General features: G+C 48.4%; 1 protein-coding gene and 2 long non-coding RNA genes across 16 annotated transcripts in view; all 3 read right to left on the reverse strand.

The window, feature by feature from the left end:
* The window catches only part of LOC141925019 (uncharacterized), a 49,557-nt gene extending 47,345 nt beyond the window's left edge, over positions 1 to 2,212 (reverse strand). The window contains exons 1-2 of the long non-coding RNA XR_012623731.1: positions 2,158 to 2,212; positions 1,929 to 1,983 (exon numbers count right to left, since the gene is read on the reverse strand). This is a non-coding gene — a long non-coding RNA (uncharacterized LOC141925019). The remainder of the gene's footprint in view (positions 1 to 1,928; positions 1,984 to 2,157) is intronic.
* Positions 2,213 to 23,704: 21,492 nt separating this feature from the next.
* On the reverse strand, positions 23,705 to 25,302 carry LOC141925020 (uncharacterized). Of its 3 annotated transcripts, none has more exons than XR_012623734.1 (5): positions 24,942 to 25,302; positions 24,814 to 24,854; positions 24,672 to 24,723; positions 24,402 to 24,582; positions 23,705 to 24,162 (listed from the first exon to the last, which is right to left on the reverse strand). It is a non-coding gene; the product is annotated as an uncharacterized LOC141925020 (long non-coding RNA). The 3 variants fall into 3 exon arrangements; XR_012623733.1 differs by having other exon boundaries at positions 24,676 to 24,723; positions 24,942 to 25,301; XR_012623732.1 differs by having other exon boundaries at positions 24,402 to 24,442; positions 24,694 to 24,723; positions 24,942 to 25,297.
* A 3,157-nt stretch (positions 25,303 to 28,459) lies between these two features.
* On the reverse strand, positions 28,460 to 53,055 carry MARCHF7 (membrane associated ring-CH-type finger 7). Of its 12 annotated transcripts, none has more exons than XM_074828353.1 (10): positions 52,897 to 53,055; positions 47,320 to 47,476; positions 42,906 to 43,064; positions 41,237 to 41,408; positions 39,092 to 39,259; positions 36,437 to 37,547; positions 36,012 to 36,181; positions 34,683 to 34,792; positions 33,233 to 33,346; positions 28,460 to 29,572 (listed from the first exon to the last, which is right to left on the reverse strand). In XM_074828353.1, the coding sequence occupies exons 2-10, from the start codon at positions 47,464 to 47,466 to the stop codon at positions 29,387 to 29,389; spliced, it is 2,337 nt and encodes a 778-aa protein (XP_074684454.1). In that variant the 5' UTR covers positions 47,467 to 47,476; positions 52,897 to 53,055; the 3' UTR covers positions 28,460 to 29,386. The 12 variants fall into 12 exon arrangements, with proteins under 12 accessions (XP_074684454.1, XP_074684456.1, XP_074684455.1 ...); XM_074828355.1 differs by having other exon boundaries at positions 47,320 to 47,521; positions 52,897 to 53,046; XM_074828354.1 differs by lacking the exon at positions 52,897 to 53,055 and adding an exon at positions 52,212 to 52,884.
* Between the last annotated feature and the right edge of the window lie 14,931 nt (positions 53,056 to 67,986).

The following is a 67,986-nucleotide window of genomic DNA, read 5'->3' on the forward strand; positions in this document are numbered from 1 at the left end:
TACAGGGCAGGCCTCTGCTGGCTGCCTACAGCAGCCCGCCAGCCCTGATTACAGGGCGGGCCGAGCGGCTCCTGGGGACAGAGGGCTCCACGGCTCGTGGCACTCGCCCCGAGTACGGGGCGGGCACGCTGGCAGGTCGCCAGCCAGGACAGGCGGCCACCCAGGCAGAGACCCGGGCCCTGAACACAGGCGGGTCGCACGCTGGCCGCGCTACAGCCACGGGGCTTCGCTCTCTCCATCTATCGAAAGGAGGGCAAGGAGGGGCAAGCCGGGACTCGCCCTCCGCTCGCGGGCTCAGAGGGGACCGACCCCCTGTTGCTGCACAGAGCCTTCTTTCCCTCCCGGAAGTTTAAGCTAAGTACACTGCAGCGATTTCAACAGGGGCCTAAACGAGAAGCTCATTCGCTCGCTCACTCACACCCACAGACACAGACACAGACACAGGCAGGCACACACACAGACAGACTGACGCGCACACACACACACACACACAGACAGGGACAAAACAAAACTTCCCGGAAGAGAGAGCGAGCTCTGTGCAGCCAGAGTCTGGGGAGCCATCCCTTCCCACGAGCAGGAGAGCAGAGCCCCCCAGACCTGCCCCGCAGGACGCACGCAGGCCGCAGGGACTCAACGTGCCGCGGGGCTTCACGGGGTGGCCAAGGGACAAATGCCGTGACACGCCCCGACTCCAGGGGTGTCACGCTGGCCAGGCCGCCAGCAGCCAGAAAGCCGCCGGGGCCGGGGGAAACGGCCCTCCCTGCTTACAGGGCGGGCGTGGGGTCCGGAGAGCCCCATTTCCCCCTCGGCGCGGAGACAGCGCCGCTCACTGTCCTGACAGGGGCCGCCCTTCTCTCCGGGCAGCCAAACCGTGGGGCTAGGTGGCAAAAAGACCAGAGACCCGAGCCCTGCTCACAGGGAGGTCACCCAGCGCAGCGCCGGCCAGGACACCAGAAGTGCCGGCAACGGTCTCGTTGCGACCGCAGCCCCGGTAACAGGGGAGGTCCCCTTTGTCCAGAGCTCCCTTCTCTCGCCCCGCTCCTCTCTTCAGCCCGCCGCTGCTCACGATGCCTCGTCTTTCTTCTCCAAGAGGAACTGCTTGGAAGGAGAGTGCAGTCAGGCGCCAGCTCCCCCACCCGGAGGGTGGAGCAGAGGCCCCAGCCCTGCTTCCAGGGCGCTGGCCCAGCTCAAAGCACTGCCAGGCCTGCCCGGGCCGGACCTGGGCCCGGCTCGCAGGCACCGTTGCCTCCCAGCCTCCTGCCTTCCCCCGTGCCTCTCTTCCTCCCAAGCTGCTCCTGGGGCTGACAGCACACAGAAAGAGGGCTAGGGCAGGGCACGCCCAGCCCTGCACGTCTCAGCCCCACGCTCTGAAAGGCCGGGGCCAGAGACACCGGCTGCTCGCAGGGGAGGGTCCCTTGTCCCTCCCAGCACCTCCCCTTAAGCACAGGGGATGCTCACGGCCTTCCTTTACAGGGGGTTCTCCCTTGGCTCGGCTCCGCTCAACGAGCCCCGTGCACTTCAAGGCTCCCATCTACGCCCGAGTTATGGGCTGGCCGTCCTGACTGCAGCTCACCACCACGGTGGGCTTTAGGGAGCCCAGCTTCCCGCCTCGGCTGCGGAGACGGTGCTGCTCAACCCCCTCAGACGCTTGCCACCTGCCCGGGCAGCCTAACCATGGGGCAACGTGGCAAAAGGCCGGCAAAAACCCAAAGACCCGAGCCCCGCTTACAGGGAGATCACCCAGCACAAAGCCGGCCAGGGCACAATGCCGGCCAGGGCACCAAGCCGGCCAGGGGCACCAAAGGTCCTGGTGACACCCTTGCGCGACCAGAGCCCAGTGACAGGGTGGTCCTGTTGCCCAGAGCGCCCTTCTTTTACCTCCACTTGTTGCCCAGACGTCCTCCGCTCCTCCCCCTGCTCTCTCTTGCCTTTGAAGGTCTTTCCGCATGCGATGTTTGGCTCTTCCTTCTTCTCCACCAGCTCCTGTAATGGCAGAAGGACGCCGTCAGGTCTGAGAGGGACACCGGCCCCCGGACAGAGCTCGCCACAGCACCACCCGAATCCCAGACGCCCTCCCACCCGCAACCCCGTATAACCTAACGCCACCACCACCCCCCGCCTCCCCCAAAAAAAACCTCACCGATCAGCTTTTCTCACCCAATCGACGCTCCGGGGCTGCCACGCGTGCAGTGCCGGCCGGCGCTGGAGCTGGCTCGGAGTTGGGACTCTGGACAAAGGGGAGCTGGGCACACAAAAGCGGCGGCCAAGGAAGCTGCGCCCCTGCTTACACAGGGGGCTCGAGCCGCTGCCGGCACTGCAGAGTGCCCGGGCCTGCAGGTCACTCACTGGCCAGCCCCGGACTTACAGGGCAGCCTCTGCTGGCTGCCTACAGCAGCCCGCCCAGCCCTGATTACAGGGCGGTCCGAGCGGCTCTGGGACAGAGGGCTCCACGGCTCGTGGCACTCGCCCCGAGTACGGGGCGGGGCACGCTGGCAGGTCGCCAGCCAGGACAGGCGGCCACCCAGGCAGAGACCCGGGCCCTGAACACAGGCGGGTCGCACGCTGGCCGCGCTACACTGCCACGGGGCTTCGCTCTCTCCTTCGAAAGGAGGGGCAAGGAGGGGCAAGCCGGGACTCGCCCTCCGCTCAGCGGGCTCAGAGGGACCGACCCCCTGTTGCTGCACAGAGCCCTTCTTTCGCCTCCCGGGAAGTTTAAGCTAAGTACACTGCAGCGATTTCAACAGGGGCCTAAACGAGAAGGCTCATTCGCTCGCTCACTCACACCCACAGACACAGACACAGACACAGGCAGGCACACACACAGACAGACAGACGCGCACACACACACACACACAGACAGGGACAACAACAAAACTTCCCGAAGAGAGAGCGAGCTCTGTGCAGCCAGAGTCTGGGGAGCCATCCCTTCCACGAGCAGGAGAGCAGAGCCCCAGACCTGCCCCGCAGGACGCACGCAGGCCGCAGGGACTCAACGTGCCGCGGGGCTTCACGGGGTGGCCAAGGGACAAATGCCGTGACACGCCCCGACTCCAGGGGGTCACGCTGGCCAGGCCGCCAGCAGCCAGAAAGCCGCCGGGGCCGGGGAAACGGCCCTCCCCCTGCTTACAGGGCGGGCGTGGGGTCCGGAGAGCCCCATTTCCCCCTCGGCGCGGAGACAGCGCCGCTCACTGTCCTGACAGGGCCGCCCTTCTCTCCGGGCAGCCAAACTGTGGGGCAAGGTGGCAAAAGACCAGAGACCCGAGCCCTGCTCACAGGGAGGTCACCCAGCGCAGCGCCGGCCAGGACACCAGAAGTGCCCGGCAACGGTCTCGTGCGACCGCAGCCCCGGTAACAGGGAGGTCCCCTTTGTCCAGAGCTCCCTTCTCTCGCCCCGCTCCTCTCTTCAGCCCGCCGCTGCTCACGATGCCTCGTCTTTCTTCTCCAAGAGGAACTGCTTGGAAGGAGAGTGCAGTCAGGCGCCAGCTCCCCCACCCGGAGGGTGGAGCAGAGGCCCCAGCCCTGCTTCCAGGGCGCTGGCCCAGCTCAAAAGCACTGCCAGGCCTGCCCGGGCCGGACCTGGCCCCGGCTCGCAGGCAGCCGTTGCCTCCCAGCCTCCTGCCTTCCCTCCGTGCCTCTCTTCCTCCATCCAAGCTGCTCCTGGGGCTGACAGCACACAGAAAGAGGGCTAGGGCAGGGCACGCCCAGCCCTGCACGTCTCAGCCCCACGCCTCTGAAAGGCCGGGGCCAGAGACACCGGCCTGCTCGCAGGGGAGGGTCCCTTGTCCCTCCCAGCACCTCCCCTTAAGCACAGGGGATGCTCACGGCCTTCCTTACAGGGGGTTCTCCCTTGGCTCGGCCCGCTCAACGAGCCCCGTGCACTTCAAGGCTCCCATCTACGCCCGAGTTATGGGCTGGCCGTCCTGACTGCAGCTCACCACCACGGTGGGCTTTAGGAGCCCAGCTTCCCGCCTCGGCTGCGGAGACGGTGCTGCTCAACCCCCTCAGACGCTTGCCACCTGCCCGGGCAGCCTAACCATGGGGCAACGTGGCAAAAGGCCGGCAAAAACCCAAAGACCCGAGCCCCGCTTACAGGGAGATCACCCAGCACAAAGCCGGCCAGGGCACAATGCCGGCCAGGGCACCAAGCCGGCCAGGGCACCAAAGGTCCTGGTGACACCCTTGCGCGACCAGAGCCCAGTGACAGGGTGGTCCTGTTGCCCAGAGCGCCCTTCTTTTACCTCCACTTGTTGCCCAGACGTCCTCCGCTCCTCCCCCTGCTCTCTCTTGCCTTTGAAGGTCTTTCCGCATGCGATGTTTGGCTCTTCCTTCTTCTCCACCAGCTCCTGTAATGGCAGAAGGACGCCGTCAGGTCTGAGAGGGACACCGGCCCCCGGACAGAGCTCGCCACAGCACCACCCGAATCCCAGACGCCCTCCCACCCGCAACCCCGTATAACCTAACGCCACCACCACCCCCCGCCTCCCCCAAAAAAAACCTCACCGATCAGCTTTTCTCACCCAATCGACGCTCCGGGGCTGCCACGCGTGCAGTGCCGGCCGGCGCTGGAGCTGGGCTCGGAGTTGGGAACTCTGGACAAAGGGGAGCTGGGCACACAAAAGCGGCGGCCAAGGAAGCTGCGCCCCTGCTTACACAGGGGGCTCGAGCCGCTGCCGGCACTGCAGAGTGCCCGGGCCTGCAGGTCACTCACTGGCCAGCCCCGGACTTACAGGGCAGCCTCTGCTGGCTGCCTACAGCAGCCCGCCCAGCCCTGATTACAGGGCGGTCCGAGCGGCTCCTGGGGACAGAGGGCTCCACGGCTCGTGGCACTCGCCCCGAGTACGGGGCGGGCACGCTGGCAGGTCGCCAGCCAGGACAGGCGGCCACCCAGGCAGAGACCCGGGCCCTGAACACAGGCGGGTCGCACGCTGGCCGCGCTACAGCCACGGGGCTTCGCTCTCTCCTTCGAAAGGAGGGGCAAGGAGGGGCAAGCCGGGACTCGCCCTCCGCTCGCGGGCTCAGAGGGGACCGACCCCCTGTTGCTGCACAGAGTCTTCTTTCCCTCCCGGGAAGTTTAAGCTAAGTACACTGCAGCGATTTCAACAGGGGCCTAAACGAGAAGCTCATTCGCTCGCTCACTCACACCCACAGACACAGACACAGACACAGGCAGGCACACACACAGACAGACAGACGCGCACACACACACACACACACAGACAGGGACAAACAAAACTTCCCGGAAGAGAGAGCGAGCTCTGTGCAGCCCAGAGTCTGGGGAGCCATCCCTTCCCACGAGCAGGAGAGCAGAGCCCCAGACCTGCCCCGCAGGACGCACGCAGGCCGCAGGGACTCAACGTGCCGTGGGGCTTCACGGGGTGGCCAAGGGACAAATGCCGTGACACGCCCCGACTCCAGGGGGTCCACGCTGGCCAGGCCGCCAGCAGCCAGAAAGCCGCCGGGGCCGGGGAAACGGCCCTCCCCTGCTTACAGGGCGGGCGTGGGGTCCGGAGAGCCCCATTTCCCCCTCGGCGCGGAGACAGCGCCGCTCACTGTCCTGACAGGGCCGCCCTTCTCTCCGGGCAGCCAAACCGTGGGGCAAGGTGGCAAAAGACCAGAGACCCGAGCCCTGCTCACAGGGAGGTCACCCAGCGCAGCGCCGGCCAGGACACCAGAAGTGCCGGCAACGGTCTCGTGCGACCGCAGCCCCGGTAACAGGGAGGTCCCCTTTGTCCAGAGCTCCCTTCTCTCGCCCCGCTCCTCTCTTCAGCCCGCCGCTGCTCACGATGCCTCGTCTTTCTTCTCCAAGAGGAACTGCTTGGAAGGAGAGTGCAGTCAGGCGCCAGCTCCCCCACCCGGAGGGTGGAGCAGAGGCCCCAGCCCTGCTTCCAGGGCGCTGGCCCAGCTCAAAGCACTGCCAGGCCTGCCCGGGCCGGACCTGGGCCCGGCTCGCAGGCACCGTTGCCTCCCAGCCTCCTGCCTTCCCCCGTGCCTCTCTTCCTCCCAAGCTGCTCCTGGGGCTGACAGCACACAGAAAGAGGGCTAGGGCAGGGCACGCCCAGCCCTGCACGTCTCAGCCCCACGCCTCTGAAAGGCCGGGGGCCAGAGACACCGGCCTGCTCGCAGGGAGGGTCCCTTGTCCCTCCCAGCACCTCCCTTAAGCACAGGGGATGCTCACGGCCTTCCTTACAGGGGGTTCTCCCTTGGCTCGGCCCGCTCAACGAGCCCCGTGCACTTCAAGGCTCCCATCTACGCCCGAGTTATGGGCTGGCCGTCCTGACTGCAGCTCACCACCCGGTGGCTTTAGGAGCCCAGCTTCCCGCCTCGGCTGCGGAGACGGTGCTGCTCAACCCCCTCAGACGCTTGCCACCTGCCCGGGCAGCCTAACCATGGGGCAACGTGGCAAAAGGCCGGCAAAAACCCAAAGACCCGAGCCCCGCTTACAGGGAGATCACCCAGCACAAAGCCGGCCAGGGCACAATGCCGGCCAGGGCACCAAGCCGGCCAGGGCACCAAAGGTCCTGGTGACACCCCTTGCGCGACCAGAGCCCAGTGACAGGGTGGTCCTGTTGCCCAGAGCGCCCTTCTTTTACCTCCACTTGTTGCCCAGACGTCCTCCGCTCCTCCCCCTTGCTCTCTCTTGCCTTTGAAGGTCTTTCCGCATGCGATGTTTGGCTCTTCCTTCTTCTCCACCAGCTCCTGTAATGGCAGAAGGACGCCGTCAGGTCTGAGAGGGACACCGGCCCCCGGACAGAGCTCGCCACAGCACCACCCGAATCCCAGACGCCCTCCCACCCGCAACCCCGTATAACCTAACGCCACCACCACCCCCCGCCTCCCCAAAAAAAACCTCACCGATCAGCTTTTCTCACCCAATCGACGCTCCGGGGCTGCCACGCGTGCAGTGCCGGCCGGCGCTGGAGCTGGGCTCGGAGTTGGGAACTCTGGACAAAGGGGAGCTGGGCACACAAAAGCGGCGGCCAAGGAAGCTGCGCCCCTGCTTACACAGGGGGCTCGAGCCGCTGCCGGCACTGCAGAGTGCCCGGGCCTGCAGGTCACTCACTGGCCAGCCCCGGACTTACAGGGCAGCCTCTGCTGGCTGCCTACAGCAGCCCGCCCAGCCCTGATTACAGGGCGGCCGAGCGGCTCCTGGGGACAGAGGGCTCCACGGCTCGTGGCACTCGCCCCGAGTACGGGGCGGGCACGCTGGCAGGTCGCCAGCCAGGACAGGCGGCCACCCAGGCAGAGACCCGGGCCCTGAACACAGGCGGGTCGCACGCTGGCCGCGCTACAGCCACGGGGCTTCGCTCTCTCCTTCGAAAGGAGGGGCAAGGAGGGGCAAGCCGGGACTCGCCCTCCGCTCGCGGGCTCAGAGGGGACCGACCCCCTGTTGCTGCACAGAGCCCTTCTTTCCCTCCCGGGAAGTTTAAGCTAAGTACACTGCAGCGATTTCAACAGGGGCCTAAACGAGAAGCTCATTCGCTCGCTCACTCACACCCACAGACACAGACACAGACACAGGCAGGCACACACACAGACAGACAGACGCGCACACACACACACACACACAGACAGGGACAAACAAAACTTCCCGGAAGAGAGAGCGAGCTCTGTGCAGCCAGAGTCTGGGGAGCCATCCCTTCCCACGAGCAGGAGAGCAGAGCCCCAGACCTGCCCCGCAGGACGCACGCAGGCCGCAGGGACTCAACGTGCCGCGGGGCTTCACGGGGTGGCCAAGGGACAAATGCCGTGACACGCCCCGACTCCAGGGGGTCACGCTGGCCAGGCCGCCAGCAGCCAGAAAGCCGCCGGGGCCGGGGAAACGGCCCTCCCCTGCTTACAGGGCGGGCGTGGGGTCCGGAGAGCCCCATTTCCCCCTCGGCGCGGAGACAGCGCCGCTCACTGTCCTGACAGGGCCGCCCTTCTCTCCGGGCAGCCAAACCGTGGGGCAAGGTGGCAAAAGACCAGAGACCCGAGCCCTGCTCACAGGGAGGTCACCCAGCGCAGCGCCGGCCAGGACACCAGAAGTGCCGGCAACGGTCTCGTGCGACCGCAGCCCCGGTAACAGGGAGGTCCCCTTTGTCCAGAGCTCCCTTCTCTCGCCCCGCTCCTCTCTTCAGCCCGCCGCTGCTCACGATGCCTCGTCTTTCTTCTCCAAGAGGAACTGCTTGGAAGGAGAGTGCAGTCAGGCGCCAGCTCCCCCACCCGGAGGGTGGAGCAGAGGCCCCAGCCCTGCTTCCAGGGCGCTGGCCCAGCTCAAAGCACTGCCAGGCCTGCCCGGGCCGGACCTGGGCCCGGCTCGCAGGCACCGTTGCCTCCCAGCCTCCTGCCTTCCCCCGTGCCTCTCTTCCTCCCAAGCTGCTCCTGGGGCTGACAGCACACAGAAAGAGGGCTAGGGCAGGGCACGCCCAGCCCTGCACGTCTCAGCCCCACGCCTCTGAAAGGCCGGGGCCAGAGACACCGGCCTGCTCGCAGGGGAGGGTCCCTTGTCCCTCCCAGCACCTCCCCTTAAGCACAGGGGATGCTCACGGCCTTCCTTACAGGGGGTTCTCCCTTGGCTCGGCCCGCTCAACGAGCCCCGTGCACTTCAAGGCTCCCATCTACGCCCGAGTTATGGGCTGGCCGTCCTGACTGCAGCTCACCACCACGGTGGGCTTTAGGAGCCCAGCTTCCCGCCTCGGCTGCGGAGACGGTGCTGCTCAACCCCCTCAGACGCTTGCCACCTGCCCGGGCAGCCTAACCATGGGGCAACGTGGCAAAAGGCCGGCAAAAACCCAAAGACCCGAGCCCCGCTTACAGGGAGATCACCCAGCACAAAGCCGGCCAGGGCACAATGCCGGCCAGGGCACCAAGCCGGCCAGGGCACCAAAGGTCCTGGTGACACCCTTGCGCGACCAGAGCCCAGTGACAGGGTGGTCCTGTTGCCCAGAGCGCCCTTCTTTTACCTCCACTTGTTGCCCAGACGTCCTCCGCTCCTCCCCCTGCTCTCTCTTGCCTTTGAAGGTCTTTCCGCATGCGATGTTTGGCTCTTCCTTCTTCTCCACCAGCTCCTGTAATGGCAGAAGGACGCCGTCAGGTCTGAGAGGGACACCGGCCCCCGGACAGAGCTCGCCACAGCACCACCCGAATCCCAGACGCCCTCCCACCCGCAACCCCGTATAACCTAACGCCACCACCACCCCCCGCCTCCCCCAAAAAAAACCTCACCGATCAGCTTTTCTCACCCAATCGACGCTCCGGGGCTGCCACGCGTGCAGTGCCGGCCGGCGCTGGAGCTGGGCTCGGAGTTGGGAACTCTGGACAAAGGGGAGCTGGGCACACAAAAGCGGCGGCCAAGGAAGCTGCGCCCCTGCTTACACAGGGGGCTCGAGCCGCTGCCGGCACTGCAGAGTGCCCGGGCCTGCAGGTCACTCACTGGCCAGCCCCGGACTTACAGGGCAGCCTCTGCTGGCTGCCTACAGCAGCCCGCCCAGCCCTGATTACAGGGCGGCCGAGCGGCTCCTGGGGACAGAGGGCTCCACGGCTCGTGGCACTCGCCCCGAGTACGGGGCGGGCACGCTGGCAGGTCGCCAGCCAGGACAGGCGGCCACCCAGGCAGAGACCCGGGCCCTGAACACAGGCGGGTCGCACGCTGGCCGCGCTACAGCCACGGGGCTTCGCTCTCTCCTTCGAAAGGAGGGGCAAGGAGGGGCAAGCCGGGACTCGCCCTCCGCTCGCGGGCTCAGAGGGGACCGACCCCCTGTTGCTGCACAGAGCCCTTCTTTCCCTCCCGGGAAGTTTAAGCTAAGTACACTGCAGCGATTTCAACAGGGGCCTAAACGAGAAGCTCATTCGCTCGCTCACTCACACCCACAGACACAGACACAGACACAGGCAGGCACACACACAGACAGACAGACGCGCACACACACACACACACACAGACAGGGACAAACAAAACTTCCCGGAAGAGAGAGCGAGCTCTGTGCAGCCAGAGTCTGGGGAGCCATCCCTTCCCACGAGCAGGAGAGCAGAGCCCCAGACCTGCCCCGCAGGACGCACGCAGGCCGCAGGGACTCAACGTGCCGCGGGGCTTCACGGGGTGGCCAAGGGACAAATGCCGTGACACGCCCCGACTCCAGGGGGTCACGCTGGCCAGGCCGCCAGCAGCCAGAAAGCCGCCGGGGCCGGGGAAACGGCCCTCCCCTGCTTACAGGGCGGGCGTGGGGTCCGGAGAGCCCCATTTCCCCCTCGGCGCGGAGACAGCGCCGCTCACTGTCCTGACAGGGCCGCCCTTCTCTCCGGGCAGCCAAACCGTGGGGCAAGGTGGCAAAAGACCAGAGACCCGAGCCCTGCTCACAGGGAGGTCACCCAGCGCAGCGCCGGCCAGGACACCAGAAGTGCCGGCAACGGTCTCGTGCGACCGCAGCCCCGGTAACAGGGAGGTCCCCTTTGTCCAGAGCTCCCTTCTCTCGCCCCGCTCCTCTCTTCAGCCCGCCGCTGCTCACGATGCCTCGTCTTTCTTCTCCAAGAGGAACTGCTTGGAAGGAGAGTGCAGTCAGGCGCCAGCTCCCCCACCCGGAGGGTGGAGCAGAGGCCCCAGCCCTGCTTCCAGGGCGCTGGCCCAGCTCAAAGCACTGCCAGGCCTGCCCGGGCCGGACCTGGGCCCGGCTCGCAGGCACCGTTGCCTCCCAGCCTCCTGCCTTCCCCCGTGCCTCTCTTCCTCCCAAGCTGCTCCTGGGGCTGACAGCACACAGAAAGAGGGCTAGGGCAGGGCACGCCCAGCCCTGCACGTCTCAGCCCCACGCCTCTGAAAGGCCGGGGCCAGAGACACCGGCCTGCTCGCAGGGGAGGGTCCCTTGTCCCTCCCAGCACCTCCCCTTAAGCACAGGGGATGCTCACGGCCTTCCTTACAGGGGGTTCTCCCTTGGCTCGGCCCGCTCAACGAGCCCCGTGCACTTCAAGGCTCCCATCTACGCCCGAGTTATGGGCTGGCCGTCCTGACTGCAGCTCACCACCACGGTGGGCTTTAGGAGCCCAGCTTCCCGCCTCGGCTGCGGAGACGGTGCTGCTCAACCCCCTCAGACGCTTGCCACCTGCCCGGGCAGCCTAACCATGGGGCAACGTGGCAAAAGGCCGGCAAAAACCCAAAGACCCGAGCCCCGCTTACAGGGAGATCACCCAGCACAAAGCCGGCCAGGGCACAATGCCGGCCAGGGCACCAAGCCGGCCAGGGCACCAAAGGTCCTGGTGACACCCTTGCGCGACCAGAGCCCAGTGACAGGGTGGTCCTGTTGCCCAGAGCGCCCTTCTTTTACCTCCACTTGTTGCCCAGACGTCCTCCGCTCCTCCCCCTGCTCTCTCTTGCCTTTGAAGGTCTTTCCGCATGCGATGTTTGGCTCTTCCTTCTTCTCCACCAGCTCCTGTAATGGCAGAAGGACGCCGTCAGGTCTGAGAGGGACACCGGCCCCCGGACAGAGCTCGCCACAGCACCACCCGAATCCCAGACGCCCTCCCACCCGCAACCCCGTATAACCTAACGCCACCACCACCCCCCGCCTCCCCCAAAAAAAACCTCACCGATCAGCTTTTCTCACCCAATCGACGCTCCGGGGCTGCCACGCGTGCAGTGCCGGCCGGCGCTGGAGCTGGGCTCGGAGTTGGGAACTCTGGACAAAGGGGAGCTGGGCACACAAAAGCGGCGGCCAAGGAAGCTGCGCCCCTGCTTACACAGGGGGCTCGAGCCGCTGCCGGCACTGCAGAGTGCCCGGGCCTGCAGGTCACTCACTGGCCAGCCCCGGACTTACAGGGCAGCCTCTGCTGGCTGCCTACAGCAGCCCGCCCAGCCCTGATTACAGGGCGGCCGAGCGGCTCCTGGGGACAGAGGGCTCCACGGCTCGTGGCACTCGCCCCGAGTACGGGGCGGGCACGCTGGCAGGTCGCCAGCCAGGACAGGCGGCCACCCAGGCAGAGACCCGGGCCCTGAACACAGGCGGGTCGCACGCTGGCCGCGCTACAGCCACGGGGCTTCGCTCTCTCCTTCGAAAGGAGGGGCAAGGAGGGGCAAGCCGGGACTCGCCCTCCGCTCGCGGGCTCAGAGGGGACCGACCCCCTGTTGCTGCACAGAGCCCTTCTTTCCCTCCCGGGAAGTTTAAGCTAAGTACACTGCAGCGATTTCAACAGGGGCCTAAACGAGAAGCTCATTCGCTCGCTCACTCACACCCACAGACACAGACACAGACACAGGCAGGCACACACACAGACAGACAGACGCGCACACACACACACACACACAGACAGGGACAAACAAAACTTCCCGGAAGAGAGAGCGAGCTCTGTGCAGCCAGAGTCTGGGGAGCCATCCCTTCCCACGAGCAGGAGAGCAGAGCCCCAGACCTGCCCCGCAGGACGCACGCAGGCCGCAGGGACTCAACGTGCCGCGGGGCTTCACGGGGTGGCCAAGGGACAAATGCCGTGACACGCCCCGACTCCAGGGGGTCACGCTGGCCAGGCCGCCAGCAGCCAGAAAGCCGCCGGGGCCGGGGAAACGGCCCTCCCCTGCTTACAGGGCGGGCGTGGGGTCCGGAGAGCCCCATTTCCCCCTCGGCGCGGAGACAGCGCCGCTCACTGTCCTGACAGGGCCGCCCTTCTCTCCGGGCAGCCAAACCGTGGGGCAAGGTGGCAAAAGACCAGAGACCCGAGCCCTGCTCACAGGGAGGTCACCCAGCGCAGCGCCGGCCAGGACACCAGAAGTGCCGGCAACGGTCTCGTGCGACCGCAGCCCCGGTAACAGGGAGGTCCCCTTTGTCCAGAGCTCCCTTCTCTCGCCCCGCTCCTCTCTTCAGCCCGCCGCTGCTCACGATGCCTCGTCTTTCTTCTCCAAGAGGAACTGCTTGGAAGGAGAGTGCAGTCAGGCGCCAGCTCCCCCACCCGGAGGGTGGAGCAGAGGCCCCAGCCCTGCTTCCAGGGCGCTGGCCCAGCTCAAAGCACTGCCAGGCCTGCCCGGGCCGGACCTGGGCCCGGCTCGCAGGCACCGTTGCCTCCCAGCCTCCTGCCTTCCCCCGTGCCTCTCTTCCTCCCAAGCTGCTCCTGGGGCTGACAGCACACAGAAAGAGGGCTAGGGCAGGGCACGCCCAGCCCTGCACGTCTCAGCCCCACGCCTCTGAAAGGCCGGGGCCAGAGACACCGGCCTGCTCGCAGGGGAGGGTCCCTTGTCCCTCCCAGCACCTCCCCTTAAGCACAGGGGATGCTCACGGCCTTCCTTACAGGGGGTTCTCCCTTGGCTCGGCCCGCTCAACGAGCCCCGTGCACTTCAAGGCTCCCATCTACGCCCGAGTTATGGGCTGGCCGTCCTGACTGCAGCTCACCACCACGGTGGGCTTTAGGAGCCCAGCTTCCCGCCTCGGCTGCGGAGACGGTGCTGCTCAACCCCCTCAGACGCTTGCCACCTGCCCGGGCAGCCTAACCATGGGGCAACGTGGCAAAAGGCCGGCAAAAACCCAAAGACCCGAGCCCCGCTTACAGGGAGATCACCCAGCACAAAGCCGGCCAGGGCACAATGCCGGCCAGGGCACCAAGCCGGCCAGGGCACCAAAGGTCCTGGTGACACCCTTGCGCGACCAGAGCCCAGTGACAGGGTGGTCCTGTTGCCCAGAGCGCCCTTCTTTTACCTCCACTTGTTGCCCAGACGTCCTCCGCTCCTCCCCCTGCTCTCTCTTGCCTTTGAAGGTCTTTCCGCATGCGATGTTTGGCTCTTCCTTCTTCTCCACCAGCTCCTGTAATGGCAGAAGGACGCCGTCAGGTCTGAGAGGGACACCGGCCCCCGGACAGAGCTCGCCACAGCACCACCCGAATCCCAGACGCCCTCCCACCCGCAACCCCGTATAACCTAACGCCACCACCACCCCCCGCCTCCCCCAAAAAAAACCTCACCGATCAGCTTTTCTCACCCAATCGACGCTCCGGGGCTGCCACGCGTGCAGTGCCGGCCGGCGCTGGAGCTGGGCTCGGAGTTGGGAACTCTGGACAAAGGGGAGCTGGGCACACAAAAGCGGCGGCCAAGGAAGCTGCGCCCCTGCTTACACAGGGGGCTCGAGCCGCTGCCGGCACTGCAGAGTGCCCGGGCCTGCAGGTCACTCACTGGCCAGCCCCGGACTTACAGGGCAGCCTCTGCTGGCTGCCTACAGCAGCCCGCCCAGCCCTGATTACAGGGCGGCCGAGCGGCTCCTGGGGACAGAGGGCTCCACGGCTCGTGGCACTCGCCCCGAGTACGGGGCGGGCACGCTGGCAGGTCGCCAGCCAGGACAGGCGGCCACCCAGGCAGAGACCCGGGCCCTGAACACAGGCGGGTCGCACGCTGGCCGCGCTACAGCCACGGGGCTTCGCTCTCTCCTTCGAAAGGAGGGGCAAGGAGGGGCAAGCCGGGACTCGCCCTCCGCTCGCGGGCTCAGAGGGGACCGACCCCCTGTTGCTGCACAGAGCCCTTCTTTCCCTCCCGGGAAGTTTAAGCTAAGTACACTGCAGCGATTTCAACAGGGGCCTAAACGAGAAGCTCATTCGCTCGCTCACTCACACCCACAGACACAGACACAGACACAGGCAGGCACACACACAGACAGACAGACGCGCACACACACACACACACACAGACAGGGACAAACAAAACTTCCCGGAAGAGAGAGCGAGCTCTGTGCAGCCAGAGTCTGGGGAGCCATCCCTTCCCACGAGCAGGAGAGCAGAGCCCCAGACCTGCCCCGCAGGACGCACGCAGGCCGCAGGGACTCAACGTGCCGCGGGGCTTCACGGGGTGGCCAAGGGACAAATGCCGTGACACGCCCCGACTCCAGGGGGTCACGCTGGCCAGGCCGCCAGCAGCCAGAAAGCCGCCGGGGCCGGGGAAACGGCCCTCCCCTGCTTACAGGGCGGGCGTGGGGTCCGGAGAGCCCCATTTCCCCCTCGGCGCGGAGACAGCGCCGCTCACTGTCCTGACAGGGCCGCCCTTCTCTCCGGGCAGCCAAACCGTGGGGCAAGGTGGCAAAAGACCAGAGACCCGAGCCCTGCTCACAGGGAGGTCACCCAGCGCAGCGCCGGCCAGGACACCAGAAGTGCCGGCAACGGTCTCGTGCGACCGCAGCCCCGGTAACAGGGAGGTCCCCTTTGTCCAGAGCTCCCTTCTCTCGCCCCGCTCCTCTCTTCAGCCCGCCGCTGCTCACGATGCCTCGTCTTTCTTCTCCAAGAGGAACTGCTTGGAAGGAGAGTGCAGTCAGGCGCCAGCTCCCCCACCCGGAGGGTGGAGCAGAGGCCCCAGCCCTGCTTCCAGGGCGCTGGCCCAGCTCAAAGCACTGCCAGGCCTGCCCGGGCCGGACCTGGGCCCGGCTCGCAGGCACCGTTGCCTCCCAGCCTCCTGCCTTCCCCCGTGCCTCTCTTCCTCCCAAGCTGCTCCTGGGGCTGACAGCACACAGAAAGAGGGCTAGGGCAGGGCACGCCCAGCCCTGCACGTCTCAGCCCCACGCCTCTGAAAGGCCGGGGCCAGAGACACCGGCCTGCTCGCAGGGGAGGGTCCCTTGTCCCTCCCAGCACCTCCCCTTAAGCACAGGGGATGCTCACGGCCTTCCTTACAGGGGGTTCTCCCTTGGCTCGGCCCGCTCAACGAGCCCCATGCACTTCAAGGCTCCCATCTACGCCCGAGTTATGGGCTGGCCGTCCTGACTGCAGCTCACCACCACGGTGGGCTTTAGGAGCCCAGCTTCCCGCCTCGGCTGCGGAGACGGTGCTGCTCAACCCCCTCAGACGCTTGCCACCTGCCCGGGCAGCCTAACCATGGGGCAACGTGGCAAAAGGCCGGCAAAAACCCAAAGACCCGAGCCCCGCTTACAGGGAGATCACCCAGCACAAAGCCGGCCAGGGCACAATGCCGGCCAGGGCACCAAGCCGGCCAGGGCACCAAAGGTCCTGGTGACACCCTTGCGCGACCAGAGCCCAGTGACAGGGTGGTCCTGTTGCCCAGAGCGCCCTTCTTTTACCTCCACTTGTTGCCCAGACGTCCTCCGCTCCTCCCCCTGCTCTCTCTTGCCTTTGAAGGTCTTTCCGCATGCGATGTTTGGCTCTTCCTTCTTCTCCACCAGCTCCTGTAATGGCAGAAGGACGCCGTCAGGTCTGAGAGGGACACCGGCCCCCGGACAGAGCTCGCCACAGCACCACCCGAATCCCAGACGCCCTCCCACCCGCAACCCCGTATAACCTAACGCCACCACCACCCCCCGCCTCCCCCAAAAAAAACCTCACCGATCAGCTTTTCTCACCCAATCGACGCTCCGGGGCTGCCACGCGTGCAGTGCCGGCCGGCGCTGGAGCTGGGCTCGGAGTTGGGAACTCTGGACAAAGGGGAGCTGGGCACACAAAAGCGGCGGCCAAGGAAGCTGCGCCCCTGCTTACACAGGGGGCTCGAGCCGCTGCCGGCACTGCAGAGTGCCCGGGCCTGCAGGTCACTCACTGGCCAGCCCCGGACTTACAGGGCAGCCTCTGCTGGCTGCCTACAGCAGCCCGCCCAGCCCTGATTACAGGGCGGCCGAGCGGCTCCTGGGGACAGAGGGCTCCACGGCTCGTGGCACTCGCCCCGAGTACGGGGCGGGCACGCTGGCAGGTCGCCAGCCAGGACAGGCGGCCACCCAGGCAGAGACCCGGGCCCTGAACACAGGCGGGTCGCACGCTGGCCGCGCTACAGCCACGGGGCTTCGCTCTCTCCTTCGAAAGGAGGGGCAAGGAGGGGCAAGCCGGGACTCGCCCTCCGCTCGCGGGCTCAGAGGGGACCGACCCCCTGTTGCTGCACAGAGCCCTTCTTTCCCTCCCGGGAAGTTTAAGCTAAGTACACTGCAGCGATTTCAACAGGGGCCTAAACGAGAAGCTCATTCGCTCGCTCACTCACACCCACAGACACAGACACAGACACAGGCAGGCACACACACAGACAGACAGACGCGCACACACACACACACACAGACAGGGACAAACAAAACTTCCCGGAAGAGAGAGCGAGCTCTGTGCAGCCAGAGTCTGGGGAGCCATCCCTTCCCACGAGCAGGAGAGCAGAGCCCCAGACCTGCCCCGCAGGACGCACGCAGGCCGCAGGGACTCAACGTGCCGCGGGGCTTCACGGGGTGGCCAAGGGACAAATGCCGTGACACGCCCCGACTCCAGGGGGTCACGCTGGCCAGGCCGCCAGCAGCCAGAAAGCCGCCGGGGCCGGGGAAACGGCCCTCCCCTGCTTACAGGGCGGGCGTGGGGTCCGGAGAGCCCCATTTCCCCCTCGGCGCGGAGACAGCGCCGCTCACTGTCCTGACAGGGCCGCCCTTCTCTCCGGGCAGCCAAACCGTGGGGCAAGGTGGCAAAAGACCAGAGACCCGAGCCCTGCTCACAGGGAGGTCACCCAGCGCAGCGCCGGCCAGGACACCAGAAGTGCCGGCAACGGTCTCGTGCGACCGCAGCCCCGGTAACAGGGAGGTCCCCTTTGTCCAGAGCTCCCTTCTCTCGCCCCGCTCCTCTCTTCAGCCCGCCGCTGCTCACGATGCCTCGTCTTTCTTCTCCAAGAGGAACTGCTTGGAAGGAGAGTGCAGTCAGGCGCCAGCTCCCCCACCCGGAGGGTGGAGCAGAGGCCCCAGCCCTGCTTCCAGGGCGCTGGCCCAGCTCAAAGCACTGCCAGGCCTGCCCGGGCCGGACCTGGGCCCGGCTCGCAGGCACCGTTGCCTCCCAGCCTCCTGCCTTCCCCCGTGCCTCTCTTCCTCCCAAGCTGCTCCTGGGGCTGACAGCACACAGAAAGAGGGCTAGGGCAGGGCACGCCCAGCCCTGCACGTCTCAGCCCCACGCCTCTGAAAGGCCGGGGCCAGAGACACCGGCCTGCTCGCAGGGGAGGGTCCCTTGTCCCTCCCAGCACCTCCCCTTAAGCACAGGGGATGCTCACGGCCTTCCTTACAGGGGGTTCTCCCTTGGCTCGGCCCGCTCAACGAGCCCCATGCACTTCAAGGCTCCCATCTACGCCCGAGTTATGGGCTGGCCGTCCTGACTGCAGCTCACCACCACGGTGGGCTTTAGGAGCCCAGCTTCCCGCCTCGGCTGTGGAGACGGTGCTGCTCAACCCCCTCAGACGCTTGCCACCTGCCCGGGCAGCCTAACCATGGGGCAACGTGGCAAAAGGCCGGCAAAAACCCAAAGACCCGAGCCCCGCTTACAGGGAGATCACCCAGCACAAAGCCGGCCAGGGCACAATGCCGGCCAGGGCACCAAGCCGGCCAGGGCACCAAAGGTCCTGGTGACACCCTTGCGCGACCAGAGCCCAGTGACAGGGTGGTCCTGTTGCCCAGAGCGCCCTTCTTTTACCTCCACTTGTTGCCCAGACGTCCTCCGCTCCTCCCCCTGCTCTCTCTTGCCTTTGAAGGTCTTTCCGCATGCGATGTTTGGCTCTTCCTTCTTCTCCACCAGCTCCTGTAATGGCAGAAGGACGCCGTCAGGTCTGAGAGGGACACCGGCCCCCGGACAGAGCTCGCCACAGCACCACCCGAATCCCAGACGCCCTCCCACCCGCAACCCCGTATAACCTAACGCCACCACCACCCCCCGCCTCCCCCAAAAAAAACCTCACCGATCAGCTTTTCTCACCCAATCGACGCTCCGGGGCTGCCACGCGTGCAGTGCCGGCCGGCGCTGGAGCTGGGCTCGGAGTTGGGAACTCTGGACAAAGGGGAGCTGGGCACACAAAAGCGGCGGCCAAGGAAGCTGCGCCCCTGCTTACACAGGGGGCTCGAGCCGCTGCCGGCACTGCAGAGTGCCCGGGCCTGCAGGTCACTCACTGGCCAGCCCCGGACTTACAGGGCAGCCTCTGCTGGCTGCCTACAGCAGCCCGCCCAGCCCTGATTACAGGGCGGCCGAGCGGCTCCTGGGGACAGAGGGCTCCACGGCTCGTGGCACTCGCCCCGAGTACGGGGCGGGCACGCTGGCAGGTCGCCAGCCAGGACAGGCGGCCACCCAGGCAGAGACCCGGGCCCTGAACACAGGCGGGTCGCACGCTGGCCGCGCTACAGCCACGGGGCTTCGCTCTCTCCTTCGAAAGGAGGGGCAAGGAGGGGCAAGCCGGGACTCGCCCTCCGCTCGCGGGCTCAGAGGGGACCGACCCCCTGTTGCTGCACAGAGCCCTTCTTTCCCTCCCGGGAAGTTTAAGCTAAGTACACTGCAGCGATTTCAACAGGGGCCTAAACGAGAAGCTCATTCGCTCGCTCACTCACACCCACAGACACAGACACAGACACAGGCAGGCACACACACAGACAGACAGACGCGCACACACACACACACACAGACAGGGACAAACAAAACTTCCCGGAAGAGAGAGCGAGCTCTGTGCAGCCAGAGTCTGGGGAGCCATCCCTTCCCACGAGCAGGAGAGCAGAGCCCCAGACCTGCCCCCCACGACGCACGCAGGCCACAGCGACTCAACGTGCCACGGGGCTTCACGGGTGGCCAAGGGACAAATGCCGTGACACGCCCCGACTCCAGGGGGTCACGCTGGCCAGGCCGCCAGCAGCCAGAAAGCCGCCGGGGCCGGGGAAACGGCCCTCCCCTGCTTACAGGGCGGGCGTGGGGTCCGGAGAGCCCCATTTCCCCCTCGGCGCGGAGACAGCGCCGCTCACTCTCCTGACAGGGCCGCCCTTCTCTCCGGGCAGCCAAACCGTGGGGCAAGGTGACAAAAGACCAGAGACCCGAGCCCTGCTTACAGGGAGGTCACCTAGCGCAGCGCCGGCCAGGGCACCAGAAGTGCCGGCAACGGTCTCGTGCGACCGCAGCCCCGGTAACAGGGAGGTCCCCTTTGTCCAGAGCTTCCTTCTCTCGCCCCGCTCCTCTCTTCAGCCCGCCGCTCCTCACGATGCCTCGTCTTTCTTCTCCAAGAGGAACTGCTTGGAAGGAGAGTACGGTCAGATGCCAGCTTCTCCACAGGGAGGACAGAGGGAAGTCAGCCTCCCCTGCCCATACCCCAACACCCCACCCCCGAGAAAACCTCACAGATCAGCTTGTCTCACCCAGTTGATGCTTCAATGCTCCCTGCAGGGACGACTGCGACGGCCGCTCATCTGCTCCGGGCTCCTGGCTGCATCCAGGGGGGCCTTGGACCCTCCTCAGCCCCTGCGACGACGGTGCTCGCCCCCCCAAGCGGGTCCAGTCCACCCCCCGCCCGCCCCGCGGCGACGGTGCTCCCCACCGCTCCCGCCTCAGACGGCGATGTCGCTGCTCCCCCGTCCAAGACTGCGACCCCACCGCGTCGGACGGCGACGGCGCTCTTCCCCCCACCCCTCCCCCCTCCGGCGGCGACGGCGCTGCCCTCCCCCGCCCCCGGCGGCGGCTTCCCCCCACCCCAGGCGGCGACGGTACTCCCCCCCACAGACGGCTCCACACCACCCCCCGCCCGCCCCGCGGTGACGGCGCTCCCCCCCCGCCCCAGACAGGTCCCACTACCCTTCCCCTCAGGTGGCCGCTCCGCCCCTCACAGCGGCGCTTTGCCCGGAGCGCCCTTCTCTTTCCTGCACTTGTTGCTCAGACTTCCTCTGCTCCACCTGCCGCTCTCTCTTGTCTTGCGGGTCCTTCTGCACGCGATGTTTGTCTCTTCTTTCTGCTCCACCACCAGCTGTTGCAAGGGCAAGAAGACGCCGTCGGGTCTGAGAGGGTCGCCGGCCCCCAGACAGAGCTCGCCACAGCACCACCCGAATCTCAGCGCCTCCCCTCCCCCGCCCCGCCCCGCCCCGCCCCGCCAAAAACTCACAGATCGGCTTTACTCACCCAGTTGCTGCTCCAGTGCTTCCCGCAGAGACGACTGCGACCGCCACTCCTCTGCTCGGACTCCTGGCCGCGTCTGGCGGGGCTGGACCCGCCCCCTTCCCCTCAGGCGGCCGCCCCGCCCCTCACAGCAGCGCGCGACTTTCCCGCCCTTCCCCTTCCCACAGGCGGGTCCCGCCCCCTTCCCCTCAGGCGGCCGCTGCGCCCCCACATGGACTTTCCCGCCCTCACAGTCTATTACCTGGGCTACAGTACTTGATCTTGTCCAGAGAGTGGCGGTGTGGTTGCCTCTTCCCTCTCTGCCTATAAGCAGCGGATGCCATAATCCAATTATAACTGAAGGCAAGTTTGTGTTTTATTAGCTGCTATTAAAAAAAAAAATATTTTAGGGAAGTATACACACAGGTATACTTTTGTAACTGAGTGATCTGTTTAACCATCCTCCAAACCTTAATATACAATACTATTAGAAGTAGTAAACATATTAAAGCTGGAATTAGGAAAATCAGACCGAGTCCTGTTGGTGGTGGTGACCATCCAGATAAGTTTTCCCACCATCGATGTTCTTCAAGGAAAGAAAAGAGAACTGTCTCGGGGCGGGGGGGGGGGGGGGGGGAAGGCTGAACAGGTTACCCCTTAGGATGCAGGATAAATCCATCTCGTACTGAGTTTCTTTTACTCCATTGTTGTCACTAGCATCCCATGCTAGAGGTAGGGGGGGTGCATCTAAAATTGGTGAACGTTTAAATGGCTGCTGTAATGCTCGTGGGTCAAGTATTAATAGGCATTTGTAATTTAGATATGTTTTTAATTCGAGTATCAGAGTTTTAATCGCTTCTTCATGTTCTGAATGCCAGCTCCACCGTTTTCCTTTTTGTAAAAGCGAATACAGTGGACAGGCAATGGAGAATCCAGGTACCTGTTTTCTCCAATATCCTAAAGTACCCATTACAAAGCTGTTGTAATTTTTTTTCTAGATTGGGGCATTTCTGATTGTTTCTACCCCCCTCTGGGAGTCTGGTAAAGGTATGCTGGCTACCCTCCCATGTAAATGCAAATTTTTGTTTTGCCTTCTTCCCCTAAGGGAGAAACCATGTCTTTGACATGTAGCACTGCCAGCCAAGGACGTGCAGGGACTTGCAGCCTAGTCGTTAAGGCTGCATTGTTGGGGTCTGCCGCTGACAATGGGGCTCTATTTAAGCACTTAAATGCCCATAATGGCCTGTTCAACGCCACCTCCCCCTCTGGTTTACTGACTGGCCAAACAGGAAAATTGTGGGGGGGGGGGGCGAGTTCTGGAAGTAATCTGTCGTTTTTCTAAATCTGCAATAGAAAGCTGCTTAGCAACTTATTTACTTACTTCTAGCAAGCTAACAGAGGCAGAACGGCTGCAGATTGTGCCGGGGCCGTTTAGCTCTTTCTCTTTGGCAGAGTTACGTCCCAGAGGTCGGCAGACGGGTCTGCGGGCACAGCGTGAGCACTGCTGCTTACAGAGAAACAGGCACTAGAAAGCAGCAGTGAAGAACGAGGATGGCCCGTCGGGATGGTGGCAGTAACAAGGAGAGACTAAAGCATCAGCCGGGCAGGGCTGGCAACTCACCTCATGTCATGGTTTGAGCCCAGCTGGACACTGAGCACCACACAACCGCTCACTCACACCCCCCACCAGCGGGACGGGGAAAGAACGGGAAGGGGAACGTGAGAAAACTCATGGGTTGAGATACAAATAGTTTAATAAAAGAAAAAACCACCACACACCCACCTTTTGTGGGGGAAAAAACCTCATGCGGGGCGGGGGGGAACCTGGGGCAGACACGGCAGCGGGGTCTGCGTGTGGGTAGAAACGCGCGTGGGGGGACGCGGGTGGGGATGACCCGCACCAGGGAGTCCACCTGGGATAACCCGCAGCAGATCATTCACCTGGGACAACCCCAACAGATGATCCACTCTGGAGAACTGACCCTCACCGGATAATCCACACCAGAGAACCCCCAGCAATGCCCCTCAAACAGCCACCGTCTCACCCCAGATTTTCCCCAAATTGGGTCTGGGTTTTTTTTTAGTTTTTCTGTAATACAAAAATTGGGTTTTTTGCTTTCCCAAAATATTCCATTTTATTTTTTTTCAGCACTTCTCCACAACATCAAAATTGTTGATTTTTGGTTTTGTGCATGAAAATGGTGGGTTTTCTGCTTTTCAGCTGCACCACTCCAGGCAGGTTTGGCTTTCCCAGGAGCCCCAAACTGAAGTTTTTTTTCAAAAAAAACCCTGGGTTTTTTTCCTCCCGTTGCAGACCCAGAATCAGGGTGCTTGGGGTATTTTTGTGACTTGGCAGTGACACAGGGCTGGCCCCACGGCCAGGGGGTTAATGGCTGCCAGGCAAACCTGGCCCAGGGGGACCTGTCGAGCATCAGAAGATGCTGACAACAACACACCTGAAAAACAAAAACCCCAAATCCTATTCCAGCATCTTGAAAAACTAACACAGAAGAAAGTTCTGTCAGAAGAAGGGACGGAATAGCAGTGGAGCTCAGGGAGGACTCTGCGTGAACAGGTCAGCTCCACATACAACACACCCTGGCAAGGCCGGAGCGATTTCAACTCCTCAAATCACCAGCAAGGCCGATCGATACGATCCCGAGCACATCGTGCCCATAAAAACAAACGCTCTTGCTGGTGTCGGAATGTCTCATCCCGTCCTTACAGCAGGGCTGCAGGGAGGGAACCCTGCGAGGCTGCAGGACGAGGTCGTACCGTCATCACAACCTACGGCTGACGGATCCGCCGCGGCCATTGCGCTGTTGCTGCTGCTGCTGCACATCCTGCTTGCTGGGTCAATAAAATCAGAAGTGAAGTGTAAAACTTTAAAGGGTAAAACAAAGAATAAAGAATAAAGCTCAGTCCTTCACTCTTTAGTGTAAAGGTGGGCATATGCTTATAGAAGCGTTTTTATTAGATGTGTAAGTATTTGATTTTCCTTTTGCATTCCCTGAACTCGCCCAGCTGTGAGCTGATACCATTAGACTGTCTATCTCCAAAATACACCCGGAAAACTTGACGAGGGGGGGGGGTTTGGTGTGTTCCATAATTAGCAGGGACGTCTGGCCAGCTGCACCGCCCAAGAGTACTACTGCCAAATACATCATCTCTGAAGATCCACTCTGATGGAGAGTTCATAAAATAAAACTTCCTTGAGAAAGGTTTCCATTTTGTAAAGTCTCTTTCTAACTGAAGTCAAGATTAGACACTGTAGGGCAGCGGTCCCTCATCCCTCAACTTTCAGAGAGCCAGGGGTCTGAATCCATCCTCAACAAAAACCACATCAGCTAACCGGGACATTCCTGCAGCTGCCAGGTTCCTCTTCATCAACTGCAAAAAAACCAACAGTGCCAGCAGTCAGCATCACGTCAGCTGACACACCTCTGTCACAACACCCTCCACCTCAACAGCCACGGGGCTTTCCGCTCAGCTGCTCTGTGCAGGGTCCAGTGTCGGACGCTGCGGCCAGCGTGGCCCGTGGCACCTACGATACCAAAAGACAGAGAGCTACCACTGTGCTTGCGAGAAATCACCAGCCCCGTGCTCCTGCTCTCTACTACCCAGCTCACCTCAAACGCTCGTCCGATTCCAAAGGCAGCGTGCCCGGCTCCTGCAAAACCAAAGAGAAATGCTTCATCGAGCTGCCACGTGATTCTCTGCACAGAAACCCTGACCCAGCCGACAACTGCCTCGCTGTCCTGGACTGCTCAGCGGCACGCGGCTTCGCCCCTCCCAGCCTACATGTGGCACCTGCAAAAACCAAAGCGAGAGGCACAAGCTGAACCTGCAGCCTGCCCACACCGACTGCCATCTCCTGCCCCATTACCTTGGCCGCTCACCCACCCTGCCTCTGACATTTACCGGTCACCCACGTCGAGGCCTGGGTACCACCTGTAAGACACAGACAACAGGAGATGCTTCTAGCTTCACCAACAGTACGACACATGAAAATCAACTGCTACTTCAGCCCACGCGTCTCACCTTGCCCGAGTCACCTCCGGTGCCGATATCCTGCTTTGCACCTTCAAAACAAAAAAAACCCCAAACCGATAAGCCAGTCATGTAGCAACCAGTCACGTCTTCTCCTCCGACACCACATGCTGACCCACCTTCTTACAGTGCCCTGATCGCTGCCTCTGTCACTCTTTGGTGCATATATTGTCCCTCTGGATCTGAAAAAAATTTTTAAGCAGGTCACCTGGATGCTGAGTGACAGCTTAACAATTCCAGAGTTCTTGACTCCATGTAGGAACACTGTCTAGGGTCTCATTACAGCCTGCCATTAAAAAAGCACATAAACACAAAACAGCATTAAGCCCTACACACACGAGCCTTAACACCTTTGAGATTCCATCTGTTCAACTACCACTCCCGCAGCCTCTCCCAGATAGCTCCTGTCATCCTCGTGACATCCTTGCCTGCTGCTGAGGGCTGCTTGCTCTGAGGGGGCTGTACCTAAACAGTCCAGGCAAATCAACATTAACGACAGACTCTTAGTGCTATTCTTCCCCTGACCGATATCGCTTTGCCCCCAGGCAGGGCAGTTCCAACCCACATACGTGTGCAGGCTGACACGCCAGAGAGTAAGAGAAGAGTGCTCTGAACAGCGCCGAAAACCAAAATCCAAAGGGAGCTGAAGTGCCACAAGAGCGCGGTGGAGTACGCAAAAGGACTCAGAAGACACTGTTATACAGATTAGAGGAGTTAGGAGGGAGCACAGTAAGAAAACAAGCCTTGCAGACACAGCGAGGGCCCTGGAGTCTCAGGAGGGCATCTGGGCAAACTACAGATGACTGAGAGAACAACCAAACGGAGACAGCCTCGATGGCAGAGAGAAAGAAAAAGGAGCGCTGCACAGCAAAGAAAGGAGGGAGGCTCTGACAGAATGAGAGAGAGAGAAAAGGCGATCGAGTGCCTGAAGGTGCTGTGGAGATCGAGGGAGGTCTCAGCAGGCACTGCGACTGTGAGGAGAGGGATCGTGGGGGCGGGGCTGATGGATAAACGAAGGCTGAGGGACAACCAGGAGGAACTCGGGTGATCACCTGAGCAGAGTACAGATGGTCTTGGGTGGCTGGGAACTAAACACGGGAATCCTGGCTAGCACAGAGGAACAAATGAGTTCGTGTGCGGCTCAAAGACGGCCCCACCTAAAGTAAAATTAACTAAGTGCCACCATGATTGAATTCTTCTTTCAAATTCTGTTGCATTATCCCATGTTACCTTTCAGAATTCTCTTGGCAGGATTCTGTCCTCACCTTCCCTGATGATTGCAGCTGCTGTTGATTGTATCCATAACTGAGCTTGGAGACAACTAAGGGCTGTAGAAACGTTAGTCTGAATTGTGTCTAATGCATCTACGATTATCTTATCTTTTTCATTTAGGTTCTCCCATTGTGGAAATGCGTTTGCCATAAGCCACTGATTATTGCCCAAAGTTAGGAGGGAGGATTTTAGAGGATATTGTATTTTGTTCAGGTCACTGGCTAATGTAGTGAGTTTGTTCATTACTATTTCCGAATCAATACTATTTCAAACTCCCAATCCTGTCTCTAGAGGACCAATTAGGTCTCTTTTTGTTCGCCCCGTATGAAGTGTTCGTCTTTGCATCCAGGTTGTCCATCCTTCGTAAGAGGTCTTTAAGATGAACAGGCTGGCTGGATCTCTGAAATACTGCTTTGCATCAGTAGCTCAAGTCGTTTAAGAGACCATGTTGGATTAGATATTAACTGTTGTTGACCAACATTCTTAATTACATATGGGCCTATCGAATACACATATGGTGCTCTCAATCGTTTAAGTTCTATAAGCAGGAGTGGTTGTGGTTTCCTCCTGTGTTATATTTAATCTGAATTTGAAAGATACTGCTTGGTCCCCTAGGTTGGTTCCTCCTAAACAAATAATGGATACTGGTTGGATTGCAGTAAACACATACCAACAAACCTCAGCCACACAATGGGTTTGGCCTATTCTGGATCCCATTTTCCCCTTGGAAATTTTCTTGATAGTAATTAGAGTCAGGGGAGGCGGATCTTTTACATCACTTGCATTGAAGATTCTACAACCCATCTGTACCTCCTTCCCTCTTATAACTGTCCAGGTATGGATTGAATTAATCTTTTCCCATTTGTCTGGTCAAAATGTCATGTTGTCATATATTCTAACAGTTGCCAAATTCATCCCCAATAGATTTTTTTTCCCATAATGCTTGTATGTCCAAAATAAGCATCTGTCCAAGGCCATTCCCAAGCAACTTTCTCGCCCTTTGCCCTTCCCACAGGTGGGTCCTGCCCCCTTCCCCTCAGGCAGCCGCTCCGCCCCTCATAGCGGCACACGACTTTCCCACCCTTGGCACACAGCAGCTGATCCTGCCCGCCTGCAAGACGCCCGCGGCAGGGAGCACGCGCCCGCCCCGCAGCAGGGACCGGAGCTGCTCCCTGCGGCGGGCACCCAGCCGCCTTCTTAACTCACTGGCCTCACAGGCCGCCTCTGGGTCCTCCACCAAGGATCAGGTCCCCCTGGGAACAGCCAGAAGCAGCAGCAAGCTATGACCAGTCCCTGTGTCTCCAGACCCAGGGCAAGAACTGTGCAGGCCTGAGAGCACCAGCAACCACGACAAACGCGTGCTGGCACACAACCAGGCATCAACACGTCTATGCTTTGTGCTTACACGGACACACTTGCACAAACCCACAAGTGCTTGCACAGGAAGATGTTCCCATGGACAGAGATCTCATGGCTCAGGTGTATGAAAAACAACAAATCCTGGCTGCTCCCAGCCTCGACCCTTCTGCAAAGCAGAGCTCTCCTCCGGGGAGGCAGCTGGGGGGGCAGCAGAATTCTTCTCAACTGCTGCATTCAGACCCTCTGCTCCTCACCCCTTCCAGCATGATCCTCGCCCCTGTCACTCCTTCATTCGCCCTGGAGCTCAGCAAGACTGCAGGACAAGGTGACAACTCATGTGAACCAACTCTGTATGTGAAACTGCAGCTACTTCAATTGCTCACCTCCATGTAATGCTATTTGCTACAAGGACAGAAAAAAGTATCCTTCAAGTCATCAACTTCTTGGGCTATCAAAGCTCATGCTTGGAACTCTAAATGTATTGAGCGCATATGAAATACTGTCTGCTTCACTGTATGATGTTTTATTAAGCTATACCAACTAACTCAGAAAGGATTAAACATTTTTTTATTTTAAACGTGAATTCACTTTCTTCAGAAATGAGTTAAGAAACATTTTCACGTATGCCTGGACCTTCACTTTTCAAATGAACATCTGAAAGACAGCTGTATTTCAAGTGATTGCTGGAATGATACTTCTGAGTGTTGGCACTGAATACCCAATGCCTAAGGTTACCAGAGTATGCACAGAAATGTGCAATTTCCTTAGCATTCCATTTTCTTTCGAGTCTTACAGATAACAGGGCATCTCATGAAATGCTAGCCAAGTTAACTCTTAATGACGTGAGGTCATTTCAGCTGCTAAGGCACATCCTTTCTTACCACAAGTTTTACATACTGTAATAATAAACTAAACTCAAGGTATAACATACTGCACTCTTTGCAGACACACAGTTGCTGTAGTAATTAAACAAACTAACAAATATTTATAGCAAATACAAATCAAATACATGTATGACAATTTATTGTACCACCATTCATATAAAGCATTTCAATCCAAAATGGTCAGAAACAATCTTAAATATCTGCATAAGAATTTACAAACATTAGTAAAGATATACCACAGACTATAGCTTTCTATGTTTTCAAGTGTAAGTTCTGGTAGATATCCATGTTTAAATAAAATGGACAATACCAGTAGAGATGCATACCTCTATCATCTTTATTTATAAAGAAGTGACAACACTAGAAAACACATTGATAGCCAGTGCTTTGAACAGTGAAGGTGGGATCTAAAAAAATCTGATTTAACTAAACAACCTTAGGTCTTTATCAAGTTGCATATCTGCCGGGAATGCTGAAATGCAAGAGTTTACACCTGCAGTATTCCACAATGGAACAGCCACATAATATCAAATATAATCTCCAATTTCCAAACCAGTACATAAAAAAGCCACCACTAAGTATTAGAAGACCACTGCAAGTTCTTATTGCTTTTTGAGTTGAATAATCTTCAAATAAACCAAACCCCAAACAATCTCTACAGTATCTTGCTCATCCTCCTGTTCATTCAATTAACACTGGAAGCAATCAGTTATATGATGCAGCAACAGAGGCATTTAAAAAAACCCAAACAAAACCTATTTAAGTACATGGACATCCCCACCCTCCCTGCCCACCCTCCCCCTGAAACCCACTATAACCACTTAAGTGCCAGTAGAGGAGCAAAACTCGATAGACAAAACCAGAAATCTGACTACAGTGATAAGGAAACATAAAGAGAGATACAGCTTCCTTAAATATTCAAAATCTGATGTCTTTCAAAACAAAGCACATCATCCTCATCATTTAAAAAGGGAAGTTGCTTTAAATGTATCTAATCTTCACACATGCTGAGTAGTTCTCAAGTCCACTGAGTTCCACTGTGCAGCAGTTCATTTCGCATTCAACAATGCTTCAAGGAGTACAGTAATATTCAACACGCTTTTTACTAAGGAGAGGAAAAACCCAAATGCATGTTGATGTTGTTCTTGCCAGTTCAGCATTTCTGCAGCTATTCCATTTGTCTCTTGCAGTATGAAAGTTCTAACAGCATCAGTCTTCAGAGTCATCCTCAGAAGCTGTTGGAACAACACAGTATAATCAGGTCTCCAAAATTAAGGCACTTCAAGATGAGTAGTGGAAATAAAAGTGATTTTGTAATATTGTAATACCCACCCAAACCTTGTGTAATTACAGAGCTTAATTTTTAAATGCATCTCATGTCTGAAAAATACAGCATTTTCAAGTCAAAATTTGACATTACAAGATGCAATGTCCTCCTGCTGTTCTTCCTCAGAATAAAAGGAAGAAAACTTAATTACGCCAGAGATTCAACTTTTATGTAGCGTTTACAGTTGCTAATTCCAACAGTAGTCAGAGGAGAATATATTCAACCCATGATAGCAGCACGCAAGGAAAAGAAATGACTCAAAAAGTTAACAATTTGGAAACTAAGATATCTAGAAAGGTTCAGCAGTCTAAACAAACAGAAAGACTCCTAAAAAAAATTTTTTTATATGTATGTTGCTTATCACAGTTAAGTCAGGCCTACTTGGAAGCAGCTTGTCTCTCTGCCCCCATTCTTTCAGCATATGCAAAATGAACATAAAGCCCACATATGCATAGGATTTTATTGTTGCAAGGTGAATTAAGAGACAAACACACACTTGTCAACTATGATAAAAAAAGTCAGTACGCACATCTACAATAGGTTCATAAAGTGGTAGCTTCTCCGTAACAGGAATTTAATCTGTCCTCTTAAGCAAACTCTGTAGTCAAAAAAGTATTTACACTCAAGCAACTTGTTCCATCTCTCAACACAGAATGAAGCAAGCTCTGTCTCCTCACTTCTCCAGTTCTTAGAAGAGAAATACAACTAAGGTAGCAACAATAATAAATCTAAGTATTCCTCACCTGCAAGTTAGATAAAGCCTGAATCAAACACAGATTACATTATGGTGTAAAATGGCACTAAGATTTTCACTCTAATAAGGATACACATAACTTACGAATAATTTGTGAACTCAAGTCCACCCTTGTCCATTCCGAATGCAGAAATCATTGACTGCTCCTTGAACTAGAACTTACATCACCCCCCCCAATTCCTTATTGTACCCCAAATACGTCCTGTGCACTGAAAATTCATACACAAACTTTGAACACTGACATTCACATGCTCACTGCGGAAAAAAAAAAAAGGCAGATCAACTACCCTTCTCTGCCTATTCATCATGCCCAGAAATAACACTTAGATTCAGGATACATCTATCAAAAGTCAGCATATAATTTTGAATGTAAGCAGACTGAAAAAGCCATTAGGTAAAAAGCAGGCTAGTCTTTTGTCAAAATTGTCAACTGTTAAATTTCATTCCTGAAGCAGATAGTTCTGATCAAGGAATACACACAACCAGAAAGTGTGCGTGGATAGAAAAAAAGAAAGGGGAGAAAGGGAGAAGAGGGGGAAAAAAAGAAGGGGGGGGGGGGGGGGAGTAAAAAAAACCCTGAAGGGGGAGAAGAGGAAATGGCAAGGAAAGTATGGTAACTGAAGTGCAGTGAAATTCAACTTTAAATGTTTCTTTTCTACTAGGACTCACGTACAAGGCTACAATCTGAAAGTCACCACCAATTCCATAACTACCTAGTAGTAGAATTACAACAACCAATCTGTAACTAGTGAGGAATCTTGTTATCACTTGCAGAAAACACTTCTGTAGTCTAAACAACTCTGTGCTGTTGGGAAATTAATCATGGAGAATTAAAACCAGTTCTCCCTGGGAATAATTCTACTGATAATGGAAAAAGCACTGTTGGGTAAAGTAAAATTTTAGGTAATTAAGTTCGGTATTAGGAATCTTGGCAAGGAGGATTGTACTCATTTAACTTTTGAGTTGATCTAATGGGAGGAGAGGTGAAGAGGGGAAGCACCTACTTTCAATATCTTCCATATGTGCCTGAAGAGTTCTTGCAAGGTTAATAAACTAGAAACAAGGCAGAGAGAAAGTAGTTTAAAAGTTGCAAAGTTATCTGCAGAAATTTGCAACACGTTAGCAAAGTTTTCTTCACTTTTTTCATCCCAAAGCTTCATCCCAGATGTTGGTTATCCTAAACCATTTGCCCAACTTACAAAAGTCAATGCAAAATTTAATACAAATCCCCACACGTTAGACTTCAAATTGCTATTGCACAGTTATTTCAGCATCCACTCTATGTCAAATGTTTCTGGTAGCAGTTTGTGGCATCATCTTCATGTTCTACTGTCTGTAAAACACATTAATTTTGAAAGTAGCACACATAAACAAGTGCCAGTTTTATGAAAACTGTTGCTAGAAATTGTAACGCAGAAAATAATCTGTAAGGACTGCATTAGTTGGAACTCATTTACTTCACTGTTAATATGACAAAACAGAGCCCTCTGACTGAACGAGGTTAATGAAAAATGCATAAATACACTTAAAGATTTTAACTGTAAATAAAAAGTTCAAGAGCAGGATTACTATTAGGCACATGGAATCAGAACCCAAAATCCCTAAGAATACAAGTTCCTTCAGCAACTTTGAAAGTCTCAGACAGGTGTTTTTCTATGGTTCAGTGACAGTCCAGATATTGAGACACAGCAAATAAAATGAAACAGAAATTTAACGCTACAGTTTTCATACAGTTGTATGCTTGGTATCAAACACGCATTGGTGCTCTCACAAATGTAGTGTCACACAACTGTGTAATGCTGCCTCTGATGAAAAACCAGTAAACACACCTTATTTCTGCAATACACTCAAGCTAATAACCTGTACTGGAAGCTGGCTATTATTACGTTACACGTTTTTTATTTCTCTACACTTGTAACAGAGAAAACTGGACATTTCATTTGTGCATCATGGAATACAAGCTCTGCATTAAATGTGCACAGAAAAGAGGACCACTGTTCTAATATAGTAAGAGATTAGAGCACAGTCCTGCTTCTACCCCAAAGGCCTAGTATCTTCTAGCAACCACTCCAATAACCATTAGACAAGCTTAATATTGACAATTCTTTGTATGTAATTAAACAAAAAAAAAAAACCTTTTCAGGAGCTTAGTTGACAAAGAGCACTAATTCATTACCTAGTTATAAAATAAACATGTAGAATACAGGATTTCTGAATGAGTCACTATGCAGAAATAACTTTGCATGATGATCTCTTACTGGTAAAATGTGTACTTACTGCATTTCTGAGCCAAGCCCTTTAAGTGACAAGTATCAAGTCAAATACAACTAACAGTTTTGACTAATGCCAGAAAAATCATACTATAGCTAGTCAGCGTCCAAACATAATATTCAACTACATATTTAGGCACAACCCGGCAGACAAGCACTGCAAGGTCTAGACCTCTGCAGTGTAGAGTGGCATAATGAGAAAAATTATTCAAATAAAATAGTCCAACTCTCTCAACTGCATGTTTTGTACAGAGGGAGGTTAACCTTCCAGTTTTGTGTAAATTCACAATAATCATGACAGCACGCATGCAAAGCAATGAATTACCAAGAACCTTGACAAAAACAATGCTGCAACACAGCAGCTGCAATAAAGTAGTACATTCAGTTTCAAATTAAACATGATGTTACTGCATTGACAAACCCAGATCATTTTAGACCTAAACTTGTTAAATAAACATGCTTCTTGGTTACGTAGCTCGTAGGTCACTCAAGTTCCAAGTAGTCTGCACGAGCAAGTCCTGCCATAAAATCACTGCATACTTACTCTGACACGTGTGCTGGCCTCACTTGCAGTTCCTAGCATATCAGAAAAGCGCTGCTCACATAAGTGTAACAACACTACAAGGTAGAGACCGGAGCTGATAAATTCATAGTCTGCCTTAAAGGAGGTTAAAAGAAACATTCAGAATGTCAGTGATGTGTCTGCATATACAATTCAAGTAGAACAAGAATTAAATTTTACTGGAAACATTACATATTTGATCTCTAGTTGTTCCAAGAGAATTAGGGAAGTGTAATACTAAAAAATTTTAATTACTGAAAAGCTATTTATACCTCTTGTTCTTCCCACCTACCCCAGAGCTAACACCTTATCCTTGAAGATAAATAGGAGTTCTACAAAATTTCAGTCAGCATGGTTAGTTCACAGGAAGGAATCTGAAAATCAGAGTATTATACCACTGGGGAAAACAAAAACAACAAAGTTCACTAGTTTCTCTTCAGTGGTCCCAGTGCTTTACAGAAAGTTAAAATAAAGAGAAATGTAAGAACTTTCTGATGTTACAAATATTTTGAGATATTTTCCCTGCTAAGATAAACTTTCAAAATGCTACTGCTGAACTGATCATTTAGAGCCAATTCTTTAGGAAAAAGTTTCAAAGGTCTTATTTCTATCAAAGTACAGTGACAGTAACCAACAATCAGTAGTGCTAAAACATAAGATGATGGCACTCCTGAGAAAGACTTTTCAGAGTCTGGCCCAAGTGACAGGAACTAGAGTACTAGGGTAAGAGCTTACTCTGAATAGTAAGAAAATTAGAGGTTGATGTTTGGCCCCAAAACTGGTGTCGCTTTGTATTTACTTTCAACTTCTGAGCTAGGCAAATTTCATTTGTCTTTCTATGTTCACAGAATAAGGAAAACCCTCTGAATAAAGCTGATTAAAATAACACCAGCTTTTTGTTATTTATTCATTTTTAAATACGACACAACTCAGAGGTTCTAAGATAATGTATTTTATGTAACGCTAATGGGCCTTTACTTATTTTTCATTTAGGAAAGACTTGAAGGAGCAATGGGAAGCTGTTAGAAAAGAGGTTAGTTTCTACCACTCTAATGACACAAAGAAGTTTCTAATGGTATAACCACTGCTAAAAGCAAAGACCATTCGTGACTTAATCTGAAATTCAATCCAATCATACTAATACTCCCACTACACATATGTGGCAGAGACACTGGACTGCAAAGCTAGATGACAGATCTGCAACTAAGGAAAGAGTAAGAGATGTATTACACTTACTGAAAGCTCAGCTATAGGAAGCACAGCAGGAAGATAGAACTTGTCTGAATATTGAGGAGAAAAATTTTGTTCCATGTTGACATTACTTTATGTGCTTAACAGTCCTCCTGAAAAGGAGATGCATTTTCCTTCTCTAAAGCAGAGCGCCCTCCCATCACTAAACCAACACTTACCAAATTAGGCAAAATATACTAACTTGTTCATTTGCATGTGCCCTATAGAGTTCATGAATGTCAAAGTCTTCCAGATTCAGATGCAACTTCTCCTTGCACAGTTCACAAGTTGTTACTGCTTCCAAAGAAGAACCTGGATGGGGAGAGGCAGAGGGAAGTCAGTGTCAAGTTGCAACAACAGCATCGAACACAATTACACAAGCATTGGAAACTGTAACTAATTCTTGGCTTTATTCTGCAGAGCAAGGTTAGAAGAAAAGAAAGCCTCTAATACAAATGTAGTGACTATCTGCTACTCTCAGAATTTAAATGCTATAGAACATTTATTCTCTATCCAACTCCATGTATTTTGCCTCTCATTCATTCTGGACACCACATGCCTGTTACTGAAGTCTGGCATAAAATCACTGCTTGGGCTGTTTGAATTCTATAGTGTAATCCAAATTTATATAAAAGCAGTAATAAATATACTGGAATAGATTGAAGTTATTGCCAGAGTAACATTTTGTCTTAAAGTACCAGGTTTAAAACAAGCTGCTCCATAAGCAACAAAATGAACAAAGCAAGTTTATGGTGGGTTTATGTTTTATATAGTTAAATACTTAAAAATAATTTCTGCTACAGGCTGAGGTTTCTAATACATCCCTGCTCTGATGTGGCTCCTCTGATACTGAGTAAAAAAGTAAACAGATACTAGCACCTTCCTTTGATAAAAAGTATTCCATGATCTTCATGCCTTCTACCAAGCCACCTATTTTTAAGTCTTAAAAACACTACAGATAACTTTTTATAAACTGGTCAATTAATTTATCACAAAAACATTTGTACAGTGTGCTACTTATGAGGCATTTCTTTAAAAAATTCTGTATGTACTTTGAAGTAATTTTTTGAACAAGAATTTTTAAGTGTCTTGAGCAGAAATTATTATCTTAAAAAAAGAGATTTAAGTGTAGTTACAATAGAAAAACATTTTTGGATTTTCAAATTCCTATCACGCTGCTACAGTCAGCCTGGCTATAAAACTCTTATAAACTAGAACCACGTGCACAAGGAAGGGTGGGGAACAAACTCAACCAAAGTGGTAGAGTATGTCTAAAGCTACACTTCAGCAGTGTTACATTTTGTCTATTATCTCAGCAGACAATCCCAAAGATGTAATTCTTTGAATACAGTTCTTGGAACTACTCACATGAGAAGCTGCACAGACACACAATAAACCTGGAAGTGTCACACTGCTGTTTGTCCCCAGCTGCTTGTTTTTCAAATAAATACCCTAATATTAGTAAGAGTAATCCTCCCGATAAGCCTCCCAATGTAACTGGAAGTCTACATCGGTCTAGAGTCTGCTTTACCTGAATTAATCTTGGACTGCAGCCATTTTTTCATGCACTCCTGGTGAACATACTGCAGACTTCCAGTGCATTTGCATGGCTCTATTAAAAGGTTGTCAGAACTTGCAGAAGACATCTGACAGATTCTGCATAAGTCACCCTCTTCATCTTCAGAATCTTCTAAAAGCAGGCTGAATAGAAAGGAATATCAACAAACACTGACACATTTCATGTAAGACTTTTTATAAAGACAATTCCATTCAAACTGTTCTCATACCTATAAGGATTAAAACAAGTTTTCTAAACACTGAAGTGAGAACACAGGTGACAGGGGACTGAGTTGCCACCTTCTCTGAAGGAAAGTTTCCTTTTAACATCAGAGTTACATAAAATCCTCACGTTAAGTCAGGTACATCTTATTATCTCAAAAGAACATACTAATTTACCTCTCTTTAATTTTCTGGAGTCTTTCTGGATCTCTTGAAGGTGGTATTTTAGACTTGCCACTTTCCTGTCCATCAGACTGATTCCAGCCAGAGGGAATAATATCTACAGTTATCATAAGATTGTCAGACAGACTGCTTCCTAATGTTGGAGGCACTGCAAAGCGAAAGAGAGAACCAGGCAGAATTCCAGAACTTCTCCTACTGTGGGCTGAATCTGGTGGGGAGGCAGTAGCTGTAGGAATACCAGATACTGCAGGTGTTGGTGGTCTGCTAACAGAAGCCCGAGGAGGGCTATCTGATGCTTCAAGAGAAGTCTCCTCACCTGACTCTCTTCTTCTGAAGACATGTTGTGATCTAGCAGTTGTATCAGAGATCCTTGCGGATTCATCTCTTCCTTCTCTTCTTCTTCTGGAAAAGAGAGGTGTACATCTGTTCCTCAAAGATGATGACAACCAGGATCCTGTGCTCCTACTTTCACAGTCTGGTCTGTAGCTTTCTCCGTCTGATTCAGAATTATGATTCTGGGAAGCTCCTGATAAACCCCATCTTCGTCTAAGAAAACTAAATCCCTGAGAAGCTTCAGATGTCTGAAGTCCTGCAACTTCTGGAGTTGCAGCTCCATTACTGCTTGACAGAGTAGAAACTTGAACTCTTGGGACCACTGTTGACTCTTCAGAGCCTAATGATCTTGTATGCAAAGAGTCTTGGCTAGACCTTCGAGAGAAAAATGTAGATGACATACTAGATGCTAAACGAGACAGCAGCTGTCTGGTTGTACGCCTCCCTTCACTGTCAGCTGCAGGCTCATTCAATGACCTCTGAGAAGACAAAACCCTTTCAGAACCACTTGAGGAAGGAGTTTCATCTCTAATGGCAGTAAGAGAAAATGCTGGCTGTGTGCTCCTCTGAGGAGATTCCAATTCACTTCTCCTTTGTCTTGAAGAATAGCTGGATCTTGAAGCACTCACATTAGAGTCTCTGTTGAAAAAAGATGGCTGATGATCAGAAGGCAACTGGCGGTTCATGGATGCATTCAGCCTCAAAGTGCTTAATGAGTTCTCTTTTGGTCTTGCTCCCTCTGCATATGAAGAGGCAGGCCTGTCTTGAAGATCTGTTGCAGAAAAGCAGAGGAAAGTACTATGACAAGATGTGTTGTAGTAGTTATATTCCAGATGGATAACGCTAAAGTGTAAAGGCAGAAGTTCACGGTTTCATTATCTTTACCCAAAATTGTTTCAGATTTGGCAGGTAGATCCCAGAGCAATACTAAGTTTAAATTTACTCACCAGAATTCTAAAGTTAAACTGAAACCTAGACTGGCTTCAGTCTCGTAAATCCACTTGGAATCTAACACCCTCAAAATCTTCAGATTTTCAAGGTATGACTCGCTTCCTTATACGCGAATATGAAAATTCTGAGCATGTGTCAGAACTTACATATGAACAGCATCTGAATTAAAAACAGCAAACTATATACAATACTATTTATAACTTAAGGGTCCATTCTGCCTGTAGACTGAGAAAGACAGGTTAAACAAAATTTCATCAATTCTAACAGATGCCAGAGCACCCAAAACAAATGCATGGTTAAAGCCAAGTATAGTTCCCATCTATTACAACAAGCTACTGTTATTCTTCTCGTAAGAACATCAAGAGCTGCACTTACAAACACTACTGAAAGGTAGAGTAAGATTACTGACTTTGGGTAACAGAAATTGAAGAGTATATAAATTAGATGTGTATCTTACTATAATGTTTTAAACCAAGAATTCAAAAATAAAATGAATACCCTAGAAGTAATATTGTTCCACTGCTTCAGCCCAAAAGGCTTATTTAGCTATTGTTCTTACCAAAGAAAAGCAACAACTAAGCTAGTTCACATGTTCAACTATGCAACTGGCTTAAGTACGATCAGACTTAACCATTCCGGTTTAGGAATCCCATCTGTTCTCCCTATTACCTTGATTACCTACAGTAAATTAGGTAACTAGTACCACACTGTTGTGTCCTCCCTGCTTTTTAAGTGTACATTTGATCACCCCATGCTTCCCAGTGGCCTGCAAGTCGAGGGAGGCAATTCTTCCCCTCTACTCCTGAGACAGCTGTAAAAGGCTACAACGCTCTGAATAGAAAGTGAAAACGACAGTGCAGAAGTCTGTACTAGTCCTAGCAGTTACCATGGAACAAACCTCTCATGTAAAGTATGTGTTTATTCATTTTTATTTTCAGTGGTCTAGCAGTTTTCCTTAATAACCACTCCAGAACCCAAACGGAAAGAGATCAATACAATACGGGGACCTCCTTGAAAACCCTTTCACAAGTCAAATTAACATTATTTCTTTTCCCATACCTAAATACAAAGAGTTCTTAACATGAACAAGAAAAGAGGCTTACTGATTATTCCCACAGTTACAGTGGCAGACACCAATACCATTTTCTTACAACCGAATGCATCCACAAGTTAGACCATTCATACATCCTTTGATGGTTTAGCCAACGCATGGCAAGTGGCCAACCAACTTTATTTAAAAGGATAGCTTAAAATCAAATAGATCTTTCGGCTTTCTGTTTTGAAGAAAATATTAAAAGAACACATGAAGAAACTAACAGGCATGCAACCTATGGGTTTACAAGCTTTCAGCAGTACAATACATACATGTTGAAGATGAAAAGTCACTATTTCTGTAGCTGTGATCCACCAGGTTATTAACAGACAGATCTGTTCTTCTTTCTAACTCTGTTCGCTCTCTCACCAGCTCAGTTCCAAGCGAGCCAAGCATCACTGATGAAGATCTAGGGATCCTACTGTACCTCCAAGGGGAATCTAGGAACAAAAAGTAAATAAATCTCTGTTTTTTGTAGTAATTTAAGAATCCATTAAAGCTGGTATTTATGCATGCATTCTGGTTATACCACATCAAGGGTGAGTTTAACAATACCACTAAGCTGATGAAGTGGCCACCTGTCAACATAAAGCCAAGAATAAGCACCACTCTGCTGATGCTGGCACTTATTTACTCTTGCCATGAGTTAGTTCTGAAAGCTAAACCAGAAAAAAGTAATAATACTTTTGTGAAGTCAGACCCATTAACACTCACTCATACAGAACAGGAGAAGGAAGCATCTTGCTTTCTAATGGTAGCTAGTTATTAAATAGGCTTCACAACATAGCAAAACAGCAGCTTGAGACTTAGTAAATGCTGCCATTCTAATGATGCTTCTTAAATACTCCTAAAATTCATTTTCCAGAAAGACAGTTTGTCCTGGTTTAACCAGGATAGGGTTAAGTTTCCCCAGCAGTGCGGGGGGGAGCTCTAGCCGGGTTATTCATATATTATGCTGAGTCACATTCATATATCATGCTGAGTCACATCCTGGAAGCGAGACGGGTTGGTTAACACGTGTGTTATGCCATCGCGCTTCTTACTGCTGTATTGGTAGATATTTTGCTCTGTTCATTGTTATTACTGTTATTCTTATTGTTATTGTTGTTGTTTGTTGTGTTGCGGTTGCACTATTAAACCTTTCCTTATCTCAGCCCAGGGCTTTGTATTTCACTCCCTTTGTGGGGGAGGGGCAGCGCCCGCGTGGTCTCAGACCCCAGCAGGGACTAAACCACCACACAGTTAAAGCTTAAACGCAGCTTAGACACAACTTTAAGAACAATGACTAATAATACTGTTCTTGCTCATACTGCAGAGCGAAACACTTCAGTTTAAAAAGGGATCTTGTTTTTTGCCAACAGCTTCAACAACTAAGTAGGGAACTGTACATACTTCAGCTGTGAACAAAACTCTCGTTCCAAAAAAAAAAAAGTGTTCTTCAATGGCTCTGAAAAATCCACCTTGATTTTGTTTTACTGCTAACTTATAAATCCAAATTTAAGCATTCATTGGTCAGCAGTGTAATGACCAATCAATCTAGAAATGGAAAGACAGACAGTCCTACACCATGAGAAATGTTAATGGTGGTCATTTTATTAACAAAGAGCAAGAAAGCATCAACAATACCGGGTTTTGAGCAAGAATTTATTAACTTTTCTTTGAATGGCTATGTGGTTCCATAGGCAGATATAAAAAGAACACTGATGCATACTCACAAGGGTAATCTGAATGGTTCTAATGGTCTGTTTCAAAACGATATAGGACTATTTTCAATAGAAGTTTTTGACCACTATTTCCTGACCTTTCAACTTCTGTTAGCATACTGCTTAACTTACATTTATCCAAGTATCACATACTTATTCACAGCTTTAATGAAAATCTCAACTTTTCCTGAAAGAGCTCCTAGTGGAGAATGTTTCTTTTTGCCTGGTCTATAGAATGAGTTTAGGCCTCGCTAAGAAAGCGCCCTTTCTTCACAGAGCTGTAACAACAGTGCTCTAACCAGCCATGACACCGCGTTTCTTGGAACACAGAGCTAAGTAAGGTGAAGATTTCCTTCCTGGTGTCCTTGGCGCACACAGGCTCAGAAACACAATTTGACTCATGAAATAACAGCAGCTGCACTCATCCCTTCCTTGTAATCTTAACCAATTAAGACATATTTGAGCCATGAAGTTGAGCGTTACTGCAAATGCAATAGGTACAGGTTGGGTTTTCAAAAGACCATGTTAACAGCATTCTCAGTACTTTGGACACTGCTATCAGTGTGAACATACCCTTCTGTTAGGCATAGGTTTTAAATATTTCAGAATAATAGAAGTGTAATATTTCAAAACAAGTATTTTAAAACTTGATAAAACCTATCTTACTACTCAGACAATTTTCATGTAACTCAGCTCTATTTATCAACCTCTCACCTGAAAAGGCAGTCAAGCCATTACTTCTCACAGAAGAGGTAGATGTACAAGATAGCTTAGGTCTCTTTGAATCACTATCTCGCTGCTGGCTATGCAGTCTTGAATATGCTCCCTGAGTTCTCTCAGACTCACCATAACACCCAGATGTAAAATGAGAGGAAGATGATGTAGACTGAAATAACATTAAAAGAAAGTATTACAGACACAGTATTTCAGATGTACTTATTCTGAACAAAAGTGTACATAAAGACTCACAAAAATTGTAAATAATAACTTTAAGATGCAAAACCTTTTTATTTAAGAATAGTATGTGCTTGTGCTCTTGATCAGTATCCCCAGGTTTACTCAAGATAATTCTACCAACAAAAGCTGGTTTCTGTTACCATCAGCATTATTTTTCCTTTATACATATATGTGGTTTACAGGGGAAAAAAGATATTCCTGACTTGTAAGATGTTATAAACATGATCAAACATAGCTTTACAGATCTCCAAGGAAACCTAATTTTTCTGTCCAGAAATGGCCCAAACTAATCAGTTTCATTTTTTTATTTAATAGTTTAACTAATCCAGCTTATTTTTTACCAACCTAAAAATATACTTAGCTAAGGAGATAGCTCCAGCTTCTAGTAAGCTGTTTAGACCAGATATATTTTGATTACATTAAACTCAAGTGCAACTATAAGAGTTCAGAGTAAAGAATGAGTACAGAACAGTTTCTGGAAATTAGTAAAAAAAAAAAGGAATAGCCTATGAAGTTGTTAGTCTGGTTACCTGCAGACAAGGCATTAATTTTCTATTTGAAATCTTCTGATTTCATTTTTTGATATAAAAATCTTGAGCTCAATCAGAAAGATCAACTGAGCTGTCTGTCCTCCTAGAAAGTATCTACAACCAAGATCCTATAAGGATCAACCAAATTCAAGTAGATGTTATAGTCATGTTTTATTTTGTTATATTTTTCACTAAGCTTATGCCACTACTTTTCACTCTTTAAAACTAAGAAGTATCTAAGTATTTCTCTTATCCCATCACAAAAGACAGATGGGAAGACACAGAAACTAACACGACAAACCAAATACAAAGCCAGGTTAACTTCCCTCATGAATCATCTGCTTAACACGTAACTTAGCTTTTAATCATTTGCTATATTTGATAAGTGGAAGTTTCAGAGTGTCTTCTGCAACGTTCACTTGCATTGGAACTTAAGAGAAAAATTAACTTTAACAGGAAATAAATGTATCATTTTGAAAACTGTACAGCCCCAACTTAACTAGGTATGTAGGCCACTTAAAAACCACAGACTCCATTTCCATTTCAACTATACATTGAGACACCTACCATGACTTCCCCTGAAGGCCAGCATCTCCACTCTAGTTTCTCTCTCCCCACCACTTACCTCAAATATCCAAACATCTTCCAGTTTGAAATTGAGCAGAATTTTCACTTGTTCACCAAGCATCTACACAGCTTGCTGCTTTCCCCATTGTAATATTTCAACTGCAGTTGAAAGTGTTTCCCTCTGACCTAACTTATTAAGATCTGCTTATCTAGAACCATTACAGTGAGCCCCTGCTAGCAGCTTTTCAGATTGGGAAGGCTCAAGTAAAATCCTGATTAAAAAAAACAACTTAAAAACCCATAAAGTATTACACATTAACATTTCTCACCAATCTGTTTCTGCTTCCCAGAAATCTTCCAGAATGTGGATGATCAAGTGTCCCTGAGTAGCGAGTTGGAGAGGATGTCGTAAGCTTCCAAGGAGTTTCATGGGTGTCTCTTTCTCCAATTCCCCAGTCTCTACTGGAACTATTCAATACACTGGATTCCTGAAGAACAACATGCTTATCATACACATCCTGCAACTCAAAAATTAACTCAGTATCTGATCTGAATATTGAAAATACAGGGAAGTGGCAGTACTAACAAATCTGGAAACCCTTCAGGAGAAACCTCAAGGAATACCCAAGAAGAAATGAAACAGGCTTAAGAGAGAACCACTGACAAAAGGAAAACATTTTTAGATTACTTTCTAGCAATTATCAGTTCCTTTATCTGTCCTCTTATTTGACTGTGGACAATAAAAAGTTGAAATGTAAGGCTTTTGAGGCATTACACTAACTTAGATACTCCAGCAACAGGTCAGAATTAAGGACCTCACTTTCAAATGATAAGTAAAGAAAACCCCCCTACACAGAAAAAGTCTCCACAACAACAAAAGTGCCACAGCAAAAGTGGCTTTTTGGTCACTAAAGCCATATGTCATGTCCTGGTCAACAGTTTTAATACAGCAAAGAGTAGGTACAAAAAGTGGGGAAAAAGAAGAAAAATCATGTTTTGGGCCTACTAACAGATAATTATTTTTACATAAGGAGCATAATCTGTCCTAGTAAAATGAATGAGACAACAAATATAAACTATGTCATCAAGTTATTATTCCTTAAAAAAAAATATATCATGCTACTGCAAATTACACAGTATCTTCTCCAAGTCTTAAACAGTTCCCTTTTACCACTGGTTAAGTTTTTTACATCTCTGCAGTCTATTCTAATAATCCATCATCATGCTACTGGTAGGGAAGGCTTGCAAATTAGCTATTATTACTTCTAGTTGCATTTTGTGCATGCAGCAAAAATACATTTCCATTTGCCACTACAAAATTGAAACTTTTGTGTCTCTAAATTTCTTATAAATCACTAACACCAAAGACCACCATAAAACAGTCAACAGCACTGGGTACAAAACCACTTTGGGCTTAAGAAATAAGGTAAGTAGTTTTAGTAGCTGATTTCAGACACAGTGCAAAGATACTGAATCCACAGTTTGATACGCATAACAAACTACGACTGTTTGGCAAAACAGTCCTGCAAATAAAAGTTGTTGGCTGCATTACCTCAGAACAAAGTGCTCAAATTATCTGAAGTCTGATGTCTGCAGGGCAATGACTGTAACTGTTCTTTTTGTGTTTTCTCTTCCAAGATACTCAGGAGCTCTAATCTTTACCTTTGCTACACAAGCAGGTTTCTAATAATGAAACTGGGAACCATTTAACACACAAATCTGTCTATCTTTAAGAGAACCTAAGGGATCAGGTCCTACACTATTAGTTTCACTGAATTTTGATGAATAGATGATAATTAAGGAAAGACATTGCAATTTAACTTGCTCCACCAGAGTAATCATTAAAATTAGTAAAATTAATAGAAATCAAACCATTTTTTTACAGCTAAGCAGAGTTTGTGATTTGTCCATCCTCTTTCTATGAGCTATTAATACAACTACAGTATTTTGTCACTATTTCTTAAAAGTTGTAGTATTATGATTTAAAAAGCTGAAGAAATATTCATGCTCACCATTCTCAGAAGCAAAATTAAACCTGAAAACCAAGTATCAGCCAGTAAGTTCTCATATTTCAAAGTCTCAGTAGGATTCATCAGGTTTCTAAATTATTTCATGTAATTTCATGTCAAAAAACTGGCTTTAAGAGAAAGTAGACCATCAAGAACGGTGTCAGGAAAGCTCAACCTAATTGCTGTATCTGAAACTAAAAATTAAAATCTCAGTTTGTTTTCTTTCTTCAGTTCAGCTTAAGGATATTTAACATCCCTTGTCAGAACTTCACAATTAAAGCATTACACAAGGTCTATTTTTCATGTCTATTTTCAGTAGGAGAAAAACATGACTGCGAAAACGTTGAAAACAATTTTATATATTACATTTGACCCTATCTCTCCATTAAAAAAAACCCAAACCGCCACTTCATTTCTCATGAAATGGTTAACAATGTTGTATCATTAAGCAGAGGAATTTTTTTTAATACCATTAGGCTAATTTTATTTTTGTATTTTAAGTCACCTAGAAACAACACTATGTCACATACGTCAGATTAGTTTACAATTAACCTGCTTGTTACACCTCCTCCTGTAAGCAGAGGCTACTATCCAGACTGGTCTCAAAAAAGTGTATCACATACAAGAATTCATACCTATATAAAAAAAAAAAAAAAAAGAAGGGGAATGAGAACAAACCCACCCAATAGAAACCATTATTTTTTTTTTAGCCCTAGTCAAAACCAAATACTCAAAGTTTGACTGCTCTGTCTCAAAAAGTTTTTGAGTTAAATTATAAACAAGTATGGTCTCTGGCTTCAGAAATGACTTTATATTAAAAAGCCAAGTCTCCAAGTTCTCTTTCCTCTATATACACCCAAAGCACTACTCAATCATACATCTTTCTCTTATAAATGACAAATCTTTTAAATGATTTGGAACTGAAGCAGCTTTTAATGTTTTAAGGTAGGCTTCTGAATGGATTAACAAAGCAAAAAGGCCTGCCCATTCCATTCCTATCTGACTGGACTTAATCTTATTTAGACTATTTGTTTCTTCTTGCCCCAGCCACTTGTAATCTTAACCTGCTAGCAATAATGCAAATTGCTCCTACCATCTCTCTAAGTCCCAAAGGTTAGTCAAGAGAGAGTGCTTCCTTATGCTTTTATCACTAAGCACTAGTCTTGTGTAACAAGCTCTCAGGCTACCTTCTAGGAATTGGAGTGGAAAGAAGGGATACAACATGATCTCCTATACAATTATTCTCCCCTCTGTTTTAACTGAAACACATTATAAAGATCACTCCTCAGATCAGAAGCACTGTGCTCAACAGGAAGTAGTCAAAAGATAATATGCAATACAGTGAACACACTGCAGTTCATGTAATAAATGAAATAATGTAAAGTACATAACTCTCTGGTGTTATAATTTCATTAAAGCGGTAACACATCTAACTTCATACCACCAGTTCATCTCAGACTCATCTTCTGATCAACAGCTTTCAGTGTGGTATGCAAACTGTGTAGGTCCATAAATCCCTACAAAAGAGTAAGACTACCTGATTTGCTTTTGCTGACAGCCAGCCAGTGAAAAATGTGTAGGAATCCAAAAAGCAAAAACAACTGAGGACTACCCTTAGACACTGCCTATAGCCTATATGCTAATGACCACGTGTATGCTAGATATGGCAAAATATAACGCATATAATTGTGCTAAAAATAATTCATGCTCTATTACTTGTAAAACTGTTTCTGGAAAAGGCATTATATAATACAACGTCCCAGATAGTTTGTCAGCAGGGACCAAACTCATAACCATTTTATCCAAAAATATGAAGAGTTAATCACTGAGTTAAGTTTCTGCAATTTCAAAGATCAAGATGGGCTTACATTTCTGGGCCCAAAATTGAGGCGAGAACTGCTGACAGGAACAGAAACAAAAGAATAAGAGAATTAAGCCAGTCAGCCACCTGTTATTTCCAAGTGCCCAAAATAATTTCTGAAGTGGTTTAATCTCTACTTCCCATAACACTCTTTCAAAATGAAAGGACCTGCAGAGTGTGACAACTTATTCTTGAGCATGGCTCCCCTCCCCCACAACAGCGATTTAGTTAGTGTAAAATGTTGCACAGGAAACGACAAATGCCTTTACCCCAGTCCTGTCCACTGCACACAAAGCCTGGCTGTATTAACATCCTGACACGGCAGTAGGATGTAAGCCTAAAGGTCCGGTTCTACCTTCACAAAATGCAAAGCAGGTGCTGCAGAGCAGTACAGCCTACTGTCAACTCTTAGAACCTCAACATATTCCTGTACTTTCTGCATCACCCACACATGAAGTGTAATGCCCTATACACCTCAAAACTCAAAAACCTCACTCACCTCCTCTCAACAGAAAACCCCATTTGTCCAGGTTTAAGGCTGCAGTGACTACTGCTGAAAACAGATCCATAGTACCAGGATGCCCCTCATTCACTGAACAGCTGATTTTTACAAACAAAAGCAAGTAAAGATGGCAAACCTAGAACTACCAGTTCACACTGCAGAATACTGTCATTGGCCTGGTTATTAAATCCTTGCACTGTAGAATTAATCTTGGGTTTTGTTCACAAATGCAAGGCCCTGGGTGGGACTTTCCCTTACATTTCCTTTTTTTTTTGTGTGTGTGTGTGTGTGTCTGGGTTTTAGAGTTTCCCTTGGTGAAACACAGGCATTAAATTAATTTACACTTTACAGAAAGAGACAAAACACATTACCTGGTATCCAGGTTCTAATCTCCGTGAAGATTCTCTTGCACTATACGCACCAGCTAAACTGTTTCCAGTCAATGTTCTAGATCCTAGTGAAGAGCTGGAAGCCTGAACAGATATCCTTCGAGGAATTCTTGAGGGTTTTGACTCCATTCTTTGTATCCTGCATAAGGACACACTGGTTATTTTTTCTTGTAGAAGCAAGGACCTACAGGCAAAACGTGCACAAGTCATTCTGAGTGTATCATAAATATGACTCACGCATACAAATATTTACACAGCACTTTGGTCTGACTGTGCATCAGTAAAATGGGGAAATGAGTTCTTACCCTAGTTTTTGTAACGACCTCTTTACATTTCCTCCCATGCCATGTTAGAGAACTAGAAACATAGCTCCTTTTGCTATTCTTATTATTATATTACAATATATTCTTGCTATTATATTACAAGTGGGACTCTCTTAAGAACTCTGCAGCACTATATTAACACAAAATCAGCCAGGAGTCAGGGAAAGAGTCCTCAGATTTCCGAAATTCATATATTACATTTTTGTTAATCAAATATGTCTCAACACTTGCAGAAACTACACTCAGACTTACCCTTCAGGGTCAAAACTATGAAACTTCACCTTCCCACGAAAAAAACTGCCTCAAAGAAATATTTAACTTGTCCACAGAAGAGCACATGCTATCTCACTGTATATATATAAATTCACCTTTGAGTCACCAAGTTTTTATTTGCTCTTTTGGTATTTCTAGGCATTTCAAAAGAAATGCTGGTGCCTTTTCCACATGAGAAGTGATCCCGCAGTCGTTCCTGTTCTTGAAAGGGTATCTTGGCTTAATGTTCCTCAAAAACTCCACACAGATGGCTAACTGGTTTGCTAACATTCGCAGATTCTTTGTCCTCGGGACGGTACAGACAGAATCAGACCTCAAAAGGTAGCTCTTAAATAAAAAATTTAAGAGAACTGCAGTATCCTCAGTGGTGTGGTGCAGGAAGAGTAGCATGATAACTAACAACTCTAAAACAGATGGCCGAGAACTCCATTGGTACAGTGTGATTTGCAGAAGTGGTACAATCTGTTTTATTTAACCATTTTTTATTCTGGCCTAACCTTCTGAGAATGGGAATAAGCTATATCAGAAAAAAACAAAAAAGTCATCATCAGTAAAGCACTTTTTTCCCCACACATCAGCCATGCTCATCAGGAACACAAGTAACAAGTGACAGGCTGCTGCATGTACCTGATGTACCTCGTGTCTGGCCACAGTTCACATGCTCAGGACTTTTAATCTTAGCTGAAAGTCATGCTGCATTACATATTCTACCTGGTAAAAGCTAGCTTGTACAGACCTCCATTGACTGAACAGCTGGACAGCTGAGGTTAATTTTCTTAATGGAAGGGTTTTTAACCACTGTTCTGGTGTGTTCAGTTGCTAGCTTTACAACACAGGTCGCAACATAAAGTAGCCTAAATGCTTTATCTTGCAAGTATGACTTTTTTTTTTTTTAATTTGGAAAAACACCCTGTAACATAAAGCATACCAAGTTTAAGTGAATGTTTACTTTCATGTACAAAAGAGCTACTGGGTTGTATTACCAAGAAGCACACCAGCTTCTAGACCCTGCTTCAGACATTAGCAACCCATTTGCTTTTGCCAGAGATGTCACCAGTTAAACAAAATCAGTTCAGGAATCTGAAATTCTCACTGGTCTGATTTAGGATTAGGAACCTGAAATTACGAATTTGTTTAACTTCCCAGATCACATTTAAACTCCTAAGTAAACACTGAGCAACTGTATGCAATTCTCAAAGTTGTAAATACATCCGTATCAGTAAGAATGCTCTAAGCAATGTTCCAAAGTACAGAAGAACACTGTCAACAGTGGGAGTTTACGAGAAATTCGGTAAGGACAAATCTAATAATCTAAACTACACCACTTCAAGTGGATCATTTGTGCATAAAATGTAACAATCATATTTCTTCATATTTGTAGCATTAGATAAGACACTGTAACGATGGTTAATTTAAGCTTTAGATTAATCTGCCACAATGTGCGCTGCAAGTCTAGTACTTGTCTGAAGCTGCGCTGGGTGGGAAAAGTAACTATCCAAGTTGCAAACTGTGAATCTAAATTAATGTCACAGTAATATAGACTAGGGTGTATGGTGGACAGGACAGCTGTAGGTCTTGATGAGATCTGACATCCGAAGCACTGTTTATCTACATTTTACCCCGATACAAAATATAAGGGACAGACACACAGAATAATGGATCCAATTCTGTACTATTAAGTTACTTGACACAGAGCGTCAGCATTATCACTTTTGTTATAAATCATTCTGCTTCTAGATCACTTTGCTTCAGACAAGTGTGGAACCAGATGAATTAAATAACAGACACATCAGACACAGACTTACGTAGAATTTGCAAGTGTTCTTAAAGAAGGGATGGAAGCTCCTACCAGTAGAAATGAATGTCCCCACAAACAAGGGGAGAAGACAGAAGTGTAAAAAGTTATGAGGACTTCAAGACTAAATTAGAGATCATCTAACACTTATAAAATTGCTTCTGTACCATCCACAGAACAGACAAAATAAGACCATTCAAATAGGAAAGGACAGGGTAGAATATTGTGGCCAGCTATTTCTAGAAGCTGAAATGGAGTCCAAGATTAGCAAATTGCTTCTACAAACATACATAAAAAAGCACAAGACTAATTTTCTCCTCCAGTGGTAACCCTGAGAGGACATTATCAATCAGCTTAATCTTGTAAATTAGCATAGGTTGTGATTCCAACCTGAATATGTCAGGATGATACTATCTATATCGTATTTTCTTTCTCTAAGTAAAGAAATCTTGCAGAAACTATACACAAAAAGGTGCTAAAACAAGATAAAGGCAGCATGTTAGAAAATTCAAAATTTAGTATGTCAGTTTATGCATACACATGATTCATCTTTAATACAACCATGCATTTTTTTTCTGTAGTCCTGGCCTCAGTCAGCAAATAAGAAGGATCTGCTATAAAGATGAATCAAGAGTTGTGTAAGAACAGGCATTTGACAAGAGGAACCCTGCCTTGTTTGATGCAGAGGTGGAAAGGTACTGAAAAAAAGGCCTTATGTTCTAGGCAAAGAACTGCTCAAGGAAACTGGATTTTATCTTTGCCTTTCAACAAAGATTCAGTGACATGAAGCATGTTATTCAGATTCATTTTTTAAAAAGCATGACAAGAGCTCTTCAATTTCTGGGCATCCATTGTAAAATTTAGTTGTAATCCAACTAGCAGAAATCATGAAAGCCTGTATCTGCAACTGAAGTCAATGGAGCCATGACTTGAATATATTACAGATAAAACTAGATACTAGGCATCTCAACTTTGGTAATCAACACTAGTAAGAAGTCTTCTGGGGTTTTGGTGGGTGGTTTGGTTTTTTTTTTTGTCCAGAGTTCTTTGAAAACCATTTTAAGCACTGTACCTTGAAATCTTGAGAAGCAACTGTCTTCACAGTTGTCTCAAATACACACAACACACATATAAGGCTTATGTTGATCATTGTAACACAATGAAGTGGTCAAAGTGAACATGCTAAGCTATCATAGAACACAGCACAGAGCAAGACAGTGGTCTCACAATAAAAAAAAAATATTATTAAAGCCACAATACTGGTCTGCAAGGGGAATATTGTGTTTTTATAGGATATTTTAAAATGAGAATGGTTCCCTTTTACAGTATCAGCATCTTAAGGGTCTGGGGTTTTTTTGAATGACTGCAAAGACACCCAAATTAAAACCTAAACATTTTGTTTACCCACACAGGAATTCAACAAATCCCAAGTGGTAATTAACGTGCTGTAATGAGTTCCATAATGACAAAGCAGTCACCTCAATTTACACAGAAGGTAGTGAGGCCAAAAAAATCTAAATGACTTCTCTGAGGAACAAATAATAATAATTAAAAAAAAAATATCTAAGTTGTGTTGCAGTCTGAACTGATTTAAAAGCCTGCTGTTGCCACAAAGGAGAACACCACCTTACCCAAATAAACCTGCTGTGCCCTTCAAGGAGCAACCTCAACACACTATCCTGGCAAAACACACTTCTGGCTTCTCCATCATTTTGACACTACTCACACTGGTATCCAACAACAGAGAAATGAGAAAGGGAACAGCAAGGTGAAAAGCCCTCTTTCTCAAAGCAACATATTTCATCAGCTCATACCATGTCACACAATTTAGCAATCAAAACCTTATGGAAAAATCTAGAAACAACTCTTGTGTCTCCTGAAATACATATGTCTCGTGAGACTCGGTAAAAAACCAAGTTCTGAAATCAAACTTTATAGTTGTACCTCGGAAACAAATGCCCGACTTGTAACTGGAGGTGAACAGCCTATTTTGAGTACACAGCTCCAATGTCCTGCCCTTCTTGATCTGTCATTCCTCCAACTACATTATAAAAGATCAACCAGACCAACATAGCCACGGATAGAGATAACAAGAGATAAAAAAATCCAAGAGGTCTTTGCAGGAAAGAAGTGAAATCTCAAAAGGTAAAAATAACACAAAGAACAGCCATTTCAAATAAAAACCTCTCAGTCCTCTCTTCTGCCCTGACCCTCTCTACTGAGAAATGAGGGGCAATCTGAGGTAGTCATCCATGCTTTCTATTAACAGCTTAAAGCATTCTTGTACCCTCTATCAGTGAGAAGCACACACTTCACTCCCAGCTCCTAAATTCAAGTCTTCTACCTCGGAACTATGCGACGACACTTCTACCTACGGCTGGAGCTTTTATGCCTCCATGTTTTTTACGGTTTGATACAAAACAGTTCACAAGACTTCCCCTCGAGCAACTTGTGATCACGTGTCTTCCTCTGTGTTTACTTACAATCGTGTTTTTCTGACAAACAAGATGGAGTTCAGGGGCAATTCTCTCAGTCTGCGCAATTCTTTGTTCGGGGTATTTTCTCAATGTCCGGTCAAAGAAGACTGACAAAAAACTCGGCAGCCTCTCAGGAGTCCCCTGAGCATGAACAATACTTACAACCGCCGACCGCCTGCCCACGCTGCTGCAGCTGCCGCCGTGACGCCGAGACGTTCCCCGGCCTGCGGCCCGCAGGCTCCAGAGAGCGGGCGCTCCGCAGAGCCGCTGAGGAGGGCGCGCTGCCCTCCTCCCCAGGCCCGAGGGGAGAGGCTCGGCCAGCAAGGCTCAGGCTGCGGCCCGGACCCCGCGGCCGCTGCCCGGCCAACGCCGAACGGCGGCTGGCGCTAGGCCGACGACAGCGCCCAGCACTCTGCCCCGACCCCACAGGGCAGGGGCTGCTCGGAGGGAGGGCAGAGCAGCGGAGCTGAGGGTGCCGCGCACCGCCGCTGCCAGGGAAGGTGCGGAGGCGGGCGGCCGTCAGAGGTGCTTCGCTGAGAAGAGGGCGGCGGAGCCAGGCGCCAGCTCCGAGACAAAATGGTTCCCCCCAGCCCTGGCGCGGAGCCGCCAGCCCCGGCCCCGCACACGGGCGCCGTCTGGGCCACACGGGGACACCTTCCCCTCCGCGACACCGCCGGCCGCCGGTACTCACTCTCACGGCACAGCCCTCACGACGCGGACATTCAGGAGCTGAGGAGCCAGCGCGGGCCGGGCCCAGAGGCGGCCACGCCAAGCCAGCCGCCTCTCCCCGCAGCACAATGGCGACGGCGCCGAGACCGCCCGGCTGTCAATCACCGCCCGCGCCCCGCCCACGCCGGGATCTCGCGAGAACTGCGGCGGGAGCAGCCTGGGGGCGGGGCCGCTGGGCGGGTGGACGGCCGTGACCCTGAACCTGGCACTGGCCCTAGCCCTACTACTAGCCCTGCTTCTAGCCCTGACCCTGGCCCTGGTTCTAATCCTGTCCAGGCTGGGCGGCGTGGCAGGAGCCAGGGGAGCAGCCGCAGTGGGCCTGTGTTTGCACACAGCGAACGGTGCCACGAGGAGACCCAGGATCGCATTTAGCACTGCTCACTTCAGCTGCGAGAGATTAAAATTGTGGCACTCTGTAGAATAAAGGAAATCTGAAAAATCCTCATATTAAAGACACAGTTTCTTTTCCTTCTGCGGAGAAACATCCCAAAAGCCGCAGTTTGAGTCAACTTTCAAGTTCAACTTTCAGCCTTAAAACTGCAAACGGAGTTTTTGTGTTTTCTTCCTATGTTGAATAGTTTCAATGTTATTTTGTAAATAAATCCACCGTATTTCATGAACAGCCACATGTAGCCTGGATTTGATTTCAGTCCCCTGAAGCACATGGTGGCGTGGGAGTATCGGAGAAAGCCTCCTCGACTGCAAAGCCATGGAAATGCCATTCACTTTAATTGTATTCAGACTTCAGTTTTGTCCTCTTGAAAGTAATAGACATTGGCAGACATTTTTTACTTGAGGGGAAGATTTTGCATGACTTACGAAATCAGGAGACAATCTTATCAAACTCTGAAAATGCCAAGCCTTCGCAAAATCTCTATCATAAACCAGTTATGGTTTACAGTGTCCCTGCCCACTACAGAATGGGAGAGATCTCACGCTATTGAGTTTTCTGAACCAGACTCTTAAGAAGACATGTTGTGTTATTATCATGGAGTCTAGACTTCTATCACTGCAGTCACAAGTGTCAGTATTTTACTGATACAATATCCATCTGTCGTCAGTCTACAGCAGGGCTTTCCTGAAGCCCAATACCACACTGAGTGCCCTAGCTGGCATTGTTGCAAGTCAGATAAAAGGGTGTGCAATAGTGGCAGGCTAGCCATTCTTTAAGGGAGGAAAAAAGAAAAAAAAAAAGAACAATCCAAAACACCAGAAAACACAACCAGCCACCCTGGCACAGGCCTACAACACATACAAATTCAATGTCTGCATGCCTAATAGCTCTGACAGATCTGGGACGCATGTAAGACCAGCCAGGCTGGTTAGAATCTAGCCAGGTGTAATCTCTAAATTATAGGACAGTCCTATGTTTAGCAATATCCTTCATTCTGTTTCCCATTCATGCTTTTAAGTGTGTTTTTCCATAGGTTTGGATTGTGACTGGTTTTGTTCACTGATTCTCCTCCATAGAGAAATGGTGGACCAAGTACTAGTCAGTTGGAGATGAGGACAAATGACTGGGAAGAGCTGTAAACAGACAGAGATGCAATTGAACAAAAACTGAGAGGAAGGATGCTGGTTTTTTGCTGATGGGCATGTTGCCTTTCACCAGCATGCCCAAAGCAATGCATATTGGACTTGGAAAAATCTTGACTATAGCAGCCAGAAGCAGGCTGCTGCCCCTGCCGATACCATTTATTTGGCATATCAGTCTCCAGGGAAAGAGGGCAGCTGGGAATGGACTTCATGAGTCATTCCAGCAGTAGCAGCTGCCCTTTTTCCTGGCTAGCAAATAGGAACAACTTAGAGTTAGATCTACATTAAATTCAATCCTTGGAGGAGGCATTCTGTCTTTTAGTCATGCACAAATCAACCGTAATTCAGATCAAGTAAAATGACTGTGTGAATGTAGAGGACAGAGCATACAGCCCTCCTGCAGCCAGAACAGATCATGACCGCCACTAAGCAAGTCCATTATGCTTTTCTTTTAAAAAGCAAGTTAAAAGATAATCAGGGTACGCTCTGTCCAATACAAAACTTCAGAGATCTTCAACTATCATCAGAAGAGGGTTTACTAAGAGGTGCTAAGAAAGATGTTATACCATTCACTGCATTAGCCCTGTCCAATGCCATGCACAATTTGTATTACATGAGGGTTGATGAAATACCCTTTTTATTAGCCATCTATGAGCCATTTGTCAGCCATACTATTGTCACAACTTTGTTCCTCTTCTTAGAATAAAAAAAAATTACATTCTCACCTAAGCTCATAGGCTTGCATTTTTTCTTAATCTGCATAATGGATCAAAGATCTACCCTGTAATATTGCAACACTACATAAGTAAATTAGTTTAATTACAAATATAGAAAATTGGGAAAGGTTAAGATATAATGATCAATGTCACCACATTGCACAAAGACTTCTCTACATTATGAATCATTGCTAAAATGGTACCATCTAATCAGCCTGGAATACAGTTTGGGATTTTTCTTAAGGAAAATGTCAAAATGTTGGGTGACAGTGGCTGAAGTTACAAAAGTCTGTGTAATAATGTGCTTGTAAATGGCAAAGCAGCAGGTTTAGAGTAAATCTGCTTCGTCATGTCCTTTAACCATATGAAGAATATGGAAATAGGCAGATTCAAGTCAGATAATTATTAACAGAGTTACTATCCCTGTCCATGCTTCTATCCTCTCACAAAAGCTGTTTTTTCACAAATGACTGAACTTTTCATAGAATCTGTCCTTAAGTGGATCATAGTCTGAAATTTTAAGATTATCTAAAATTGGTGTTGTCTAGTTGCCTAGTTTTAATCTATCCATGTTAGTAAGTCATTCTTAAGTAAAATGCACTTCTAATAACAATCTGAAGATAGACACTTCCCAAAGAGTTTTCATAACATTTCTGACCAGACTGCAAGAATTTTATTAGAGAGCACTAATTTTTTTTTTTTTGGTGCAGTTTAGATTGTATCTTGAATATTCGTTGTTATGAAGGACTTCAGGCAATATCCTAAGATTTTTGACCCTCTCCTTTCAGTGAGAAATGCCACCGAAAAGGTCCCAAATCGAGAAAAGGTTTTTGAATGTGGCATGTGTTCACATAGATCATCCCGAATATTACAGTAACCATTCATGTTTGTAAAGCTGGGCACAGGCAAGAGGAAGACCTCCATGGATTGCAGATATTGTGTCCCAGAAAGAGGAAAATGCATCCTTGAGTCAAAAGTCAGTCCATTCAACACTTACTATGAAATACAGTTTTTGGAATACACCATCTGCTGTGTATGTGTAGCTTAGACTGCAGAAGAGGAATAGATTGAAGAACTTGCAGACAGACAAAACCAGGGCAATCTCAAAGCATCCTTTTACCGTGTTTTTTCTGCATTGAAGAGTTACTTTAGGTTATATGTGGACTTGTTTTTTTTATTGTATCAGCTAAAACATGTACTATGGAGATAGTCCCTACAGTGGACTCTATACAGATTCCAAGGGCTATCTTCAACTAGTTTAACCCTTGCCTTTTGTGGTAGGTTGGCCCTGGCTGGATGCCAGGTGCCCCCAAAAGCCACTCTATCTCTCCCCTCCTCAGCTGGACAGGGGAGAGGAAATATAACGAAAGGCTCGTGGGTTGAGATAAGGACTGGGAGAGATCATTCACCAGTTACTGTCATGGGCAAAACAGGCTCTATTTGGGGAAAATTAATTTAACTTATTAGCAATCAAATCCGAGAAGGGTAATGAGAAATAAAACCAAACCTTAAAACACTTTTCCCCCACCCCTCCCTTCTTCCCAGGCTTAACTTTACTCCCAATTTCTCTCCCTCCTCCCCCCCAGCAGTGCAGGGAGCAGGGATGGGGGTTGTGGTCAGTTCATCACCCGTTGTCTCTGCTGCTCCTTCCTCCTTGGGGGGAGGACTCCTCACACTCTTCCCCTGACCCAGCGTGGAGTCCCTCCATGGAGACAGTCCTCCACGACTTTCTTCAACGTGAGTCCTTCCCACAGGCTGCAGCTCTCCCCGAACTGCTCCAGTGTGGGTGCCTTCCACCAGGTGCAGTCCTCCCAGCAACAGACTGCTCCAGTGTGGGTGCCCAGTCCTGCCAGCAAACCTGCCCCAGTGGGCCCCACGGGGCCACAGGTACTGCCAGGAGCCTGCTCCAGCGTGGGCTTCCCACGGGGTCACAGCCTGCTCTGGCATGGGGTCCTCCCCGGGCTGCACGTGGAGATCTGCTGCACCGTGGACCTCCAATGGGCTGCAGGGGACAGCTGCCTCACCATGGTGCATCCTGCAGGTGCAGAAAAACCCAGGTGGCACTTAATTTCTATTGCTTAACCCAGGGTAGAGCAGTGGAAATTACTCCTTTGAAGATGATGATGTCTTTGTTTATTGTCATTTAGGAAGAAATTTTTGCTACTGAAAACTTACTAAAACTTGGATGGCCTTAAGATATCTTTCTATGTGCCTAAGTTATAAGAATCAAATAATTGCACAAAACCAACACATACATATACATAAACATATAGGGTTAAAAAAGTTTTTGAACAAGAATAATAGCAATGTAAGATTTTATTGAAATCTACCTGAGCTCTGTTACGGAGGATAGTATGTAAATAGGGTGGGGAGTACAATATGTTTTACTACTGTGTTGACGAGAATGGACTGGAATCCAGGAACAACGTAATTATTGTTATTGTGTTATTGTGACTAATTTAGTGTTAAAGGAGAGAAGGAAGTGGGAGGAGCAAAGCATCAGGAATTTTTAATTGCATGAGCACACAATAAGGGGATCATTGTGCTTTTCCTGTAATTGAAATACAGGCAATAGAGTTGTCTCTCTCTTTCCCTCTTAATATAACAACTTGAATTTATTTATTTATTTATTTTCCTTAATTTATATTATGTTGATCATTTTTATGGGTAGGAACAAATAACTGCAATTAGAACAGAAGACATTTTCAACTCTTGGCGAAACTACACCTCTCTGTTGCTCTTGCTATATGGTTGAAAAGATCAATATCCCTTTCTTGAGGTTCAACTAAGGAAAAGTCAAAATGAACAGTTGCATTTTGCTGTGCACTTAATAAGGCCAGAGTAAATCTCTTCTTTTTGTGCCTAACACAAATGAGAAAACAAATATCAAGACAATTTTACTTAATAAATCAAGTGTAGAAATAGGAACATAGTCCTGGCTTCTACTGTTACATGTACCAGAAGTGTATTTCACCTGTGGAAGAGCTACTGAACTACTCTCTGGCTGCCTGACTTTCTTCTGCTTTATGGTATATATGTGTTAGATAAAGTAATGTAATTTTTAAAATATATATATAATTACTGATTTAAAATGAAAGGGCATGTACATAAATACAACAAAGGCCTAGTTAGAGTTTACCTGATATCAAGTGATTTGCACTAAAAAACAAACCACATTTTCTATTGTGTCCATTCCATACCAGCTTAAGATAAAGAAATTGAAGGAGAAAAGAAAAGGATTTTGTTCTGACCAAGGACGGGGAGCCACTGGTCAGCAGAGATGGGAAGGGGAAAGAGAGGCAGTAAAGTTACGCTTGTGCTTTTGGTGTGTTTTGGGCGTTTTTATCAGGCCTCACAGAGAGAGGATTGGAAATAGCAAGAAGACAACATAGACAATGCTGGAAACAGATGAGGGAGTGAAGATGCTCCCTGACTCCATGGGATACTGGACAACAGGAGGAATTTTGTTGCCTTTTGTTGAGTTTGTCACTGATGTGCTGATATGCACTATCAGTATTTCACTGACGGTGATACTGGACACTCACTCAGTATTTGTGGGAAGAAATACCAAATACCAGGCTCGCAGCCCAGAGCTGTATGTCAAGACCAGATGGTGACACACATCTTCCATCTTCATTTTTATGATGATTGATTATTTTATCCTCGCAGACACGGACTGACGTTACAAGATATCTCTTCCTTCTCAGGTGCCATTAAGGGTCAAACAAGGTCATAACTGGTTTTAATGCTTCATGGGGGTTTTTTTGAGAATGTGCTATAGGCAAGTCACCTGATGAAGGCTTCTGTATTCATCTAATTTAAATGAATTTGAGGGAACCTCAGACAGCACACGATGCTTCCAGCCATGGACTCCTGAATGCAGTGTGCAGTCCCAGTGAGCAGGTCCAGCCTTTCCTTCTTCACTCTCCTACTCTGTGTGCTGAAACACACTAAGTTGTTCTGACCTCCATATAAATGTTCTCATTCATTTTTATGTCTCCCAGTGGAACAGGCTGCCCACAGCATACTGCTGTTATATGCTGATTCAGGATCTGCTTTTTGCCAGTACTTTGTGTGAGGTCAATATAATTTGCTTGTATTTGGCAGCAGAAAAAACATGGTTTCACGCTAGACAACCCTAAAATATTTTCTTACTTTATAATGTGTCTGTTTTGTGCACTCATCACTCTTTGGGAGAGTGCTCAGCTTTGCTGTTCCTTTCCACAGTCCCACTCTCCCTCATCAGAGCCCAAAGCTGCAGGCTGTTACATGACTGTTAAAAGTAATGCCAGGGAGAGGGAGCTAGGTTTGGGAGTGGGGCTGTGTGCGTGCTGGAAAGGACATTTATAAATAAGAGACATGGGTGTTAATACTTATGGTGACTAATGATGGGAAATACTAAGGGGCAGCATACCTGTGCAATTGCATTCCACATTGTCTGTCATGACTGGTAAAGCTCAGTATGCTTTGCATGTAAGCAGAGCTATACTTTAATCTGTTTCTAAAAATGAGTATGACTGAAATAAAAATGCAGTGTGTGTCCTAGCCCCGGCACAATCAGGCATAGCATGCTGCAGGGCCTACCTGATAGTTTTGAACAAAACCAGCATCCAGCATATGTTCCCACAGGCATACTGGACCTAAGTACCACAGCCTGTCGGAGACCATCGTAGGCACTAGCTTCTGGAAAGGATGTGGTCTTATGAAGAGGAGTGCTGCTAGTCTGTATTAGCACTATCTCTGGATCTCATGTTGCACAAGGATAGCTAGATAGCTCTGTCCCACCACTTGCGAGCTTTTGATCCTTTCCATTTAAGTGGAATTCCAAGGATAGAAATGTTGGAGCTGGCTCTACATCTATTATCATTCCTTTATATTAATGGTGTTCCAGCTGTATTGTTCTTAACAGTTTGTCACTCTTTCAGTCACTCTCCTAAGTATGTGAAGGAAGCAGAGTTTATTATCTCTGTCTTTACCTAAAAATCAGCAAAAAATTTAGCTTGCTGACCTTGCAGTTCTTCCAGCGTTATCCCAATGCAGAACACACACAAGGAATTTCTGCACTAATTCCACTAGAGAAACACTTGTAAATACTGCAGTCACGTTTCCAACACTGTTGTCCATTTATGTTCTACACCTGTTTTTCTGAGAGAGAGCAAAATGCATATGAGTGTGAATGATGGGAAAAAAGAATTCCTACAAATTGAATATTAGATTGCTGACACAATTACTTTTTAAAATATGCAAGTCTTCAAGGGCATATGCAAGACAAAATAATTTACCAAATAATTTTCTTATTGATTCAGTGTTAATTCAGTGTTAGCTGTCAGCTCTGTAATATGACTCCACACATATTCCCTCCTCATTTGAAAAAAAGGGAATATAGCCTTGCTGCTCACTCCAAAGATCATTTGGAGTGTGCAAATAGAATGGAAAATCCCTTCTGAAATAAGAAGTGCAGCAAACTCACAGGGCAAAAAAGTACAGCAAACTCACAGGGCTGAGACAGAGGTAATTTTCTTCAAAGTAGTTTGTATGGTCCTATGTTTTGGATTTGTAATGAAAACAGTGTTGATAACAGGAATGTTTTACTGTTGAATTGTGCAATCTTTATTCCCCATCCCCACTGCACCACTCATGGGAAAGGAGGTAGAAGGGTCAGAACAAAGGAGTAGAGTTGAGCCTGGGAAGAAGGGGACTGGAGGAAGGGTGATTTTCAATTTGGCTTTGTTTCTCACCATCCTGCTCAATTTTAAATTGGCAATAAATTACATTAATCTTCCCCCAGTCAGTTCTGTTTTGCCCCTGATTGTAATTAATAGGTGATCTCCCTGTCTTTATCTCAAGCCACAAGCTTTTTCATCTTGTTCTCTCCCCTGAGCTGTTGAGGAGGGGGAGTGGGAGAGCGGCTTAGTGGGCATCTGGCACCAGCCAAGGTCAAACCAACATATAGACACTGCTGGAAACAAGATACTGGCTCAGATATGCTCATTTTCTGACCCTGTATAAGCAGACTTGTGTGTTTATTCACATTCTTTGAATGTCCCCTAAGTAGGAAAGGTGTCAAACTAAATCTCTGCCAATTATTGAGTTGGTCCTTTCCTGCAGTGTGAGTTTGATAGCTCTACTGGCAAGATGGCTCTACATCAACCTGAAGAGAGGTCTCTGAATTAGACTGGATAGTTGCTTGATGACAAAAGGAGAGTAGAGACAAATGACACATAGCTGTCACATAGCAAATATCTTTACTGTTTTCACCTTGTCTGAGGTTATATGGCTGTTGGAGATTTCAGCACTGCACATTGAAAACACCAAGCTATGGAACAATCTCATGACATGGTGAACTCAGAATTCCAACTAATTTTGCTCAGGTTGATGTCTAGAAACATGTAGGCGCTGAATTGAAATTAATTTTATACATCTGGGAGTAGGACTCAAAAGCAGAAACAAAATTAAAAAAGCAGCTAATCTCTTTTGTGTTTGTCTGGGGGTGACTATGTTTTTTCTACTGCCATTTTGTAGTCACTTGCTGTTCTGCCACTGTAAGTAGCTAAAGACATTGCCACAGATCTCCAAAGTCTCTTTGCATGCACAAAATAGGCTACTTTAAGTCCTCTAATGATGGAGATTTGATAGCATAACTAGCACACAGACAATACATTCACCATAGAACACATTAGCAATTTAATTCAGTGGGAGAGAGGTAGCAATCTCCACTGCTTAGCCAAATGATTAGCTAACTGTATTAGTGCTATGCATGTGCCCCTAAATAAATCTGAATCTTCTTGCTTGGAAGGACTGAACCTGAAATCAGAATCTATAGTTAGTGATACATGGATTTTTCATTTAAGGCAAGCTTGTGTGAAATTTGGCAAGGCTGAAACAAAATCATTAGATTATTTCCTTCCTAATACTGTATCTAAGACCATTGGGTGTCTTGTATGCAGTGCCTTAGATAAAGAGGGATTAATTTATGATCATACTGCCTTGATCCAGAAAAGGTGGATTTATACGTGTTAACTTCTGTTGCAGTTATTGTAGTACATCTAGCCCTTATCCACATGCGTAAAGGAAGTGGCAGCTGTTAATACCCTTCCCTTCTTTCTTTCTATACACAGTCTCGAAGATCATTTTTGTCCTCTCCTGCATGCCAGACATGTGTGTGATCTGGCAAGGTTCTGAAAGCTTTGGGCTAGTGTCTAAGCAGTTGTGGACAGGGGAGAGAGCTAGGAAGGTTACACAGAATGTGCTCTTGCGAGCGAGGTAGCATGTTCCCACCGTGCAGATACCATTTTCTTGTGCTTTTTTGGCCAAAGTCTTAGGAAAAATACACAGTCTTTACTGAATACAGGACCTATTGCTCTTATTGTGTTCCATTTAGAGGTCACATGCCAGCCAGTGACTCAGAGGGCTATGTTCTTCATCCTGGAAATCAGGACCTAATATTCAGGAATAACTAAATGCAGGCTTCTCCTATTTCACATACATCTTAACTTTATATTTAAAACTTGTTTTTTAGGAAAATAAGAATGTCTTTGTCTCCCATAGGTTCATGTAGTTTATTTCTGTTTCTTTCTTCATTTTAAATGTAAAATACAATATAAACGGCTTCCATTTAGAAGTTTTGTTTTTTGGTTTTGTGAATAGTAAGTTGTTTCTATCCAACCTCTCTAGCCTGAATAACAAATATATAACAACACATTCATAAGATAGAATAAGAAAAATTAGATCTTACATTTTTAATCATATTCTTAATATAGTTATTTAGCACTTCTTAAGCTTTTCGTTATTAAAACTTATGACTACTAACAAATCTATTTGTTACTTCCTAAAGTAGACAGGGGAGGGTTTGACCACAAGCTGTGAAAAGAAGAAATCATCACAGCTAGAAGTATCTGCTTTCTTTGTAAATGTTGGGTATATGGGAACTAAAATGTTAGTGAAACAATCACATTTTTCAAACCACTGTTCAAATTATTCGTATTGTTAGCATCAAAACTGTTAGTGTTTTGACTGCTGATTTAGCTGTACTTGGCAGAAAGTCATAGAAAGAAAATGCATGGCAGACTATTAGCATTTTCACTTCTCACTAAAGATGTAAAAAAAATCTGAAAATACGACCAGTAACATTTTACTCCTAAAACAACGGAATGTGGGAGAAAAGGCTTTTACAATGGGAGCAGCTCTTACACGCTGAATAGCAGCTGGTAGAGGCCTATTTAGAAAACTTTTGTGTGAATACTATGCTGAACAAAATGTGGAATTTCAGCTGTTGTTAAATGCAGATAAAGGTCAGAGATCATGATCTTCAGAAACGATCGTTTGCAATATTTCTAACTTCCTCTATGCACAGGAGGGATGTGCAATGCAAAAAACTAGACAAATCACTGCAAAATAAGATTTTCTTGGCAACCTGGAGGTATTTACTGCTCTTACAAAGACCAGCATACAAATGGGTTTGAAATTTAGACACAATCAACTGTTGGAAAAGAACTGCAGCATAGTATTTGTCTTGCATCAGCTGGCTGCTAGGGAAATACAATCTGTTATTTTTTTCTAGGAGGTTTTCCCTTCATTGCTGGAGCTCTTTCTTATGAGTTCATACTTAGAATTTGTAAACTTCATTTTTAGTTATAACCATTTACAGATTTAAATAATGTTACAGAAACTGTAGTTCATACATATTAAAAGACCTGTCCCATTTATTTTTATTATAAAAATGTATGTAAACATTCCTACCCACACTGCTGTAGAAATGGAATTGCACTTACAGTAGTGTATTTATCATCTTATCTATTAAAAAATGAACATATGTATTATGTTTTGCATGATTTTGTTTTTGTTTATTTTTCATATATCCTCCAATGAACCACAGATATGTGTTTTGGTTTTGACCTGTGCAGATACTGACATCTTATCATGCTCTTCACATTCTAGTAAAAACTAGTACTGCATCTAGTATCTGCTAGTGGAGTGATTACTGATATATTGCAATTGGTCCTGCAGACTTCACTCAAATAAATAAGCTTTGTATATGCAACTGACAATTTAATATTAAACTTACATTTACGGATATTACTGACATCCTCTGTAGGACAGCCTGTGCCATCCATACTTAGATCTCTAGCCTGATTATCAAGCAGCTGCCCTTATATGCCATGTGGTTTATAGAGCTCATCACAGAGGTTAGCATACTCATAAATCTTTGTAATGCTAGAGGTTAAGAGTAGCAAAATACTAAATTGCATTGATATGGACATACTGGCTGTACCAGCAGTGTGTTCATAAGTTTGCAATAGGAACTTGGGCTTGGACACTGTTGTGGCATATTAAAATGTATGTTTTATAATTTATTGTAAACATACTGGTTTTCTCTGGAAACAATTTTGGGTAGCTGTTTTAACTGGTTTGAAAATGTAGCCTTGTTTTTACTCACTGATTACCCTGAGGTCTTGCCACTCTACTGGACTAATTACAGTAATTTTTTTATCTTGCAAAGACTGAGAAGCCTACAGTCAGGTTGCTTGTATAATGTATACTGTGTTTCTCTTTGAGACCTCTGCAAAACTAGAAAGCAGTTTAATTTCCTTTTTTTCAAGTGTACATGGTCTTAATGTTTTTGTATAAATGCACCAAAGCTTAGTTATAATTAATATCCATCTAGTATACTTATGATCAACAGAAATATAACCAACGATTCCAATCCATCTTAAATATTTTCAAAGAAGCATTTATCCAAAGAAAGTCAAACTGCATAGGCTTAACATGATTATGATGGTAATTTAAATACATTTTAAAATGGAAAATGTACATCAGAAGAACTTTATGTATGGATATTCATGGAAATGCTTGCAAACAGTTCTGCTTGTATTGCTTGCCTGTAGATCACCAAGTAAATCTATTGCTTAGTACATAACACCAATTACATCTACTGGTTAGCGAAATTAACATAGTTTATTTTGGGTTTCAGGGAAGACAGAATTCCTCATGTAAGCTGTTTCAGAACAGATATGGTTTAGTACAGGGCTATTATACCCTATTTTAATCTATGTTATAGCAAGTTAGAATTCTGTTTCATGTTTCCCTTCAGATGAAGCTCCCTGCACCTGCAACACAATGGGCTTTGACATGAATCAAAATAGGCATAAGGAAAGATAATTCTTATTCCCCAAATGTCCAGTTTTATGCCAGTGGAGCTTTTCTGGTTTTAAGGCAGCTACACAATAAAAGAATTACAGAATGTAAATTTGTTTTAGCAAACTAGAAATTCACACCCCTCTGCTGAGTTTCCCTTTGCAGTCATTTTCAAGACCCCAAAGACTGGGTGGGGAAGCAATGGATGATGGTAACGTACTTTTGCCCTAGAACAAATAGGAAGATCCATTCATGGCAACTGATGCTGTTTGGCTGATCTACCAAATTCCATTTTTACCTGACATGACACTCCTGCAATTCACAGAAGCTTTCTCCTAGATAATGAGTATCACTGTTGGGTCATCTACTTTCTGTAATCTTTCGAACATTTGCCCACATCAAGATCCTTGCAACTTCTTTGACTGAAATGTATTTTGGCATACTGAGATCCAGCGTGTTCAGAACTGATATTCAGGCAGATAAGGCTTTTGTCCTGGATTTAACTTTGGCAAATCTTTTGGCAACCTGAACTTGAATTTCATTACTAATACACACTGAAAAGTGATCACTTGTTGCATAAAAAATTGCAATCTGTTCCCTTTAATCACATCTGAATTCAGTGATTGTTTTCTTGCATGGTTTTAGTATTCTTCCCCTCAATTTTGTCTTTCTATGTGCATAACTCCTCTCCATCCAATGAATTAAAGTTTGTTTCATTAGTGAAAGAAGAATTCAGTCTGCTGCTTGTAATAGTTTTGAGACTGAATATCAAAGTGATCTTGGATAGAGTGAGGATTGTTTGCTACTGAAATTTCTTTCATAGCTAGATGTGAATTTGCAATGAGCTAATTTCAAGAGCTATTTTACTTCAGTAAATATTTATGTATTGAGTGGGAAGCAAACAAGATTTAGGTATACAACTGAGAAGGAAGTATCATTGTAATCCACAGAGTCCGCATCCCTCTCACTCACTACACTCATTATAATGTCTTTTTCTTTTGTAGCTTGTACTGTTATTTCTAAATGAAGTTAAAGAATTCTCAAACCATACAAAATCTGCAAACATAACATAACTCAATGTTTTACACCCTCCTCTGTATCCACCTAAGAACAAATCTAAAAACCAATAAAAATGTTATTGCAAAATGTTGATTAATTTATCTTTTTCTCTGGAGGGTCAATTTCAAACCAGAGAAGCCATCAAAAATTTACTTGCCAAGCTATTGGCTACTAGCATGTCACTTCTTCCCTGCAATCATAGCACATTCAGAATCCCATGTGGAGTGCATTTGATTGTGGCAGTGTGATTGACCTGCTTGCTTATGAATACCACTAAACATCATCTTTCATGCATGTGTTTTGTCTATTCTTCACTTTGATTAAATGCAGAATCTCAGAATACTTTTGGAAACAAATTTATACAAGCTAGCATTTGCTTAATGCAGTGTCAAAAGCTTGAAATGTGATTTAACTGACACCATCTTGTAGCTATGGATGTGTTGAACTGTATTCACAAAATAGGAATGCAGTTTTGTTTTGCAGAAACCTTATGACTGATTATAAAAGTGGATTAGGTGCTACGATGTATATTTATTTTTTTATATAGATACGCATACTTCTGATGAGCTTTTGAAGTAACATATGCTAATGCAAGGTACAAGGTCCTATGCAAACCTGCAGAATAATTTACTGACTTAACAAACCATCTGAATCGCTTCTAAACAAGAATTTAAATGGCTTTCACCCTTTTGGAGCAAAGATTTAGAAGAAATTTTTACAAAAGGGGGCTGCATAGGAGAAAATACTCTGAATGTGGTAATGTCAGACACTTTAAAGCACGTCTGAATCAAAACAACAGACCATTACCAGAGTTATTATAATTAAGTACTGCTCAATTTATAATACTGGTCCAATGTGTTGCTTGTTACATGTAAGCAGTGGTATAGATGGTCAAAAGCAAGAGCTGTGGTAGCTCACTGATTAAGAGTGCATTTTAGGGCTACATGAAGTTACAGCAACAGCCACTTCGACATTGCGACCTATGTCCCATTTTAATGTTTCTCAAGACTATACCTGTGCTTGTGTTCTGAATGCTCGGGGTGGGAGATGTGCAAAGTGTTGAGCTAGGACTTACCCACAGGAACAAGTTCTTGGAGCTAAAGAAGATCCTGTTTATTTGGCGAGCTATGTGCACCCTGGCAGAGGACCCAGTCTTGGACCATGGTAAACATTAGGTGATGTATCCTAATTTAAGCCTCTTCCCTTTCAATGTAAGCCAACTTAACCTCAGGTATGGTTAAGGAGCACTCATGGCTCGTTAGGATTGCTCATCTGATACACAGTTAAATTCCAGTAATTTGAGCTTCCATCTTCTTCCAGGTGTCCTTAGGGTGTAGCTCAATGGTACCACAGACTGATCTGTACTAGCATTGGCAGGGTCCTTTCTTCCTGCATAGCCACAGGCTTGTTCAAAGGCACAAGTACTTGTACAACCTAGTGATGTTCTGGTTCAAGGACCAGATCTGGCCATAAGCTTTTTACTATTTACTGTGTTAACTGTCTATCCTTAGGCTGGTTTCATGGGCAACTGAGCTCATCTAGTGGCTCATGCCTATCAAAAGGTAATCTCATTGCCTTTTCCATCTGCCTGTCCTTGCTCATCCCCT

This window comes from Strix aluco, chromosome 6 (assembly GCF_031877795.1).
Source record: "Strix aluco isolate bStrAlu1 chromosome 6, bStrAlu1.hap1, whole genome shotgun sequence".
NCBI classification, from domain to species: Eukaryota; Metazoa; Chordata; class Aves; order Strigiformes; family Strigidae; genus Strix; species Strix aluco.

Bases quoted from the DNA above. Each gene is read 5' to 3' on its own strand.
- MARCHF7 (XM_074828353.1), bottom strand. From the start codon at position 47,466: ATGGAGTCAAAACCCTCAAGAATTCCTCGAAGGATATCTGTTCAGGCT. The intron at 34,793-36,011 runs GTAAAGCAGACT...CTCCCCATCCAG, and splicing joins GCAGTCCAAGATTAATTCAG to GTTCTTCTTTGGAAGCAGTA. The intron at 33,347-34,682 runs GTTAGTATATTT...ACCTCCTTTAAG, and splicing joins GGGCACATGCAAATGAACAA to GCAGACTATGAATTTATCAG.